The following is a 72,089-nucleotide window of genomic DNA, read 5'->3' on the forward strand; positions in this document are numbered from 1 at the left end:
AATGGGAGCAAACCCACCCTGGAAGGGAAGACCAACTGTACTTAAAAGAATCAAGATGACGCTCATCAGACCACGGGTGGCCTACTTCAACATGACTGCCAGAGCTGACTGCATTATTTCTGCATGTACCCCCTTCGCTTCTGCCTATAAAATCTCCTGCCCCATGACTAGCGGTGACGGGGATCTTGGTCTCTCAAAGGGAATATCCCCTTAGCCCTTTCTGCTATGGTTGCCAGCATCCAAAATACACTTTTCTTTCTACCAACCTGTCCTCTCTAATGGCTTCTGAGACAAGAGCAGAAGGACCCCACTTTCAGTTACACAAGAAGCATCTCCTTATCAGAGTCACACTTCATCACCTCCAGCGTGACATCAGAAGAACTCCTGGGTTTCCTGCAAGCTTGTTTTTCATGTTGAACCTTAACGCTTTCATGCAGAGCCTTACTGCACAACTGTGCCTCTGTTACCATCACCAGAACACTCCCTCAGTCTCAAATATTCACATCCTGGGGACCCACTGCTCACTTAACAGTGCAGACGGGACTCTGGTAAACAGCCTTGAATGGACTCATTGTTCTGTGTGTCTCAGGGTTCCACACTGCCTCTCCAGGCAGTGCTTGAACAAGCACCCAGATGCACAAAAGAAAATCTAGAAGAGCTTGTTGCTTGAACAAGTAAGAGTGCTAACTCCTTCCCAAAAGAGAAAGACACTTTAAAAACGAGCAAAACAAGTGTCCACTCTGTGATCATGTATAATCACATAACGGATGCATTGACACCAGCTAGCAATATGCCCCTGTAGTTGTTTTAATCGCTCAGTTGTGTCCGACTCTTGGCAACTCCATGGACCGTAGCCCACCAGGCTCCTCTGTCCGTGGGATTCTCCAAGGCAAGAATACTGGAGTGGGCCACTGTTTTCTTCTCCAGGGGCTCTTCGCAAACCAGGGATCAAACCCATGTCTCCTACATTGGCAGGCAAATTCTTTACCAGAGAGCCAGCAGGGAAGCCCAGAAATCTGCCATAAGAGAGGTCATTAGGCTTGTGTTTAGAAGGTCACTGATGACTGACCTTGCCAATACCCGACGCTGAACAGTAACAGCAGATGTAGGGTAGGATCAGAAATAAGCAGGAGGTGAGAGTTGTGAACGTGAGTGCAGATGATGCTGAAACTGAGATAACACTGACAGAAGGTGTTTGGCAACCACCTTGGGACGCACGGGGAACTCATTCATTTATAGACTCTCTTGTTCTTTAAAAGGTTGGTGGTGAGAGAGAAGGGGGAAAAGGATGGATTTGGTCCATGGATCCCTGGAGACTCGAGGGAAGAAAGGAGGCAGATATCTATCATTCTGCAGGGGATACGAAAAACCAAGGAAGGTTACTGCTTGATAATGCTTTCCCCCCTTTCATCAGAAGATTGACCTGGGACTGGGGAGTGGTGAGATGGAGCTGATCTGGTGAAAGAACAAAGGACAACGGAGAAGGGTGTGGAGGTTAGACCTCGACGGTCTAGAGAGGTGATGGTAGCGACTGAAGTCAGATGGAACGGGGGCTGCTAGGGAAACCTGCAGAAAGGAAGAACGTGAGTGTCTCATTCACGGTGGACGGTTAATAAAGGGGTGAGCGCTGAGGTCCCTGATACAGTAAACAAACCATGATGAGTTTCCTATGAGGGCTGAATGTTAGGTCTGTGTTCCATATTTTGTCTACAGGATGGCTTTGCTTATGACGTAGGAAGTGATCCTTTTCACGAGCTATTTCTGCAAGTACACATCTCCTCCAACAAGCCACTTAAGAATCAGCTTCCATGAGACCTCCTTGCTGGTCCAGCAGCTAAAACTCTGTGCCCTCAAGGCAGGAAGCCCAGGGTTTGATTCCCTGGTCAGGGAACTAGATCCCATATGCCACAATTAAGAGTTTTCATGAAGACCCAGAGCAACCAAAGGAAGAAAGATTTTTAAACAAAGGAAGAAAGAAAGAATCACCTTCCTACATCTTGGAAGGAAATGAACAAGATGAGTTTCTAGCATCATCCCGTTCACTGGAACCTCTCACCACACTGTGAAAATTGCCCTTTCAGTCTGGCTGAGGACCACAGAGATGACACGTGTAATTTTTTTTCTTCTCCTTTTCTTCCAGCAATACTTTTGGCCTCGAGGCATGAGACTTGATCATGAAACAGGCTACTGACTAAACCACAGGCAGATGGCAGAAGCCTGAGTCCAGTATAACTCATGACAAATAAGTCATGACATTAAACAGCCCCGGAGGAGGGCATGGCACCCCACTCCAGTATTCCTGCCTGGAGAATCCCCATGGACAGAGGAGCCTGGTGGGCTGCAGTCGGACACGACTGAAGCAACTTAACACACGCACGACATTAAACAGGTACAACTCAGCCCGGTAAGATTGTGTGAAGCAGGTGGGAGGCATGCCTCTTGGATGTTTGTGGCTCCTTCCATCAAGAGGCTTGACAAGGTCAAGGCGACATGCAGGGAGTGAGTGCAAGCATCCTGTTGGAGCCCAGAGCCCTCCATGAGCACAGGGCTTGGTCTGAGCTTCCCAAACATAACATGTGTAATAGGGAGGGAACCTGGAAAGAATGTGACCATCACATTGGAGGTGTTCTAGGGTGATTGCATCTCCTGGGGAGCCTTGGCCACCAAAGGCACTGTGTGTGTGTGTGTGTGTGTGTGTGTGTGTGTGAGTGTGTGTGTGTGTGTGTGTGTGTGTGCATACAGGCATCTGTGCTATTCATGATCAAAGACAACACACATTGTCTCTTCCCCGATCGGCTTCCGCATGTGGTACCGATGTGGTATTTTCTGCACCTCGGGTACCAGGTGAGGGTTGCTGACTTGGCTGAGTGCAGGCAGCTGGATTTCTCTGTTGGAATCTGTGACCGCTGCTTGCCCGGCTGGGAAGGGGTGGGCTTTTGCCTTTCCTTCAAAGAGACAATTGAATTAAAAATGTCAAGGAAGTCATGGGGAGGTGTCCATCCCAACTGTGAGACAAGCCACGGGCCTTCCAGGCACACTCACTCACATCGGTTGAGGTTTTGTAATTAACCCAGTAGCTACTTCAACCAGGAGGCCAGCAGGGGACATGGAGATTCTGTCTCAGACACATCCTGGGGAGTTTCCAGGTTAGCGACCCAACGGCAGGGCTACCACCGGAGCATTAAAAAAAAAAAAAACCTCAAGAAAGTGTGCTGTGTCCTTCACACATGGGAAGAAGAGGAAAGTGGGACCCACACCTGCTGTTCTTCATGATTTCTCTTCCTGACTCGCTTTGCAAACCCGTTTACAAGCTCTCTGGCTTCCCATAAAGAAGTCACAGAACCTGGTGATGGAGCAATATTTTGGTCCCTCGTCATGTTTTCCTAATTACCTCCTCCAGCTCCCCATTCCAAGAATTTATTTAGTAAACAGCTTGCTCATCAATACCTTAGCAATGAAAACACAGAATGCTTCCTTTAAAGAGAAAAAGAAGTAACGCAGCACGAAGCCAAAATTCTTACTAGGTAAGGAGAAGCTTTTTGAGGGTCCATCATTTTTCAAGATAGAAGGGCGACATTTCACCTCACTTTAAGAGGCATCAGACACAGAAAGCTCATTATCAGAGATGCTTAGATGGGTACTTCTTGTTGCTTCTTGCCCCAGAAATCCCCATGTTTGTGTGAGTCATATTTTAACAGTGAAAACTTATAAATTATGCAAGATATTTTTACAGGAGGAGGAATTTAGCGAGCACTTAAGCTGAAGCAGGGTTGGTGTTTCCGAAGCCTCGAGAGAGGTTTAGAGAAGAAAAATTGTGGTCAACCATCAACTCCGGTGGCTCAGACGATAAAGAATCCATCTGCCAATGCAGGAGACTTGGGATCGATTCCTGGGTGGGGAAGATTCCCCTGGAGGAGGAAATGGCAAGCCACTCCACTATTCTTGCCTGGAGAATCCCAGGGACAGAGGAGCCTGGTGGGTTACAGTCCGTGGGGTCACAAAGAGTCTGACATGACTGAAGTGATTTCACTTTCAAAGTACTGATGCTTTTGAACTGAGGTGCTGGAGAAGACTCTTGAGAGTCCCTTGGACTGCAAGGAGACCAAGTCAGTCAATCCTAAAGGAAATCAACCCTGAATATTCATTAGAAGAATGGATGCTGAAGCTGAAGCTCCAATACTTTGGCCACCTGATGTGAAGAGGTGACTCATTGGAAAAGACCCTGATGCTGGGAAACATTGAGGGCAAATGGAGGACATGGCTGGATGGCATCACCGACTCAATGGACATGAACTTCAGCAAACTCCTTCCCTCTTCTTATATCTTCTTCCCTCTCCTTATATCTTCTTCCCTCTCCAGACGGTACATTCTTTCTCTCTCATCCATAGTTCCAACAGGGTAATCTGATTTTTTTTTTTTTGCTCATTTCCTGACGTTCCCTGCTTCACCACGGGGCCTGAGGGTTTGCCTTTAACCCTCTACTCAAACTATTTCACTGGAGGGAATTCATCCATGAGATCAGAGGGAAGAAGTTCACGTGGAAACAGTCGCAGGTTACGGGACAAGGACCAGACAGAGCAGCAAAGTGTGGAGCAAGCTCATCCTGAGGCATCCCACGTTCTTTCGGAGGAAGGCAGTGCACTCAACTTAGAGGAATGCAAAGGAACTGCAGAGGAAGCAACATGATGGAGATCTGGGGTACCTGAAAGGCCATGGATGTGTGAGGATTGCTGATGGCCTGGGGTCCATCTGAGTCGAAGTAAAAGAAGAGTGAAGGTTGCTCAGTCGTGTCCGACTCTTTGGGACTCCATGGACTATACAGTCCATGGGATTCTCCAGGCCAGAATCCTGGAGTGGGTAGCCTTTCCCTTCTCCAGGGGATCTTCCCAGCCCAGGGATCAAACCCAGGTCTCCCACACTGCAGGTGGATTCTTTACTAGCTGAACCACCAGGGAAGCCCAAGAATGCTGGAGAGGGTAGCCTATCCCTTCTCCATCGGATCTTCCCAACCAGGGAATTGAACCAGGGTCTCCTGTACTGCAGGCAGATTCTTTACCAACTGAGCTATGAGGGAAAGCCAAAGGAAGTGCTAGAACACAAATTTCCGCCCCCCACCTTGGGTGGTTAGAGCTGGAGAAGCAGGATGGTGGTTTCTGCCATAGCTCAAGAAATTATAGGGCAGAGGAATGAGACAGGAATGGATTACAGCGATTGGTAAGCTTGGGATCAGAACTGAAGGAAAGAACCTTTTCATTGGAAATGGCAAAACCAATACAATATTGTAAAGTAATTAGCCTCCAATTAAAATAAATAAATTTAAATTTAAAAATTTTAAAAAAAGAAAGTTGGGAAGGGCAGCAAGGCTAAAATGGACCAGTCAGAGAGTGGAAAACACAGGTGAGGCCAAAACTCATCAGCAACAGAGATAAACTGTTTTTCCTGGAAGAAAACTCAAGGAGAAATGGCAGGTGTGATAAATGCGTACTCAAGAGATGGAATAAAGTGAAGTCGCTTGGTCGTGTCCGACTCTTTGTGACCCCATGGACTGTAGCCCACCAGGCGCTTGTGTCCACGGAATATTCCAGGCAAGAATACTGCAGTGGGTTGCCATGCCTTCCTCCAGGGGATATTCCCAACCCAGGGATTGAACCGGGATCTCCTGCATTGCAGGGTCAGACTCTTTACTGTCTGAGCCACCAGGGAATCCCAAGAGATGCAATGGATTATAGCTATTTTATGTAATTTTAAGCTTTTTTTTCAGTGTGGACCATTTTTTAACACTCTTTAATGATTTGTTACAATATTTATTCTGTCTTTTTTTTATGTCTTGTTTCTTTCTTTTTTTTTTTTTTTTTTTTTTTTGGCCACAAGTCATATTGGACTTCCCTGGTGGCTCAGACGGTAAAGCGTCTGCCTACAATGTGGGAGACCCAGGTTCAATCCCTGGATCGGGAAGATCCTCTGGAGAAGGAAATGGCAACCCATTCCAGCATTCTTGCCTACAGAATCCCATGGACAGAGGAGCATGGTGGGCTACAGTCCATGGGGTCGCAGAGTCAGACACAACTGCAGCAACTTAGCACATGTGGGATCTTAGTTCCCTGATTAGGGATCCAACTCATGCCTCCCTGCACTGAAAGGTGAAGTCTTAACCACTTGACTGCCAGGGAAGTCCCAGGCTATTTTATTTGGATGTATGAATTATAAAATCTGAACAAGGTGATACAGGAAATTGCAGATCCTCAAAATGAGACGTGGACTTTTCGATGAATAATAGGGACTGATGGTGTTTGACAGGGAAAAGAGTGTCAGCTGATGGGCACATGTGTATGAATCCCCAAAGTATAAATTTGAAGTTTCAAAAAGTGCTAAGTTCTGAGCTGAGGACAGGCAGGACCTGTTCTGAAAAAGGGAGGCCGTACGACTGTCTTTTCTGAGCTCCACCAGCACTCAATTCAATTTACTTGGTCTCCGAGGACATCCGACACTTCTGCCCCTGAGTTGTCCCAGTTAAACGAGACGCTGTCAGTTCTCAAGATGGATACCTTTTTTACGTTCTGGGAGAAACTCTTTGTGGATAATCAAGAGCTATTTTTCTCTACCGCTGAGAGGGATTTTCTGAGAGGCACGTTCTCACATGAATGGCTTTGGCAAATAATTGTGTCAATTTGAAGATGGCCAAGACCACACACTAAGCTCTCAGATAAATATCTATCCTTAAAAAAACAAAACAAACAAACAAAAAATCACAGCATCAAGCCATCTCAGTTAAGTAAGTAGTCACCAGACAATAGCACACACCGCAAAGAAGCTCATCGTCTGCTTGGCTGGCATCCAAAGCTGAGAGTGTCCTTCATAGGATCAAGGTGAAATGAAACGATGGGCCACGTGAGCATGACACAGACGTGCCGTGGGTTTTCTTCCCTTTTTCGAATCGATCCTCGTAGAGCAAGGGGAGACTCACAAACAAAATGCAAGAGGAGCACCTGTCTACCTGGGTGAAAGGTGAGCCCTCAGGGGCCCACCGGCTCCAAGTCAGACAAAGGATGGATGAGACAGCAGTCAGGTGATTACGGGGCTCTGGGCAAAGGCGCTGGGAAGGCGCACCGTCAAGGTGACTCTGGGAGACATGGAAATAAGCATGATGAAACTGCATCTGCTGTGTGACATGGACACGGAGCACACTGAGGAAACAGCTATGAAGGAGTCAAGCTGTACAGCTGCCATCCTAGCTTAAGTGGCTGGTTCCAAAGGCAAGCGTCACACAGCAATTGCAAGGAGAGAGTTCTGTCCAGAGAAAGGTGTTCACAGCTGCCACGCAGGGCAGAAGACGTGGATGTGAAAAGTGCTCTCCTCTGCAAGCATCCTGCCCAGACAGCAGCTCTGACTCTGGAGGGTAACTGTGAAAGTGAAAAGTCACTCAGTCGTGTCCGACTCTTTGCTTCCCCATGGACTACACAGTCCTTGGAATTCTCCAGACCAGAATACTGGAGTGGGTAGCCTTTCCCTTCTCCAGGGGATCTTCCCAACCCAGGGATCGAACCCAGGTCTCCGTCACTGTGGGTGGATTCTTTACCAGCTGACCCATAAGGGAAGCCCGAGAATACTGGAGTGAGATAGTCTATCCCTTCTCCAGGGGATCTTCCCAACTCAGGAATCAAACAGGGGTCTCCTGCGTTGCAGGCGGGTTCTTTACCAACTGAGCTATGAGAGAAGTCCATGACTTTAGAGATGCTCATATGTTTCCAGTTGATCACAGCCTAAGTCTTGCTTGTCCTCTCATGAGCTGGGTCAGTGCACTGATTCCTTATTTTGGGGTTTCCCATATCATCAGTGTGTCAGTTGCTCTGTAGTGTCTGACTGTTTGCAACCCTGTGGACTGTAGCCCAACAGGCTCCTGTGTCCACGGGATTTTCCTAGGCAAGAATACTGGAGTAGGCTGCCATTTCCTCCTCCAGGGGATTTATAATTCACAAAGAGCTCTTCTCTGTACAGAACATGGTTTATCAACCTCAGTACTATTGACATTTGGGGCCAGATCATTCCTTTTTTGTCAGAAGAGGCAGGTTTGATCCCTGGATGGGGAAGATCCCCTGGAGGAGGGTGTGGCAACCTGCTCCAGTCGTCTTGCCTGGAGAATCCCATGGACATAGGAGCCTGGTGGGCTACAGTCCATGGGGTCACAAACAGTCGGGCATGACTGAAGCTACTGAGCACGCATGGATGCACGCACAATCCCTTTTTTGTAGAGAGCTGTCTTAAGAGCAACACTGACCCACCGAAAACAGAGACCAGCACCTCCACTGCCCTCTCCCCAGCTGTGATGATCAAAAATGAATCCAGACGTTGCCAGATGTCCCTTGAGGAAAAATTGCTCCTCGCTGAGACCCACCAGCATGGGGTATCAGTTGAGCTCAGTTGCTCAGTTGTGTCTGACTCTTCGCAACCCCATGGACCGCAGCACGCCATGATTCCCTGTCCATCACCAACACCCGGAGTTTGCTCAAACTCATATCCATCGAGTCAGTGACGCCATCCAACCATCTCATCCTCTGTCATCCCCTTCTCCTCCTGCCTTCAATCTTTCCCAGCATGACAGTCTTTTCCAGTGAGTCGGCTCTTTGCATCAGGTGGGCAAATTATTGCAGCTTCAGCTTCAGCATCAGTCCTTCCAATGAATGGTCAGGAACTGATTTCCTGAATGGAGTATGCTGGAGGCATGGAGTATGCTGACATTTCAATCCGCAGGTAATTTTCTCCTTTGCTTTCATCCTTTTCTGATGAATTCCTTCCATAGGTTCCAGACACTGCCCCCCAAGAGAGCTCAATGCACAATCTGCGGATGCCCGACTACTGCTAACGTAACTACTGACCTTCAGCGGGCTTTTAACAACAGTGCTGCTGGCAAGGTCGGTGACGGTGTGCACGCCTCCTGGGTTGCCATGGCAACACGAGGCGTCTCTCGTCCAAGGGCCTGGGTGCTCTCAGTGTCCAATAGCCCCCTGGACATCCATTCAGAAGAAACACAGTGAGGTGTTGACAGAAGCTCCTGTCTCAGTGATCCTTCCATATTGCTCCACTTTGTTGAATCATCTATTATCCCTTTATGCTCCCTAGGTGAGTTACTGGAGGCTGGTGGATCTGACTGCCAGGCAACTGGACATTCCTGCAAAGGGAATTCAATTCAGAGCACCAGCAAGATGGGTTCCGCATTCAGGAGCTATTCTCTCCTGGTGGAGAGAGCAGTCTACTGCGCTCTTTGGAGTCTAACGTGCTCACCGGTCCTGCCTGCTACCCCTGGGAGTAAATGCATTCCACTCCCATCTGTCAACCAGTCCTTGGGTTGACTGTGATGAAGCGATTGTATTCCTTCTGAGTCCCGGAGGGTCTGCCCCAAACCATCCCACTGTGGTTTTTAATCGTCCTGAAGAGCCATAAGCGCTGGGATGGAAGGTGAGAAAGGTGATGTCCCTGTGGGTTGATGGAGACCTGAAGGAGCGTTCTCAACCCAGGAACAAGGTAGATCCGACATGACCAGTCTGTAAGGACTCTGGTGGACACATTCCTTCTCTCCAACTGTTTAGTTCAGTTCAGTTCAGTCGCTCAGCCATGTCCAGCTCTTTGCGACTCCATGGACTGCAGCACGCCAGGCCTCCCTGTCCATTGCCAACCCCTGGAGTTTGCTCAAACTCATGTCCTTTGAGTCGGTGATGCCATCCAACCATCTCATCCTCTGTCATTCCCTTCTCCTCATGCCTTCAATCTTTCCCAGCATCAGGGTCTTTTCCAGTGAGTCAGTTCTTCACATCAGGTGGCCAAAGGATTGGAGTTTCAGCTTCAACATCAGTCCTTCCAATGAATATTCAGGACTGATGTCCTTTAGGATGGACTGATTAGATCTCCTTGCAGTCCAAGGGACTCTCAAGAGTCTTCTCCGACAACACACTGCAAAAGCATCAATTCTTCGGTGCTCAGCTTTCTTTATAGTCCAACTCTCACATCCATACATGATAACTGGAAAAACCCTAGCTTTGACTAGATGGACTAATTCTTGAGTGTAAGAGCTGTTTCTGTGAGGGTTTCTGGAAGAGGTCAGCACTTGACCCCGTAGACCTGCGTGAAGCAGATGCCTCCTCCAATGTAAGTGAGCTTCATCCAGTTCCCTGACGATCAGGACAGAAGAGGAGGCTGCGGGAGGGGAACTTCCCTCTCTCTGCTTTAGCCTGGCCACCCCCTACTCCTGCCCTTAACAACTGTCCAATCTGTTTCCTGGGCCTCTGAACTGGAAAGAAGGAAACACTGGTTTTCCTGGGAGTTTCAGCTTGTTCCAGCAGAAGCGAATTGCCACATACTGGGGAGGTTAGAACGATAGAAATTGTTCTCTCCTAGTTCTGGGAAGTTCAAGATCAAGATGATGGCACATGGGTGAGAGCCGATGAGGGCTCTCTTCCTAGTTTAGAGCCTGGATCTTCTGGCTGTGTTTTCCCAAGGTGGTGGGGGGTGGGGGGAAGCTCTCTGAGGTCCCTTTATAAAGATACTAAATGCATTCATGGGGCTCCACCCTCGTGACCGAAGCACCTGCCAAGGGCCTCACCTCTTGATACCATCACACAGGGCTTAGGATGTCAACGTATGGATTTTGGAAGGACATACACTCTCAAGCCATGACACCTGGATCTGCAGCTCACAGAGAGCAGACCGTAGGAGTTTTGGGTCGCCATTACTGCACGTGGAAGTGATATCATATGGTATTTATCTCTTTCGGACTTACTTCACCCACTATGATGATCTCTAGGTCCGTGTTGCTGCTAATGGCACAATTCTGCTCCTTTTTATGACTGAGTCATATTCTGCGGTATCTACGTACCATGTCTTTACTATTTTACTTTACAATACTGTATCCATTTCTCTGCTGATGAATATCTAGGTGACTCCCACGTCTTGGCTACTGTAAATAGTGCTGCTAGGAACACAGAGGTGCACGCATCTCTTCAAGTTAGTGCCTTGTCCGGATATACGCCCAGGAGCACAGCCATGAATTTCTAGTCCTTGGAACAGTGTCTGTTTCCGAGCAGGTCCTCTGAAACCGCTGGCCATGGAAACCACCAGCTCTGCCTCTTGACTAGGAAACTTCTGAATGTCCCAGGTACACCTGCCTGGACTGTGAGTCTATATTCTCATTGGTTGTGAAGCATATTCTAAGAAGACTTCCCCTGGGGAGCAGGATTGGGGGGCACATGGGTTGGCAGTAGAGGAAGAACACACAGAAAGAGAAGGGGGACCCACTTATAGCCATTCATCTTCCACCTTGAATAAGGGAACTGTGGCCCGATGGACTTTGTGGGGGTCAGTGCATTTTCAGGAGAAACCCATTTTTAATCATTTAATTAAATCTCTAGATTCATATTTAATTTTCTGTTGAAAACATCACGGTCACAACATTGAGCAATCTGTTGATCCCCTAAATGTTAAAATTAAATCAGTGGTGTTTGAAAGCGTAGTTCCAATATCATGAATATGCTTAATATTTTCCCCCTTTGGGCTCAGAATGACTTTGAAAAATGTCACACATGAGAAAGATCGTTGAGGAGAGAGAGAGGGGGAAAACAGGAAAAGAGTGAGTAAGGAAACAGTTGAAGGAAGTTCTCAAAACAAAAGATAAACATCCCCGAAAGGAGAAAACAAATTGACAGAGAGGGGGAATAAATTACAGAATATGGAGAATGAATCCTTAAGATGCCAGGAGAAAGCAGCTTGAGAACAATTGTTTAGAAGAGCATTTTTCAAAGTAATGTTGCTTTTTATAAGGATAACACGCACTCACTATAAAACACTTAGCAAATACGGAAAAGCCTACAAACGGAATAAAAATCATGCAAAGGCCACCCTAACAAGAAAAGCCTTCAAATGTTTTGCAGGCATTTCTTTCCAGTTCTTTTTGCATGCCTTTCATTTTACAAAATGGGGGACATATTCTGAAAACGATTTTACACCGTACTTTTTTTCCAATCAATATTTTGTTGTGAGTGTTTTCTCTTTTTTTTTTTTTTAGAACTGGCTTGTCATTTTTTTTTTTTTTAATTTTTACTTTTACTTTATTTTACTTTACAATACTGTATTGGTTTTGCCATACATTGTGTAAAGTAACATTCAAAGGCATGACTTTTATTAGCTGTAACAGGAAAGGACAAACAGAAACCCATGGGAATACTGACCAGAACCTTTTTTGGGTGCAGTTTTCAAGCAAAGAGTGAATGCTTGAAAAAAATAAAAAAGTATTTTAGGACACATGAAAAAAATACGAAATTCAGATTTCAGTGTCTCTACGTGAATTTTATTGGAACACAGTCACACATATTCCTTTCACACTGACTGTGATTGCTTTTCGCCCCATAAGGGCAGATGGAAAATTGTGATGGAGACTCTATGATCCTCAAAGCCTGAAGTATTTATTTATCCTATCTGGCTTCTTACAGAAAAAGTTTGCTGACTGCTGAGCTACATAATTGTGGAACCTCTGCAAATATCATAATTCATACATTTTATCAGATTTTCATCTTTTATAATTAAATGTTTCCTTATTGGTGAGCACTGCGGAGTTTTTCCCTTGCTATCTCAGATCACGGTGTTGCGACTTATCTTGACCTGAACTGTGGGTGACGTCTCTGAATCTCGTTCTGGGTAATTCATCATGGATCAAAGGTCACGGGTGTTTTTAAACCTCCTGATCTCCTGTTCTCCAGAAAGGCAGCGAGTACATCCTGTTTTACACCAAGGAAGCTTACAAGAAATGGGAGTTCTGCATCAGCGCCATAGAGTCTCCTTGGGGTGGTTGTGGTTTAATCCCTCAATCGTGCCCAACTCCTGTGATCCCGTGGGGGTGGTTCGGTCCCTCGGTCATATCCAACACGTGTGGCCCCATGGGGGTGGTTCAGTCCCTCGGTCATGTCCAACTCTTGTGACCCCATGGACTACATTTCACCAGGCTTCTCTGCCCATGGGATTTCCCTTGCAAGAGTCCTGGAGTGGGTTGCCATTCCCTCTTCCAGTGAATCTTCCCAACTCAGGGATCAAATTCATGTCTCTTGGCTTGGCAGGAGGGCTCCTAAAGGACTGTATCACTAGGGAAGCCCCACAAGTTTATCATCCCCAGACAGCACGGAACTAGGAAACGGCTAGCTGGTGTCTCTCTCTGTCGTGCATCCTTCCCGCTCTTTCTGAGAGTGCTGGTAGCTAGGAAATGGTCTGCAACCACCTGTCCCATGCACAGGGACGACGGCTGAGCCTTCACTTTGCACCCAGCAGACACTCTGGCCGGTGAGATCAGCAGTCAATCCAGACAGGCCTCAGGAATTAGAACAAGAACACTGAAGAGATCGCTGAGAAGGCAGCGGAGCAGGCGGACTGATGCGGCCAACTGCTCACAGAGCAGAATGCAAGGCAGATGGCTCCCCGTCCTGGGCCAGGCAGCCAGGACAACAAGCAATTATAAAGAACTTCCCGGTGGCTCAGAGGGTAAAGCGTCTGTCTGCAATGCAGGAGACCCGGGTTCAATCCCTGGGTCAGGAAGATCCCCTGGAGGAGGGAAAGGCAACCCACTCCAGGACTCTTGCCTGGAAAATCACATGGACAGAGGAGCCTCGTAGGCTACGGTTAATGGTGTCGCAAAGAACTGGACATGACTGAGCAACTTCACTTTCACTTTTAATTTCAGTGCAAGGCGAATCTCTCCACTCTATCCGCAGAGTGTGTGAGAAAGAGGCAACGCTGGACACCATCACGGTCTGGTTTGTTAATCTGACAGAGCAAAAGGGTATACCGGTCATTGGTGCTATTCCCGTTAGCTGCCCATTTTTTTCTAGCAGGGAGTTCATAGTTTTTTGAATGACTTTGAAAGACCTCTGTATATTTTAAGATTAATAACTGCCTTTTTCCTCTTAAATCCAATTTATGCAGGATTTCCATCAGTTTTTGATGTGTATGACTTGCAAATGGAAAATATCGGATTAAGCAAGGTTAAACAAGGCTGTTTAAAGCCAGACTTCTCAAGGCCAATTTGATGTGGTGAACTGTGAATCAGCAAGTGGGGAATTAAGATGTGACATTTCCCCAAACTATTGACGATGGGAAACTGTATTTATTAGTCATCTTTCAGAATATGCTTTAACTTTTTCATAGCAAAATATGGGAACCTGTGGTAGGAAGCAGAAAATATATGAGAAACATTCTAAAAGAGACAAAATTGTACTGAAAAAGCTAGCATAAATGAGAAGTTTCATCAAATGGCTAAATACAATATAAATACAATGAAACAAGTTTCCTTATGTATAAAAAACAATTAACTTCATGATATCACCTGATAAGGTCAAATTCCAATAGCAAAACAAGAAAAAAATCAAGAAGTAACTTTAAAGAGAAATATGTAAAAGCTAGAAATACAATCGTAAAACTTTACCAAGCAATATACTCTAAAATTACACTTGTAGCAATGAACAACGGAGAAGGCACGGGCACCCCACTTCAGTACTCTTGCCTGGAAAATCCCAAGGGTGGAGGAGCCTGATAGGCTGTAGTCCACGGCGTTGCACAGAGTCGGACACGACTGAAGTGACTTAGCAGCAGCAGCAGCAATGAACCAAAAGGCATGTTCCAGGATGTAAAATATTAATGTTTTAACTATTCCCGTTTTCCCAAATAAGTTGAAGGTTTGTATGACAATATAAATTCTTAATGGATAGTTTTAGAATCTTGTAAGTTTTTTATTCCCCAAAAGTAATCTGAAATAATTAGTAAGTGATCCTATCTATGAAAGCTTTAAAATTATTAAGAGAAGACTAAGGTGAAATAGAAAACTATTTCATCTATAAGGACCGTAGAAAATTCACCCTGATGAAGCCAAGCAGAGATTTCAGAATCCCTCTTTGTGCAGACTCAGTGAGCTGTATCTTCCAAATTAGAGACCATAGGATGGACAAAGTCCCAGATGGGAACGGCTGAAAGAGTCCTTGACGAAACAGTGGTTGAAAACCACTCAAGCTTGATGAGAGATATAATCCTACAGATTCAAGAAGCTGTATGAATCCCAAAGAGGATAAACCCGAAGCAATCTATGCCAAGATACATCTTCATAACCCCTGAAAGCCAAACCAAAGAAAAGTCTTGAAAGAAGCCACAGGAGGAAGACACCTTACCTCTAAGTGTGTGTGGGCGGGGGGGAGGGGGGAAGAAAAGAGCAGATTTCTCAGCAGAAAGCAAGGATATCACCTGGAAGTGGCACGATATTTTTTGCATGCTGGATAACCATTTTGCAATGAAAGGGAAATGGAGACATTCTCAGATGAAGAATATCCAAGAGAACATTTCAAAGGCAAATCTACACTAAAAGGCTACAAGAAATTCTCTAACTAGAAGGGAAGTGATAAAAGAAGAACTACTGGAACATCACAGAGGGAAAAAGAAACACGATATGCAAAAATATGGATGATTATGCTTTTCTTAGCTCCTTAGTGACTCAGCAGTAAAGCATTTGCCTGCCAATGCAGGAGGCGCAGGTTTGATCCCTGGGCCAGGAAGATCCCCTGGAGAAAGAAATGGCAACCCACTCCAGAATTCTTGCCTGGAAAATTCCATGGACAGAGGAGCCTGGTGGGCTATAGTCCAGGGGGTTGCAAAGAGTCAGACATGACTTAGCTACTAAAACAGCAACATGAAGGTGATTTGGATATTTGCTCAGGTGTGATTCAAGATTGGGCGGGACCTAAAACATCTCAGAGAAGTGGTACCAGCAGCAAACTAAAATTTCTTCTCCTTTTGAGTTTTCTAAAAATCACATTTGAGCGTTGAAGCAAAACCTAGAACGTTGTCTCATGTGGTTCTAAGTGTCCGATGAAAAAATGCATAAGATAATTGTAATATAAGTGGGTGAAGGAAAAGAGGGAAGACTTCTGCAGAGCACTAATATAGGTAAATGGTGACATCAGTAGACGGATAGTTACAAACTTATATCATCTGGAGAAACCACTGAAAATTCATATAGAGAGATATGCTAAAAGCACTATAAATAAACTAAAACAGGATTCTGAATAAAGTTTAAGTAACCAACAGGCAGGCATTGTACTGAAGAAGACATACAAATGCCAAATAAGAACACAGAAAGATGTTCAACATTATCAGGCATTCAGTTCAGTTCAGTTCAGTTCGGTCGCTCAGTCGTGTCCGACTCTTTGCAACCCCATGAATTGCACCACGCCAGGCCTGCCTGTCCATCACCAACTCCCGGAGTTCACCCAAACTCATGTGCATCGAGTCGGTGATGCCATGCAGCCATCTCATCCTCTGTCATCCCCTTCTCCTCCTGCCCCCAATCCCTCCCAACATCAGAGTCTTTTCCAATGAGTCAACTCTTCGCATGAGCTGGCCAAAGTACTGGAGTTTCAGCTTTAGCATCATTCCTTCCAAAGAAATCCCAGCGCTGATCTCCTTCAGAATGGACTGGTTGGATCCCCTTGCAGTTCAAGGGACTCTCAAGAGTCTTCTCCAACACCACAGTTCAAACGCATCAGTTCTTCGGTGGTCAGCCTTCTTCACAGTCCAACTCTCACATCCATACATGACTACTGGAAAAACCATAGCCTTGACTAGACGGACCTTTGTTGGCAAAGTAATGTCTCTGCTTTTGAATATGCTATCTAGGTTGAGAAATGCAAATTAAAACTACAATAAGCTATCACTACACACCCATTAAAATGGCTGAAATAAAATATTGACCATAGTAAATACTGGCAAGGAAGCAGTGAATAGGAATCCCTCATACATTATCATTGGAAATACAAAAATATGAAGCCTCGAAACTCTGAAAAATGCAAAAAATGTAAAGCGTTGAAATTCTGGAAAATGAATCAATAGGTTTTTAAATAACTGACCATGCAACTAAGCTAGAAACCAGCAATTTCACTCCTGGGCATTCATCCCAGAGAAATGAAGACTTATGCTCACATAAAAACCTATGTACAAATGTTTAAAGCAGCTTTATTTGTATTAGTCAAAATGTGAAACAAGTCAGTTTTCCTTCAGTGGGTTGATGGCTTTGAAAAATGTGGAATAGTATCCAGAAAGAAGAAGCAGCAAGTTACTGATACACAGGACAGTCTCATGAACCGCCGGAGAAGTAGGCTGAATTCAAAAAAACCAGTCCCAAAGGTCGTGATTCCATGTGCATAATTTTCCTGAAATAACAGTACTGTGGAAATGGAGAATAAATTAGTGGTTTTCAGGGGTTAAGGAGAAGGTGGGAGCAGGAAGGAACCAGGTGTTGATATTGATATCAGAGGATAACATGAGGGACTCCTGTAGTGATGGAAACACTCAGCATGTTGATTCTATCGATAGCCTGGTATACTCCAGCTTTGCAAAATAATGCTATTGCAGGAACCTGGATCCATAGCACAAGGCATGTCTCTTTCATTTCTTATAACACTAGGTCTATAACGGTGTTGATATAAAATATCGAATTCAATAAAGTTACTGTCCACATTATAATAGCAACAAAAGAGCTTTTAATAAGATGGAGGAACATGCATAACACACTGATTTAAATGGTATATAAGACTTTAAAAACTGTGAGAATACATGTAAATTTTACCAAAAGTGTGTGATTTTTTTTTCTTCATTGACTTATTTTTCCATCAAAAGGTTAGAACTACAATGCCTTATCTCCTCCCACCAGTCATAATGGCCATTAGCAAATCATCTACAAACAATAAATGCTGGAGAGGGTGTGGATAAAAGGGTACCTTCCTGCACTGTTGGTGGGACTGTAAATTGGGCAGCCATGATGGAGAGCAGTATGGAGGGCCCTGTAAAAACTAAAAGCAGAACTAAAAAGCATATGACCCAACAATCCCACTGTTGGACACATACCCTGAGAAGACGACAATTCAAAGAAACACTCACACGCCCCAAATGATCACAGCCACACTAGTCATAATACCTAAGCTACTTAAAGGAGATCAGTCCTAAGTGTTCCAGGGAAGGACTGATGTTGAAGCTGAAACTACAATCCTTTGGCCACCTGATTCGAAGAGCTTCCTCCTTTGAAGAGACTCTGATGCTGGGAAAGATTCAAGGTGGGAGGAGAAGGGGACGACAGAGGATGAGATGGTTGAATGGCATCACCGACTCAATGGACATGAGTCTGGGTAAACTCTGGGAGTCAGTGATGGACAGGGAGGCCTGGCATGTTGCAATCCGTGGGGTTGCAAAGAGTTGGACACGACCGAGCGATTGAACTGAACTGAACTGAACTGAAGCTACTTAAATGTCAACAGAGGAGTGGAAGGAAGATGTGGTACATACATACAATGGAATAACATTCAGCCATAGAAACTAACCACACTGGGTCATTTGCAGAGATGTGGCTGGACCTAGACACTGACACACAGAGTGAAGTGAGTCAGCAAGAGAAAAGTAAATATTGTATACGAATGCATATATGTGGAATCTAGAAACACGGTACAGATGAACATATGTGCAAAGCAGAAATAGTTGTGCAGACATGGAGAACAAACGTAGGGACAGCACGCAGGGAAGGTGTGGGATGACTTGGGAGATTGAGACTGACATAGACAAAGTATTCATTTTACGCATAAAATAAACATCTTATGAGAACCTACTATACACCTCAGAGAACTCTACTCAATGCTCCGTGGTGGCCGAAACAGGAAGGAAATCCAAACAAAGGGGGGATACGTGTGATGCTGGGAGGGATTGGGGGCAGGAGGAGAAGGGGATGACAGAGGATGAGATGGCTGGATGGCATCACTGACTCGATGGACGTGAGTCTGAGTGAACTCCAGGAGTTGGTGATGGACAGGGAGGCCTGGCATGCTGCGCCGATTCATGGGGTCGCAAAGAGTCGGACACGACTGAGCGACTGAACTGAACTGAACTGATATGTGTATGTGCAAGCTGACTCACTCTGCTGTACAGCAGAAACTAAAAAACATTGCAAAGCGACTATACTCCAATAAAAATTATTTTAATTAATGTATTTGTTTTGTTCAGTTCTGTTCAGTCATTCAGTCATATCCGACTCTTTGCAACCCCATGGACCACAGCACGCCAGGCTTCCCTGTCCATCACCAACTCTCAGAGTTTGCTCAAACTCACGTCCATCGAGTCGGTGATGCCATCCAACCATCTCATCCCCTGTCCTCCCCTTCTCCTCCCACCTTCAATCTTTTCCAGCATCAGGGTCTTTTCCATTGAATCACTTCTTCGCATCAGGTGACCGAAAGATTGGAGCTTCAGCTTCAGCATCAGTCCTTCCAATGACTATTCAGGACTGATCTCCTCTAGGATGAACTGGTTGGATCTCCTCGCAGTCCAAGGGACTCTCAAGAGTCTTCTCCAACACCACAGTTCAAAAGCATCCATTCTTTGATGCTCAGCTTTCTTTATAGTCCAACTCTCACTGGAGGCTAATTACTTTACAATATTGTAGTGGTTTTTGCCATACACTGACATGAATCCGGGGTTGCACAGAGTCGGACACGACTGAAGCGACTTAGCAGCAGCAGCAGCAGACATGAATCAGCCATGGGTGTACTTGGGTCTCCCATCCCAAACCCCCCTCCCACTTCTCTCCCCACCTCATCCCTCTGGGTTCTCCCAGAGCACCGGCTTTGAGCGCCCTGCTTCATGCATCGAACTTGCCTTGGTGATCTATTTCACATATGGTAATAAACATATTTCAATGCTATTATCTCACATCATCCTACCCTCGCCTTCTCCCACAGAGCCCAAAACTCTGTTCTTTTTATCTCTGTCTCTTTTGCTATCTTGCATATAGGGTCGTCATTACCATCTTTCTAAATTCCATGTATATGCATTAATATACTGTATTGGTATTTTTCTTTCTGACTTACTTCACTCTGTAGAATAGGCTCCAGTTTCATCAACTGAAAAATAAAATTAGAAGATAGTGCTTCCTCTGGAACTGTTATTTAGCACAGGCAGGCTACCGTGACATGAAGAATGGGGTCAACAGTGACACGCGTGGGGTCTGCGGTTAACACACTCGACCTGGGGGCCGTCGCTGTGACACACACCAGCTGCACGTAGCAATGCCCCCGCCGAGCCCTGCCATCCGTCCAAGCTCTTGCTCTGTGACAGAGAGAGCTCACTAATGAGGCCCTGTATTGTCCCAACGGAAGACCTCCCAGGAGGGGAGCCGCTTTCTCTTTGGTTTTCCTCATTAGTTGCCAGCGGCCAGATGGGAACAGTGGCGCCTTTTAATGGGCTCGCCTTGCCCTAATGAGGACTCGGGACGGCGCCTCTTCACCCTGAGTCACAGGCGCCCTTTGACCACGTGGGTCACTTCACATTCAGCCACGTGGCACAGGTGGGACTCGGAACCAGCGTCCACGGCCCGACCCGGAGGTTCATCAGGAATGCAAAAGAGTCTGTTGGGATCGAAGGTCTCTTTCGTGCTGAACTTGGCATGTCTTGGTGGGCAAGGAACAAGCTGGTTGGAGTCTATTGTTGATTTCAGCCTTTAAGAAACTGCTTGGGGCCCGCGTCAAGGTCCAACTTCAGCCTTCCGGGTGGACACTTCATCCATATGTGTGTTTTGAAACACTGTGATTTTGAAGTCCACAAACCACTTGGTTCTCTTTTCGTCTGTCCGGAATGGTGTCTTCAAGACTACTGCACAGACAGAATTCCTGGGTCTCAACAGGCCCCTGTGTCTCCACGTCTCCTTATATGTAACCTACCCCCATGCTGTCCCGCCTGAAAAGCTAACCTATCAGGCAAGCTGAGGGGCTCACTGCGAACACAGGTTGGACCATATGCAATCACCGTGTCTGCAGCTCAGAAATAACCAAGGGTTGGTACTCTAATGTGGTTCATCTCAGGGGTTTCTCTGTCCTCTCTGGGGACACTGGGCAATGTTTGGACCCATTTTGTGTTGTCAGAACTGGGACCGAGTTGGGGGGTGAGACTGAAATTTGGTGGGCTGAGACCATCGCTGCTGCTCAACAGTTTACAATGCGCAGAATGGCACCCCACCACCAATGATGCAAAGACTCACCCAGACTCACAGGTCAATACACCAAGGTGAAGAAACTGGAATCACAAAAAGGCAACCCTCGGGCCGAAGGTAATTCCTGCAAGTCATTTTGTTCACCCTCTCTATTGTTCTAAGGAGAAGGGGAAGGAAATTCTCCACTCCGGTATTCTTGCCTGGAGAATCCCAGGGACAGAGGAGCCTGGAGGGCTACAGTTCTTGAGGTCAGAAAGAGTCAGGCGCAACTGAGCATGCATCCAATAACTGCTCTCAACTGTATAGTAACTAGACAGATCATCGTACAGCCAACTGAAACTCTGGTTACTACGAACCTCCTCCCTTGTTCATGTGACCTGCTTGGTCCCTGCACACATCTCAGCTGACAATTCTGATTCTGAAGAATACCCTGACGTGGGGCTTCCCGGCTGGTGCTAGTGGTAAAGAATCTGCCTGTCAATGCAGGAGACATGAGATGTGGGTTTGAGCCTTCCTGGGTCAAGAAGATCCCTTGGAGGAGGGCATGGCAACCCGCTCCAGTATTCTTGTCTGGAGAATCCCAAGGACAGAGGAGCCTGGAGGGCTATAGTCCATGGGGTTGCAAAGAGTCCGACAGGACTGAAGTGACTCAGCGCGTGCGCACGTGTGCACACACACACATATGCGTCTTAACTTCAGTGTTTTCAAAACATGGGCCATTCTGGCCATTCTGCATTCCTGTTTCCCCTTCCCCCTCCCGTAGACAACTGGCTGGTCCAGTTATTCTCTGGTGTCACCAGTGGGGCAGGAGGAGCTACTATCAAGGAAGGGGCACTGCTCGACACCCAACAGGGCACAGGATGCCCACTGGCAGAGGACACCCCGCAGCAGAGAGTCACCGGGGCCCAAGACATCAGCAGGGCCGAGCTGAAGACACCTGGGTCGTCCTGAATACAAAGAGGGTTTAAGAACAGGGCCTCGAAGCCACTCTGCCTGCTTGCAGCCGCGTCTCCACTTACTGCTTGTGTCTGCTTGAGTGCCTTCCCTAAAATGCTAATAGTGTTGATTCCTGCCTCAGGGCTTCAGGGAAGACTGAGTTAGTAACTACAGGTAACTTCCTGGCATTGAGAACACTGACATGTTCGTCACTTAGTCGCCTCTGACTCTTGGCAACACCGTGGACTGTAGCCCCCAGGCTCCTCTGTCCGTGGGATTCTCCAGGCAAGAGGACTGGAGTGGGTTGCCATGCCCTTCTCCAGGGAATCTTCCCCACCCAGGGATCGAACCCAGGTCTCCTGCATTGGCAGGTGGATTCTTTACCACTGAGACACCTGGGGAGCTAGTGGCTATTATTACCTATAGAATTATTTTTGAAATACAATGTATGGCAAAACCAATACAGTAAAGTAAAATAAAGTAAAAATTAAAATTAAAAAAAAAAAAACAGCACGATCCAGAATTCACAGAAAATTCATCAGACATGCCCAGATTGTGGACGCTGACCTCAGGTTCCTGTTTGTGTTTGTTTGTGATGCCCGAAATAGATGTCATTCCCTTGAACCAGCATACCTGCAGATTCAAAAGGTAAATAATTTTTCCACGGGAAGTTCACAAGGGCAGAACATTACTATACACATTTTACACGTGGAAAGCTAGCTGGTCACAGGAAAGCTGAGAGTTTTATTTGCCTTCTTTATTATTGCTCCAGATTGATGGCCACCCCGTGGGAAGTGGTACAGGCTGTAGTTGAGTAGTCAGCTTCCCAGGTGGCGCTAGTGGTAAAGATCCCTTCTGCCCATGCAGGAGACATAAGAGACGTGGGTTTGATCCCTGAGTCTGGAAGATCCCCTGGAGGAGGAAGTGACAGCCCACTCCAGTATTCTTGCCTGGGAGAATCCCATGGACAGAGGAGCCTGGCAGGCTACAGTCCATGCATGCTGAGTTGCTGCTGTTATCCGACTGTCTGTGACCCCATGGACTGTAGCCCACCAGGCTCCTCCATCCTTGGGGGTTCTCCAGGCGAGAATACTAGAGTGGGTTGCCATGCCCTCCTCCAGGGGACCTTCCCCACCCAAGGATCGAACCTGCGTCTCCTGTAGCTCCTGCATTGCAGCTGCTTCTTTCCTGCTGAGCCAGCAGGGAAGCCCAGAGGAGCCTGGTGGGCTACAGTCCCTATGTCACCAAGAGTCAGAGGCAACTCAAACGACTTAGCACGCAGGCAGTTGAGGATGAGCAAAACACAGACAGCTAAAGTGCCAGATGTGAGTGTGCAGGGGGGTGGTGAAACGTGCACAGGGCTTCGGGTGTGGGATAAATCACGCTTGCAGTCCTCAGACTGGGTCTTGAACTGGGGGTGCAAAAGCCTGCTGGTGTCCCAGCAGCTCTGTTACGCCTCCAGCCTGATTCCACGCCATCTGCCTGAGACCTGCCATCCTCGGGCCTTTGGCCTGGTTTCAATGTGTGAGCAGAGGACAAGCTTTGCAGAAACAGCCTGGATCAGACACAGCAGAGACAGCTGGAGACCCGACCAGGTCAATTTTTCTCAATAAGGCGCGGGGAAAACAACGGGCTGCCCACTGCACGCCCTTCCTCACCCTCATCAGGGAAGGCAGGACGAGCTTATTAGGTGAGGTCCCTCTGCCTGGTGGTTCTGCATCTCCTGTCTGGTCCTTCATCAGTCCCTGGGGGCAGGTGGCAGGCAGGTAATTCTTCATCACCAAGACACCCCTGGCCACAAGGCGGGATTGTCAGGGGCCTCAATTTCAACCCTGTGATGAGAAAGAAAAGAAACATCAGGAAGAGGCTTCCCCCTTCTTGCTGGCTTGCTCGCTCGTTGATGTTGTCAGGAAGGCTTTGGTCTGATGGCTCACGTGGGGAGTATGTCTTTCCTGCTGCTTGGGAGGGAATGGCAGACATGGGTAACCACTGTCACGCCTTCTTGCCGCTTGGAGAGCTTCTTTGTGCAACAATCAGGGGCTCATTGAGGCTGTTGGACAGGAAGCCTGGCAGCTGCGTTCTCAGACGTTCTCAGATAAACGGCAAGTGTGATGGCAAGGAAACTCTGCCGGGGAGCGGTGGTTTTCGGTCGCTTGCTGGGGTCCGTGCGCACCCGTGGAGCCCAGGCGGTGATACAAAAGGCAGGGATGCTGGAAGCACGGTCTGCTCTGAGATGATGCCTGAAGCCCTTCCAAAGTCGGCGTGGGGCACAGCCAGCTTGAAGCGCAGGTGGATGGGGGTGGTTAAGTCCGATTCCATCCCACTGGATGTGTTCTCCTGCGTGGAGTGCAGGCAGAAACCACCTCACTTGCATAAGTGTTCTGTAAAGGGCCAGACGCTGGCTACTTCAGGATTTGCTGGTCTCTGTCATAGCCACACAACTGCTGTGTGCCGTGAAAGGAGCCACAGACAGTTAGCAAATGAGCAAGCAGGGCTGTAAACCAAAGTTGTTGTTCAGTCACCCAGTCATATCTGACTCATTGCAACCCCATGGACTGCAACATGCCAGGTTTCCTTGTCCTTCACTATCTCCCGAAGTTTGCCCGAGTTCATGTCCATTGCAGCAACGATGCCATCCAGCCACCTCATCTTCTGATGCCCTCTTTTCCTCCTGCCTTCAATCTTTCCCAACATCAGGGTCTTTTCCAACGAATCAGTTCTTTGCGTTAGGTGGCCAAAGTACTGGAAGCTTCAGCTTCAGCATCAGTCTTTCCAATGAGCGTTCAGGGTCCATTTCCCTTAAGATTGACTGCTTTGATCTCCTTGCTGTCCAAGGGACTCTCGAGAGTCTTCTCCAGCACCACAGGCATCAATTTGGGGGAGTTCTGCCTTCTTGACAGTCCAGCTCTCACAACTGTACGTGACCACTGGGAAGAACATAGCCTTGACTATATGGACCCTTGTTGACGGAGTAACATCTCTGGCTTTTCAACACACTGTCTAGATTTATCATAGCTATCCCGCCAAGAAGCCATCATCTTCTGATTTCACAGCTGCAGTCACCATCCACAGTGATTTTAGACCCCAGAAAGAGGGAATCTGGCAATAGTGACCCAATAGAACCCAACAAAACCAGGTGATGGCTGCATCTGGGCCACAGGTGAGAGCTCTCAGATCCTTCCAAAAACTCAACTGGGGAACGGTGCGTGTTCCCAGGAACGCGGCCCCAAACGCACATTGAACAGAAAGACACCCTGACATATGTTCTCTATCCAGGAAATAAATAAATAAGCAGATGTTAATTTTCTCACAATAAAGGCTTAAAAAAATTTTTTTTTCCTTGATGCCTTGGAGGCTAATGGCTATGAACATCATTTCGCTTCACTGTATTTGCTTCAGCTCATTTGTCTGTTAGTACTGCTTGTTTGCAGATCACTTGTTTCACGGAACCGTTGAATCTGTGGCAGTGAACTGAGTTCAAAAACAAGGGCTCGGGTTGGAAATTCTTCTTTTGAATGTATTAAAATAGAAAAAAATCATCCCCCTCTTTTTTTTTTATTATGGTTATTGTTATCAATTCATGAAATGTTGAGCAGAAGTGAAAGCTTTGGTTTAAGAAGGGTCTACAAATCTAGTCCTCGTCCCATCTATGAGCTAATATTAAGAGATTGATGCAAAGAACAGGAAAGTCATTTTTTGTCAGCTCCTTACTGGAACCAGGCTCATCTCTGGCCTCTGAGTTCCCCGTCCACACAATTGCTTGAATGAAATCACATTGGGTTAAAACATACATCGCTTTTTCAAGCCATTTCCAGAAAAGCAAATTTGAGTATGATTTATCAGATATTCAGAGAAATATAGAGGGGAGGGGAAAGTCTGTCAATAGGACAAAAAGGGCTGTTGACATTTTAACCACCACCACCGCCCTCCTCCCACCAAGTTCATGAGCTTTCTTTCCTGTCTGGGGAGTTTCATTCTTTATAGAAATTGAGTTCATCTCAGGATGAATTTCAAAACCACATATTAAACTTTTTCTTAGACATTATTCATTGGGATGAACGTCACCTGAAGGAATTTGATAGAAACAAGTCAGGGTGCTGGGAGATGAGTGAGGAGTTGAGACTTTTGTCAGGAACGTGTGCAGCAAGGATAGAAAACCTGACCTTTCTGGTTTAGCCTCACTGAGGGCTGACATTTTACTTTTCCTGACTTGGGATGACACAGAATCATCTTGGGTGAGGGACCCTGTCCACCTCCAACATCTCTTCTTGTATTTTTTTTTAATTTTTTTGATGTGGACCAAGCTTTTAAAATCTTTATTGAATCTGTTACAATATTCCGTCTGTTTTGTGTTTGGGGTTGTTCTGGCTGTTCTGGTGTGTGGGATCTTAGGTCCCCGACAAGGGGTTGACCCCACACCCCCTGCCTTAGAAGGTGATGTCTTCACCACTGGGCTGCCAGGGAAGTCCCCTCCTCTTGTCCTAAACAGTCACGTTTCGGGGAACTCTGTGGCTTGCCTATGTCAGCTTCCTCTCAGTTTCTCTGGATGCTGAAATGTAGGGTTACTCTAGGAGCCTCACAACATTCAAGGCAGTCTCGGAAGGTTTACTGGATGCAGCAGGTCCCCAAGATTCCAAACTGCCCTGGAGCAGCAGTTCCCAGATCACCCTTGCATAAGACGAGCATCCATCAGCGTCGTGAGGGGGTCCTTTTAAAAGAGTTTCATTTTCCAAAGAGATTTCCCTGGTGGTTCAGACAGTGAAGTGTCTGCCTACAATTTGGGAGACCCTGGTTCAATCCCTGGTCCGGGAAGATCTCCTGGAGGAGGACATAGCAACCTGCACCAATACTCTTGCCTGGAAAATCCCATAGATGGAGGAGCCTGGTAAGTAGCAGTCCATGGGGTTGCAAAGAGTCAGACACGACTGAGCGAGTTCCCTTTCACTTTGGGATTCGCTGGTGGCTCAGAGGGTAAAGAGTTCTGCCTGCACTGTGGGAGACCTGAGTTTGATCCCTGGGTCAGGAAGATACCCTGGAGAAGAAAATGGCAACCCACTTCAGTGTTCTTGCCTGGAGAATCCCATGGATGGAGGAACCTGGCAAGCTACAGTTTGTAGGGTCGCCAAGAGTCAGACATGACTGAACTACTTCACTTTCACTTTCATTTTTCAAAGAATTTGAGACAGGAATGTGTGTGAAACCCTGGGATGATCGTGGAGAGCTGTGAGATGCAGGAGGTTCTCAGAAAGAAGGATAGGAACGTGATCAACTTTCTTCCCACCAGCAATTCTGAAACCAGATGGATGGTAGAAACCCTTCATCTCAGTGGAAGGAACAATAACTCACTGGATGACAGCTGATGTTGGAGAGGCCATGTGGTTGCTCCTACGCTTCTGGAATTCAGTGAGTAGCAAACCACGGGGCTCTTGTTGAAAGTCAGATAACAGATCCAAAGGTCTGCGGTGGGGCTGCGGGGGGGACAACATTTCTGACAAACTCCCAGGTGGACGGATGCTGCTGGAACCTGGAGGCTGAATAGCAAAGACACAGAGTCCACCCGCTACAGCTGCCCCTTCCCCTTCCTAAGTTCCATTCCCCTCGCTCAGGGCTGCCCACCCTCAGTTGCTGCTGTTGGAACCCCCATCCAATCAGTTGTCTTCAGTCAGTCCCAGCTGCATGTTGGAATCACCTGGGGAGCTTTGCAAGAAGCCTCACCCCAGAACTGTGAAATCAGAAGCTCTGGGATGCTACCTGGACATGCTTTGAAAAGTGAGATACTATTAGCATAACATATAGCAGATCAATCCCGAATATTCATTGGAAGGACTGATGTTGAAGCTGAAGCTCCAATACTTTGGCCACCTGATGCGAAGAAATGACTCATTGGAAAAGACCCTGATGCTGGGAAAGATTGAAGGCAGGAGGAGAGGAGAATGACAGAGGATGAGATGGTTGGATGGCATCACGATTCAATGGACATGAGTTTGAGCAAACTCCAGGAGATGGTGAAGGACAGGAAAGCCCAGCAGGCAGCAGTCCATGGGGTGAGAAAGAGTTGGACGTGACTAAGCAACTGAACAACAACAAATATTAACTATGTTCAAATGTACCATCAGCAGCTTTGAGTACACCCACCAGGTAGTGAAACCATCACCACTGAGATGTTTCTGAACATTTTCATCACCCCCAAAAGAAATCCGCTACCTGTTAATCAGTTCAGTTCAGTTCAGTTGCTCAGTCGTGTCCGACTCTTTGCCACCCCATGAACCGCAGCATGTCAGGCCTCCCTGTCCATCACCAACTCCCAGAGTTTATTGAAACTCATGTCCATTGAGTCAGAGATGTCATCCAACCATCTCATCCTTTGTCATCCCCTTCTCATGCCTTCAATCTTTCCCAGCATCAATGTCTTTTCCAATGAGTCAGTTCTTCACATCAGGTGGCCAAAGTATTGGAGTTTCAGCTTCTCAGCATCAGTCCTTCCAATGAATATTTGGGACTGATTTCCTTTAGGATGAACTGGTTAGATCTCCTTGCAGTCCAAGGGACTCTCAAGAGTCTTCTCCAGCATCACAGTTCAAAAGCATCCATTCTTTGGCACTCAGGTTTCTTTACAGTCCAATTCTCACATCCATACATGACCACTGGGAAAACCATAGCTTTGACTAGATAGACTTTTGTTGGCAAAGTAATGTCTCTGCTTTTTAATATGCTGTCTAGGTTGGTCATAACTTTTCTTCCAAGGAGCAAGGGTCTTTTAATTTCATGGCTGCAGTCACCATCTGCAGTGGTTTTGGAGCCCCCCCTCCCCCATAATAAAGTCTGTTAATGAGTTACTCCCTATTTCCCTTGCTATCACCCAGCAGCAACCATTCATCTGCTTTCTGTCTGGAAGGACTCGTCTATTCCAGACATTTCACAATAGAATGGTACACAGTGTGGATTTTTTGTGTCTGGCTTCTTTCCTTGAACCTAACTGTTCTCATGGTTCATCCATGTGGTGGCCTGTGTCAGGGTTTCATTCATTGGTGGCGGCCACTGTTTTCAGAGGACACACGGATCACGTTTTCCATTACAGTGTTGACAGACGTGGGCTGTTTTCACCTTCTGGCAACAGCTAAGTTGCTCTGCTGTAAACGTTCTTCTGTGTTTGTCTGTATGAGCACCTGTTTTCTAGGGGTGGAGCTGTAGGGGCCATGTGGTAATTGCATTTGTAAAAATATTCATTTTATTTGGCAGTGTTGTGTCATCTCTGCAACACGTGGGGTCTGCATTTCAGGCAAGCAGCATCTTCTGTTGGGGCACACGGACTCTCTGCTTGGGGCACATGGACTCTCTAGTTGGGGCACACAGACTCTCTAGTTGGGGCACACAGACTCTCTCTTTGGGGTGCCTGGACTCTCAAGTTGGGGTGCACGGACTCCAATTAGGACGCACGGGCTTAGTTGCTCCAAGGCATGTTGGATCTTAGTTCCCTGCCCAGGGATGGAACCCAGGTCCTCTGCATCAGAAGCCAGATTCTGGACCACCAAGGAAGTGCTAGTGATTCCATTTGCAACTGAGGAAATGCCCAACTCTTTTTGACTATGGTTGGACCACTTTGTATTCCCCCTGGATATTGATTTTTTTTTTTTTTAAGTTCCCCATTGAGTCCAATCCCCGGGCAGTGTTGACAAGCCCTGCCCATAAGCAAAGGTGTCCTTGTTAACCCTCTGAGTAAGTATTTGTTTAATTCCGTGGGGTCCTTGGGCCTATAGCAAAGCATCAGCTGGTAACCTCAAAGAAGGGTGAGTTCCTCGTTCCCCTGCAGACCTACTGAATCAGGAACTCTGAAGGAAGTGGACGGAGGCCCCTCTCAAAGCAGGTCCTTGGGGACTCTACATCTACATCTACGGAGGTGAGAGTTGGACTATAAAGAAAGCTGAGCGCCGAAGAATGGATGCTTTTGAACTGTGGTGTTGGAGAAGACTCTTGAGAGTCCCTTGGACTGCAAGGAGATCCAACCAGTCCATTCTGAAGGAGATCAGTCCTGGGTGTTCATTGGAAGGACTGATGCTGAAGCTGAAACTCCAATCTTTTGGCCACCTGATGCGAAGAGCCAACTCATTGGAAAAGATCCTGATGCTGGCAAAGATTGAGGGCGGGAGAAAAAGGGGATGAGATGGGTGGATGGCATCACCAACTTGATGGACATGAGTTTGGGTGAACTCCGGGAGTTGGTAATGGACAGGGAGGCCTGGTGTGCTGCCCTCCATGGGGTCGCAAAGGGTCGGACACGGCTTAGCGACTGAACGGAACTGAACTGAACTGAGGGCCTCGCTACAGTTTCAGCACCAGTGCCCTACACACAATTCCCTAACATGCAATATTTTCACCCAGCTATGCATCTTGGGCCTTTCCCCGCAGCGTGGATCTTGATTTGAAAATATAACTTCAGAGAGTGGGATGAATTGAGAGAGCAGCCCTGAAATGTCCCCATTGCCAATTAAGAACAGACAGCCAGAGGGAATTGGCTGTGTGACTCAGGAGGCCCAACTAGTGCTCTGTGACAATATAGAGGGTGGGGTGGAGGGGGGAGGGGGCCTCCCGAGGGAGGGGGCCTATGTACACCCACGGCTGACTCATCTTGATGTATGGCAGAGACCAACACAATGTTGTAAGGCAATTATCGTCGATTAAAAAGAAAACAAAAAAAGGAAATGTAACATCAGTATTCACGATATTGTAACACAAAACAACACCGTGACTCCCTTAACCACATGGGAGAGGGTGTTGGTGTTTCCTGCTGCTGCTGCTGCTGCTGCTAAGTCGCTTCAGTCGTGTCTGACTCTGTGCGACCCCAAAGACGGCAGCCCAGCAGGCTCCTCCATCCCTGGGATTCTCTAGGCAAGAATACTGGAGTGGGTTGCCATTTCCTTCTGCAGCCTACCAGACTCCTCTGTCCATGGGATTTTCCAGGCAAGAGTACTGGAGTGGGGTGACATTGCTGTTTCCTGGTTTTCCCCAAATACAAACAAGTGCTCAATGCATGGTCTAGACAATAACTTCCTTGCCGACCTCTCTCAAGAGTGCCTTTGGTTCCCTTTAGAATTCTACTGAGCAGATGGCAGAGTTTTCACATCGTCCTCTTTATCATGAGGTGGGTCGGGTACGAGCTCTTCCTGTGGATAGAAATCACACACATCACACGCTCGGAAGACATGAATTACTGGTTACGTCGCATGAGTTGCAGATGTGGAAATCCACACATCACGCACGAGGAGGAAGAGATGAATTTACTGGTTACGCTGTGTACGTTGCAAATATGGTGGTGTCACGAATGATGAGTTGATTCTCCTCCCAAACTAGGGGGGTGTGTGGGGGAGTAAATACAGAGTCATATTTACTGTACGGGACTTTTCTAGCCTCCTGCGTATCAATGCAGAGTCAGGTTTATTCTCGAGGATTTTTCCAGCATGCCTCTGCTTCTTGAGTATCAATACAGTCATCTTTATTTGGCAGGGTTTTCCCCGTCTTCCTCTACTACTTGAGTATCTATACAGAGTCAGATTTACTCTCCAGGATCTTTTCAGCCTTCCTCTGCTTCCTGAGTACCAATACAGAGTCAGATTCATTCTCCAGAATTTTTCCACGATTGCTCTGTTACTTGAATATCACTACAGAGTCATGTTTATCTCCAGGATTCTTCCAGCCTCCCTCTGCTATTTGACTGTCAGTGCAGAGTCAGATTTATTCTACAGGAATTTTTGCATCTCTCTGTTTCTTGAATACCAACACGGAGTCAGATTTACTCTCCAGGATTTTTCCAGCCTCCCTCTGTTTCCTGAGCATCAACACAGAGTCATTACTTACTCTGCAGGATTTTTCCAGCCTCCTTCTGTTTCTTGAATACCAACACAGAGTCAGATTTATTCTCCAGGGTTTTTCCAGCCTCCCTATGTTTCCTGAGCATCAATACAGAGTCATACTTACTCTGCAGGACTTTTCCAGCCTCCCTGTCTTTCCTGAGTATCAATGCAGAGTCAGTTTTATTCTCCAGGATTTTTCAAGCCTCCCTCTGCTATTTGAGCATCAATGCAGAGTCAGATTTATTCTACAGGAATTTTTGCATCTCTCTGTTTCCTGAGTATCCATACAGAGTCATACTTACTCTCCAGGAATTTTCCAGCCTCCCTCTGTTTCCTGAGTACCAATACAGGGTCAGATTTATTCTCCAGGATTCTCCCAGCATCCCTCTGTTTCTTAAGTATCTACGACGGTTGAGGCAGTCGTTAAAATTCTCCATCCTGTCTCTCTATCCGCAAGGAGAAGAACCCGCAGAGGAGAGAAGCTACGCGTCACGGAAGCACGTTGCAGTCGCAAAGCAGGGCGCACATGTGAGGTGGGTTCGTAACTACGCTCACTGCTTTGAAAGTCTCCCTCCTGGAGGTGCCCCAGTGGAAATGTCCTCATTCGCTTCGAGCTGACAGGGCCAGGAGCCTGACCCATGTTGTCTTATTTGCTCTGAATTCTTAAGAGGCCAGCTCTTGTTGTGTGCACATTGTGGGGACTGTTTGAACACTCTCCTGAAAGAGCTGGGCATCGGCACACTTCCGTTAGATTTTGTAAATAGTGGATTTCTGGCTTTTATTTCCATTTCTAAAAAAAAAAAAAAAAAAGCCATAGATAAGGACATGAATTATCCTTCTGTGCAGGGACCTGGAGTGACTGCAGAAGTGTGCAAGTTGTATATTCTTGTTGTGTTTGATGGCCAAATATGGTATTCATCTTGTGATTTAGTAATGTCTTTGAACATCTAGAAATAAAGGCCTTAAACAAAAGGTTTATACGATGGACAAGCACAAATAAGAAAATGTAGGGACAAAAGCAGTGGAGTGCTAAGCTGGACAACCTTGGGAGACTAACATGGGGTTATGTGAACTCTACAGAGGTGAGTCAAGCCCGTCTCTTTTGATGAAAAGTGAAAGTGAAGTTGCTCACTCATATCCGACTCTTAGGGACCCCATGGACTATAGCCTACCAGGCTCCTCTGCCATGGGATTCTCCAGGCAAGAATACTGGAGTGGGTTGCCATTTCTTTCTCCAGGGGATCTTTTGTTGGTGTCTCACAGAATGGAGAAACATGGACGGTGCTGGGTCTGACACAAAATGAAGAAACATGCTAGGAACTTCCCTGGTGGCCTAGGGGCTCTGACTATGTGCCCCCAAAGCAGGGGGCCGGCTTCTCTCCCGGGTCAGGGAACTAGCTCTCACACGCCACAGGAGCCCACAGGCCACAGTTAAGAGTTTGCATGCCGCACCTAAGACCCAGCTCAGCCAGATAAACACACAAACAAGTGAATCAATGCAATTTTTTTTAATGTAGGAATACCCTAAAAGTAAATGTCCTTTCCAGTTTGCAAAATCAGAAACCCTGATCAAGTTCCCGGCACAATGAGCATTAAAAGATACCCCAGGTATGAAAAGGAACTGCCAGTTCTCCTGCAAATTTCCCTGATATCAAGAATAGGAGTAACTCTGCCCTCTCTTCTCATCGCCTGACTCACAGTTACAAGGCAGCGCTGATATTGATGGGATAAGCCCTCACGTGTTTCACCTTCACTGATTTTCTGCCCTGACACACTGTTTCACCGTATTCATCTTGAGGGTGCGTCTGTGCTACGTCACTTCAGCTGTGTCCAGCTCTTTTTGACCCTATGGACTGTAGCCCGCCAGGCTCCTCTGTCCATGGGATTCTCCAGGCAAGAATACTGGCGTGGGTTGCCATTTCCTTCTCCAGGGAATCTTCCCCACCCAAGGATGGAACCCACATCTCTTATGTCTCCTGAACTGGCAGGTGGGTTCTTTACTGACTGCACCACCGGGGTAGCCCTCAAATCATTGGGGGAAAAGGCAATAAAGAAACGTCAGAAGATACAGTAACGTGCTGGGTAATAACCTTGACACTGACGTTTCCTTTCTAAATCTTCAGCGCCAGCACGTTTGCTACTTAGTGGAAGCTCTCACATCAAAGCAGAAAGAAAGAGTTAACAGTGTCTGTTCTCAGCAGTGGCTGTAAAAAGCCTTGGTCTTCTTTCTCAATAGGAATATTTCTAGACCTTGAGAGGGACAGTGAGTAATACCCGGCTTTAGCTTTGAGAGATACCCGTCCCCTCCCAACCACAAATAACACTTCTCCCGATAAAGATGCATCCTGAAGAGTTTGTCCTGAAGCAGACAGAGAAGAGGTTTCTGCATGTTGTAATGAGCCCCGATGAGACGGCAGGAGGCCGTGAGGAACAGACAGAGCTGTTTGTTGGAGCAGGGCAAGCATCTGTGTGTCCGTTTGCTCCTCTTTCTCCCTGAAATACTAGCTCTCTCCCAAGCGTCCAAGCTGGGATTTGCTAGGGGTGGGGGCAGTCCTGAACATGCTCCTTGCTCAGGCATGTCTGATCCTGCGACCCCATGGACTGTAGCCCACCAGCCTCCTCTGTCCAGGGGATTCTTCAGGCAAGAACACTGGAGTGGGTTGCCATGCTCTCCTCCAGGGGACCTTCCCCAACCAGGATCGCTTGCACTGTACAAACCCAAACAACTGAATCAGGGCTGCCTCGCCTAGGACAAAACTGAGGTTCTCCAGAGTGTTAGAGATGTACACGTGATTCTTGGGAATGCAGGTTTAGTGGAAGTTCCTGGTCTGTGCCTGGCAGGGAATTTCAGGTGTCTGATTCCTTTCCCCTTTTCCTCTGCAGGAAACACATCCTGCCTGAAACATTACAACCCCATCCCTGGGCACCAGGCACATCTGGAAACACACAAAGATTTCTCAGCACACGTGCTAACGGCCTCTGTCCCAGGACTGGCCTCTTCCTGGTGCCCCATCTCGCAAGACATGAGAACCAGCCTAAAAGACAGCAAACAGAAGCTTGGTCATCTTTGGAAGCATCGTATGAGAGAACCACAATTAATAAAACTCTCAGTGTTAGCCAGCCTAGGAGACCGTGAATAGCAGCCTGGTCATCTCTGAAAGCATCCTATGAGAGAACCATAATTAATAAAAGCTCTTGGTATAACTGTGACTGACCAGGACCCTATGGGACCTTCCCAGGACAGATGTCCCCCGCCGACCCCCACCACATCCTCCTCCTGCCTCTCATCTGCAGAAAAACACCAGTCAAAGAATAAATTTAATCAGAGAAGTGGGAAAACTCAGAAGCAAAGGAAATCAGTGGTCAAGGATCCACCTGCCAATGCAGACCTGGGTTCAGTCCCTGGATGGGGAAGATCCCCTGGAGGAGGAAATGGCAAGCCTCTCCAGCATTCTTGAGAATCCCATGGACGGAGGAGCCTGGCAGGCTATAGTCCATGGGGTCACAAGAGTCAGACGCAAACACACACACAAGAACATTTAATCCCTCTCTCATGGATACAAAGCTGCAGCCCTTCCTCATTCCACCAATTTGAACATTTTATCAGAGAGCAATTGATTCTTTCCGTTGTGATCTGATTCAACCAGCGATAACTCAAGAGCGTTTTTCCTCTTTACAGCCACTATTAGCCAATTTTAGAGGCAGGCTTCTCTCTACAGTCACCTGCTTACATTAGTAACTCAAACGATGTTGCATTACCCGTGGTTTTATTTTGCCTTCAACGTTCCTTCACTCAGCAAATGGGTAAGAAAATTCATTAGCTAATTTCCTTACTACCCAGGGACGCGTTTCCAAGCGATTTTCCATTTTGGTATTTGAACCTGCCTCTTCAAATTATATTTCCTTTCTTAATGTTTTTCATTTTCATAGAAATTTTTGGGCTTTCCTGGTGGCTCAGACAGTGAAGACTGCCTGCAGTGCAGGAGGCCCCCAGGTTCAATCCCTGGGTCGGGAAGATCCACTGGAGAAGGAAAAGGCAGCCCGCTCTGGTAGTCTTGCCGGGAGAATCCCATGGATGGAGGAGCCTGGTGGGCTACAGTCCATGGGGTTGCAAAGAGTCAGGCACGACTGAGAAACTAACGCACACTAACGCATTATCTCCCAGGATGGAGTTCCCATCTTACACACATATCGTAGGTTGGATACATGTTCCCATGGAACTGTAATCATTAGGTAACTTGACTGTCCAAGAGAACAATAAATCTTATTTTCATGGACTTCCCTGGTGGTCCAGAGCTTAAGAATCCTCCTGACAACGCAGGAGACACAGGTTTGAGCCCTCATCTGGGAAGACGCCACATGCCTCAGGGCAAATAAACCCGTGCTCCACAGCTACTGAACTCCATGGTCTCTAGAGTTCATGCTGCCCAACAAGAGAACCCACAGCAACATGAACCCCACACATCGCAGCTAGAGAGGAGTCCCTGCTCGCTGCCCACCAGGGCAAAGTCTGAGCAGGAACGGAGACCCAGGGTGGCCAAGTAAATAAATAAATGCAATTATTTTTTCATTGAATTTTCATTCTTTAATGTTACAAACCTGTGTTTTAAGTTAATGGTAGTCGCTCCGTCGTGTCCGACTCTTTGCGACCCCACGAACCTCAGCCCACCAGGCTCCTCCGTCCATGGGATTCTCCAGGCAAGAATACTGGAGTGGGTTGCCATTCCCTTCTCCAGGGGATCTTCCTGACCCAGGGATCGCACCTGGGTCTCCTGCATTGCAGGCAGATTCTTTAACCAGCTGAGCCACCAGGGAAGCTGTGTGTTAAGTTAGCTTCCCCTCAGTTTGTTGGGACAAGAAATGTGTCAAAAGCTGGTGTCTTTCTCTGCATCCATCACTCGATCCACTGCGCACCCCTCCCAACAAGTAGAACACCACAGTCACTTTGTTAGCAGGGCAACACAGTGAAATATAGTGTTGGCATAGAGCTTGACACGTAGCACAGTGGCATATAGGCATTGATTTATTGAGAGCCTGAGTCCCATGTCAAGAAGGTGAACATATAGCCACACAATGACAGTGGCGTCTACAATGAACAGACTTGGGTTTTTATATGGCTCTGCTCTCTCACACCTCACAGGCCCTTTGATCTCTGATACTCTCTTTCAACTGAAAGAGAGGTATGTTCTGGTTCTGTGTGATGGGAGAGCTTCCCTCTGGCCCTGCCCAGGATCTTTCTCTAGAAATCTCACCCCTCCTTCCAGGCCTCCACCGGATCCAACCAACTCCATGAATACACAGCCGCCTGCCCACCCTCCTGTTGCAAAGCCCCCTGACGCTCGTAACACAGGCTCCGTGGTGAGTCAACTCAAGGCCAATTCATGTTTCACTGCCTTCCTTGGTAACTGTTTATTAATCGTCTACTATGACCCCAACAAAATGCATGGCCCAAGGGGCAGAGGAGTGCCGGAGAATTGTTCAGTGCCTGGGTCGTGGAGTTTAAAACTCTGGATGCGGAAACAGACGCTCAGCAGAGACATGCAGGAGGCATTAATTTATTAACAGCCCGAGTCCCATGTCAAGAATCTGACATCTGACACCCAGGATTTAAAGGTGGACCTGTAATTTCCAAACGCACGGGGTTTTTTAAATGTAAAGTATCTTTGATATGAATCTCTCATTTTGATATTAACTTCTCATTTTGGCATTAACTTCTCATTTTGATATTAATTTCTCATTTACATGCTCTCTTCTCTGCCATCGCACTCTGTACTTTTCCAGTCCTCTAACTTTATTGAGGCGTTCCGTGACAAGGTCAAAGAGCTCTCTTGGTAAAAGTCACATTGCCCGGGAAAACATGTGGGTTATTTTTTTTTTTTTCAAATTTCCTGTGATACTGGTTTCTAACATCATTCCACAGTGATGTGAGAACAGATACTCTTATGATTTCAATACCGTTAGGCCATGAAAATTTTCCACCTTGTTTTATGTCCCTGGGCCTGCTCCAGTGTCTCCTAGTTTACAGTGTGTGGGAACTTGAGTGGAATTTGTATCCTGCTGTTGTGTGAAAATTGTATAAATCTTCATGAGGGTAAATCGGTTCATGGCACTTTCCAGGTCTATGATATCCTTCTACTTTTCTATATATGCATTCTATTAATTTTTGAGGATTTGATATTGAAAAGTGAAAGTCGCTCGGTCGTGTCCGACCCTTTGCGACCCCATGCGCTATACAGTCCGTGGAATTCTCCAGGCCAGAACACTGGAGTGGGTAGCCTTTTCCACTTCTCCAGGGGGACCTTCCCAACCCAGGGATCGAACCCAGGTCTCCTGCATTGCAGGCGGATTCTTTACCAGCTGAGCCACAAGAGAAGTCCATGATATTGAAACTCCAACTAAAAATCGTAGTTTATCTACTTAAAAAGATAATTGTACTATATACTGGAACTATATGCAACTCTGTTTTGTATTTTCCAAATCTCCTGTAAATGTGTTATGATACTTTCATAATTTAAAACATAAGGAGAAAAGACAGAAATGACAAAAAGATAAAGAATACGATATCTGTATAAGTGACACTCTATGAAGCTGTCTTGGCTTCCCTGAGTGAAATTCCCTGCAGCTACTCAAAGGGAAACAGAGAGAGAAGGCAGGAATCAAAGAAAGGAAACAGAAAGGAAACAAAAGGAAACCAAAGACCAAGACACGCTGTGCAGGAATCCTTTCTGTTAGCGTGTACAGACCCTGATTCCTTTTCTCGCCTGCCTTCCTGGGAAGTCCTGCTATTGAAAGATGTGGCTCAGATTTTCTATATTTCAAGCATTCTTTGCCACCTCGAGTCTCTGCACACAGCGCCTTCTGAGCAGGACAGGAGTGTGTCCTGCACTCTTGTGGACATTGAAATTAAGGCGCCGGATTCACTAAAAATCGGATGTCCCTCACCTGACCACCTCTGTCAACATCACTGCCGATTTATTTTTCCAGAGCCTGCATTCAATTATATCCTTCTTATGGCTGAGACTTATTGTCCATCATCTTAGAAAAAACAGTCCACCACCATTTCCCACATCCTAAGTCCAGAGACACCTGTTGTATTCCTTTCAAAACTGATGCTTTTCTCCACTCCCTCCTCTGTCCTGCGATGCAGGGATTTCCAACATCACTACTTCCATCCCATCCCTCTCTTTCTCTCTCCCTCTCTTTCCCTCTCCCTCTCTTTCTTTCTCTCCCCTCCCTCTTTCATGGATTCACTCTGGAAGGTGACGACAATGGTCGGCTAGCAAGTCACTGGCCCATTTTCACAGTTTACCTGGTTGAGGTGACTTCCTCGCAGGAGAGAGAGCTCAGAAATGACCTGACAGCTGCTCCGGTATCCATGCAGGAATCGGCCCACATGTCACCAGAGTCCTGAATGGCCTAGAAGGGAAATGCAAGGCGACTTATGACAAGACACCACGTGCAGCTGCTCGGGGTGGCCTCAGATGAATGTGCGCCCTTTTGGCCTTGGGCCGGGGTCTAGATAGCAGCTGAAGCATTTCTGTGTCTCCTGTTGGTTCCTATGAGCTTCGGCACAGATCTGATAGCAAAAGCCACAGCAGGCAGTCTATACTTCGGTAGAGAGCCGGGGACTTAAGTGCTGTGCGTCTCCTGATTGAAGAGAAGGTCCTCATGACATAGTCTTGTAGTCATATCGGGTTTTGTTTTTTCTGCTGTGGAATGTTATTTTCTAAGACGCTATAGCATTTGCACCGAATCCATCCCAAAGGATGCAACTGAAGTGGAGCAGAACGTGTCACCCCAAATGTGATTTAGGGGGCTCGGGAGTGTAATCCCAGGATGTGACTTAGGGGGCTCAGGATGTGTAATCCCAGGATGTGACTTAGGGGGTTTGAATCTGTCACCCCAAATGTGATTTAGGGGGCTCAGGACACATAATCCCAGGATGTGACTTAGGGGGCTCAGGAGTGTAATCCCAGGATGTGACTTAGGGGGCTGAGGACGTGTAATCCCAGGATGTGACTTAGGGGGCTCAGGAGTGTAATCCCAGGATGTGATTTAGGGGGCTCAGGAGTGTAATCCCAGGATGTGACTTAGGGGGTTTGAATGTGTCACCCCAAATGTGACTTAGGGGGCTCAGGACACATAATCCCAGGATGTGACCTAGGGGGCTCAGGACGTGTAATCCCAGGATGTGACTTAGGGGGCTCAGGAGTGTAATCCCAGGATGTGACTGTAGGGGGCTCAGGATGTGTAATCCCAGGATGTGACTTAGGGGGTTTGAATCTGTCACCCCAAATGTGATTTAGGGGGCTCGGGAGTGTAATCCCAGGATGTGACTGTAGGGGGCTCAGGAGTGTAATCCCAGGATGTGACTGTAGGGGGCTCAGGAGTGTAATCCCAGGATGTGACTGTAGGGGGCTCAGGATGTGTAATCCCAGGATGTGACTTAGGGGGTTTGAATGTGTCACCCCAAATGTGACTTAGGGGGCTCAGGACACATAATCCCAGGATGTGACCTAGGGGGCTCAGGACATGTAATCCTAGGATGTGACTTAGGGGGCTCAGGAGTGTAATCCCAGGGTGTGATTTAGGGGGCTCAGGACGTGTAATCCCAGGATGTGACTTAGGGGGCTCAGGACGTGTAATCCCAGGATGTGACTTAGGGGGCTCAGGAGTGTAATCCCAGGATGTGACTTAGGGGCCTCAGGACGTGTAATCCCAGGATGTGACTTAGGGGGCTCAGGAGTGTAATCCCAGGATGTGATTTAGGGGGCTCAGGAGTGTAATCCCAGGATGTGATTTAGGGGGCTCAGGACGTGTAATCCCAGGATGTGACTTAGGGGGCTCAGGACGTGTAATCCCAGGATGTGACTTAGGGGGCTCAGGACGTGTAATCCCAGGATGTGACTTAGGGGGCTCAGGAGTGTAATCCCAGGATGTGATTTAGGGGGCTCAGGACGTGTAATCCCAGGATGTAACTTAGGGCACTCAGGACATGTCACCCCAAATGTGACTTAAGGGGCTCAGGACATGTCAACCCAAGATGTCACTGTAGGGGGCTCAGAAAGTGTCATCTCAAATGTGGCTGTAGGGGTTCAGGACATGTCACCCCAAAGATGTGACTTAGGGGGCTCAGGGTATGTCACCCCAAAGATGTGACAGGGGGCTCGGTGTGTCATCCCAGGATGTGACTTAGGGGGCTCAGGAGTGTGATCCCAGGATGTGACTCTAGGGGGTTCAGGGCATGTCACCCCAAATGTGACTTAAGGGGCTCAGGATGTGTAACCCCATATGCAATATAGGGGGCTCAGGAAGCTCAGGACGTGTCACCCCAAACATGTGACTTAGGGGGCCAGGTCGTGTCACCTCAAATGTGACTTAAGGACCTCAGGATGTGTTACCCCAAATATGAAACTATACGGCTTTGGGACATATTATCCCAGAGATGTGACTTAGGGGTCCAGAACATGTCACCCCAAATCTGACGCAGGCATTCACAACGCCAAAGGTGTGACTGTAGAGGTTCAGAATATGTTGCCCCAAAATACACCCTTTGGTGTCATGATTTTGAGCTCTAGGCATGTGGGAGTCAGCAAATGAGGGTGAGGCTCCCTCTAACCCCCTTTCATCTCCTAAAGACACAGCCTGCCAGAGGAGCCCAGGGGTCACCCGTCCCTGCACTGGGGGTGTCATCAGCCAAGCAGGCTTGATGCCCATCACAGGAGAGGCGCCTAGCGATGGAGTCCCCTACATCTGCAACGTAGAGGAAAGACATGAAGACTCAGGTGTGGTCCTTGTCACACCCAGACACGCTTCATCATCCCTTCTCATCCGCCCTCCTAAGGCCTGGTCATCTCTCCTGAAAACCGTTTCATCTCCCCAAAGAGGGCCATGGCCCACCATGCCTCCCCCAGAGCTGCCTTGGGGAGCTGTTCAGTCGCCCCTGGGTGACCCCCCTATGTAGACACGAGGCAGGCAGGCAATGAACTTCTGTGTGTTTCTCTATAATCACCAGCGTCTCTGAAGAGAGCTCAGAAGGTGCGGAGTGAAATTCACTTTTCCTCTGCTACACAATCCTTCATGCAACTGCAGGTGAGTATTTTTCCCTGAAATCCTTTTACACATTTTTTTTTAGTGTTTCTAGCATATTTACCGGAGACCAAGGTTTGGAACATCATTTATTTGCTGAGAATGGAACAGTGCGGTCATTAACGACTTTCTTCTCAAGACGAATTGTCTTTGATACTTGAGCTTCTTATATACGTATGGGTAAACTGTGTGTTCTTATTTTAATCATTGGACTCAAGCAGTTTATCTTTTTAGTTATTATCAGAAGCTTGGGAAAAGTTGCATTTGTAAATCTCGAAGGAGACTAATGCCTGTCACACTTTGACCACTAGGGTTTTGTTCCTGAAGCTTGTGCTAATGAAAAAAAAAAAAAAAAAGTAGTTTACACGTAGTTTATGTTATATATATATATATATATATATTTTTTTTTTTTTACTACATCTTACTTCATAGGAAAATAATCAAACCTTCATTCAATAAATACTCAATTTCTGATGAACCTATTTGCAGGGCAGGGGTAGATATGCAGACACAGAGAACACACTTGTGGGAGCAGCAGGGGAAGGAGAGGGAGGGATGAATTCAGAGAGCAGAGCATATATACATGACCGTGTGTAAAACAGATGGCCAGTGGGAAGCTGCTCTACAGCACAGTGAGCTCAGCTCTGTGATGACCCAGAGGGGTGGTGTGGGGCTGGCAGGGAGGCTCCAAAGGGAGGGGATATATATATGCATATGTATGGCTGATTCGCGCTGTTAGACAGCAGATACCCACAGAACCCGGCAAAGCAATCACCATCCCAATCTTTTAACTCATTCATTCATTGAAAAAATCTTTTGGAAAATCAAATAATAAATACTGAATGAGCAGCAAACACATGTTCTAAGCGCTGGGGAGAGACCACAGCAAACCCAACTCAATGTCCTCCTGTCCGTGTGGGTACCAGCCTTGTGGACCATAAGAAGCCCTGAAGGGAAGGCCGTTGTCAGATGTGACGATTTTTATCTCACTAGACAGGCCCAAGGGATGGAATCTGATGGCAGTTTAGGTTCAGAGAGCATGTCCTTGCATGTGTATTGATGAGCAGTCTTTATCAGCAGGTCCCTTTATGACGACGGCTACTTTGGACTACAGTTACTTGTTTAATCGTCAAGTTGTGTCTGATTCTTTATGACCCCTTGTACTGCAGCCCACCAGGCTCTTCTGTCCACGGGATTTCCCAGGCAAGAATACTGGAGTGGGTTGCCATTTCCTACTCCAGGGGATCTTCCCGACCCAGGGGTCGAACTCACATCTCCTGCACTGGCAGACAGGTTCTTTACCGCTGACCCACCAGGGAAGCCCCAAAAGTACTGCTTAAGAGCAATCAAACCATGGCTGGAGAAGAATCAATAAAAAGAAAGACCCAAAGTTCCCTGGGCAATACGGTAAATCACCCCCAAAGTGCTTCCTCCATCATATTCTTTCTAATTTTTCTACTCAGTTACTTTTTCCACCAATTCATTCTCTCAAGGATCCTACCTAGGGCATGCAGAATCGAGTCAAGAATTCGCTTTAAAACATGTTGTGTTTTGTAGTTTTATGTCTGACAGAATCAGTAGAGCATTCGATTCTCTCTAGATTATATACTGATGTGTGTATATTTGTAATCTAAGACCAAATAACACACACACGCAGAGAGATTAAAAGGCACATGAAGTCATATCGCTCAATCATTCCAAAGTTATTTCCCTCGTCCGAGTTTTCTGGAACCAAGCAGAGATCTGGTAAATGGGTGAGATGTGCCCAGTAAAAAGGACATTTCCTCCAGATTGATGCAAATATTCACTGTGCAGCCCTGTTGGGTATATAACAGATGGTGTACTCTCTGGTGCCCCGCATGCAAACAATTGGAACTCTGCTGGTTTCGGGAAATAATTTTCATCCCAAATGAGGAATTCACTGTGGAGGAGGAAAACACTAAGCTGTTAAAATTCTTTAAAGGATTATGCCAAAATAAAAGGAAGATGATAAATGAAGAGATCGCTGTTAGAGTCTCCGTAAAGGTTACTGGAGTGCCCACCTTCTTAATCGTGGTCATCGAACATACTAAATTGCACATATTGGTGATGGGACCAAGTTATAAAAGGAATTTACTGGACCACATGCAGTGGAAATTTAGATGAAAAATCATCTTTTTTCCAATGAGTCTTTCCCAATGGGTCTCACTGGAAAAGACCCTGATGCTGGGAAAGATTGAGGGCAGGAGGAGAAGGGGACGATAGAGGATGAGATGGTTGGATGGCATCACCGACTCAACGGACATGAGTTTGAGCAAGCTCCGGGAGATAGTAGAGGACAGAGGAGCCTGGCATGCTGCAGTCCATGGGGTTGCAAAGAGTCGGACACAACATAGTGACTGAACAACCTCATCTTTGGCTGCAGAGTGAGAATTCATAGTATCAGCTAATCAAACAGCTCTAAGCAGACCCCAACCATCCCTGCATGCTGCTGCTGCTGCTAAGTCACTTCAGTTGTGTCCGACTCTTTGCAACCCCATGGACTGCAGCCTACCAGGCTCCGCCATCCCTGGGATTCTCCAGGCAAGAGTACTGGAGTGCGTTGCCATTTCCTTCTCCAATTCATGAAAGTGAAAAGTGAAAGTGAAGTTGCTCAGTAACTGTGTCTGACTCTTTGCGACCCCATGGACTGCAGCCTACCAGGCTCCTCCGTCCATGGGATTCTCCAGGCAAGAGTGCTGGAGTGGGGTGCCATTGCCTTCTCCGGTGCATGCTGCTATCCACACCCTTATATAGACCTTCCCTACCCTGCATCAGAGGGGGCTTGCATAACCAGCAGAGAACTACTCTTTATACGATGGAGCAGAACTCCCCCGGTCAGATCGTACAGCACATTATGGCCTCTGTCTTGGCTGTCCCCTGCTGAAGATCCCCAGTGGCTATCACGGAAGGACACCCAAGCAGCCCTGTGGAGATGGCTGAATGGCAAAGTTGTGAGACCTTCTTCTAGTGGACAGTTCAGAACCATCTCCCCCAGCCCAACAGCCACTCAGGTGAATCGTCTCGCAAGCTGACCACCCAGTCCCAGTCAGGCCTTGACATGAGTGCAGTCCTAGCTGACGTCACGAGATACCCTGACCCGGAAACCCCCAGCTCAGCCTCCTGAAGCCACCGAGACTGAGAGAATGAAGGCATGCCGTCGTAAGCCACTGCGCTTTGCGTTGCTGTGTGACACCTCAGCAGATTACCGAGGGGTATAAGCACCGACCCCATCTTCTACACTGGCAACAAGACGAAAATGCTGAGACTACAACCAAGGAGGACTTTTCAGGGAGGTCTTCTGGACAGACGCCCCCCCTTGCGTCCGCCACCTCTCGTTTGTGGGAAACCTGGAGCATCCTAGACCTTCTCCGAGTTCTAAAGAGCAAATTAAGTCAGAGAAGAGAGAGAAGGCAAAACCAAAGGAGATTAGTCAAGCAAGATGAAACACTTAATAGTTTATCCATTGAACAAAGTCAAGGACCTTTACGTCCTCCTAAAGGGCTGTAGATAATATTCTGAGCAATGTCCCTTTGAGCTATTTTGCAGGTTCTAAAGCCCCCACCAGACAGAAGGAGTTGACTATAATGCTGACCATCGGCACACAGACCCCAGACCTCGGAATCAGAAGGTTAATGATGTTGACCCCCACCCGCGATTCCCTCACCACCAGCCAGTCAGAAGGATGTCCACAAGCTGACCACTCACTCCACAACTCCTTTCCCTCCCCCAGTCTCTAAAAAGCTTTCCCTTCGAGTCCTTGCGGCATTTGGCTCTTTGAAGCACCAGCTGCCTGGACTCCTTGCCTGGTGCCTGCAGGAAACATTGGACTTTCCTTTGCCGCAACCTGGTGTGAGGAGAGTGGCTATACTATACTGTGTGGGGTGAGAGGCCCTGAGTGTGATTCAGCAACAAGACTGTGGCTTCTCAGTAGAACTACAGAGCAATCTCCAAGTGATCGCTTTTTGTGGCTAAAATCAGATGTAAAATAGATGACCCACAGACAATGTGGTTAACTGCTAAACTTTACTCTTGTTTCTATAAAAACAGATTTTTAGTTGACATTGAAGATTCTTCACTACAGTTTAATTTTATTTACCTGAACGACTTAGAGGAAGTGTAGATTCGTGAGATGATAAGTCTTAGTGGTTCAAATAGACCTCAGTCTTTAAAAGTTCAAAACACACCTGGATAAACTTGCAAAATAAATAAATACAGATTTTAAGATTTAATGACCTCTAGATATTTAAGACACCATCTGAAGTTTTTTTAAACGTCTTTATTTCTAGATGTTCAAACGCATTACTAAATCACAAGATGAATACCATATTTGGCCATCAAACAAGCCTTGGAATAAACATGATAATACTCTGTGTGGTTCATTTCTAAAAATATGTTGAGAAGAAAGACATAAATTATACATACACTGATTTAAAAAAAAAATGGTATTCCTATTCCATGAAAGATTTTTAAGAAATGGGCTTTAAAACTAAGATTCACAAATTATAGTACATCCATTAACATCATTTTAGGAATAACAATTTCTTAATTAGTTGCTCAAGAAAGATGAAGCAGAAACCTGTTTGAACAGTGCCATACAGAAGATCAAGGATTCTTTTTTTCTTTTTGGTAAAGTCTCTGAAATCTAAACAGAGGGGAGTTACTTAATTAAAACCTTTCATCATGTAAAAGAGGCTTCCTTCATAACTCAATTGGTAAAGAATACGCCTGCAATTCAGGAGACCCTGGTTCCGTTCCTGGGTCATGAAGATCCGCTGGAGAAGGGATAGGCTACCCTCTCCAGTATTCTTGGGCTTCCCTGGTGGCTCAGCTGGTAAAGAATCTGCCCGCAATGCGGGAGATCTGGGTTTGATCCCTGGGCTGGGAAGATCCCCTGGAGAAGGGAAAGGCTACCCACTCCAGTATTCTGGCCTGGAGAATACAGTCCATGGGGTCACAAAGAGTCGGACATGACTGACCGACTTTCACATCATTGAAAAACTGTAATTCAGTGGGAGGGAGTGTATTCTATACACATTGCAGATGCAGAAGCAAGTCTGGCATCTGAAACAAGGAGATAGTTTATTAAACTTTCTTCTTCAGATTCTAATCAAAGCCAACACTTGGAAACAACCCTCCCCACCCAGCCTCTCTAAGGTTTAAATGCTGAACTTCCATGTCTTAGAGTCTTCTTTCCCAAGGCTACCAAGCTGTAGCCCATCCGTATTCCCAATGAGGGAAACCTGGGTTTGATGCCTGAGTCGGGAAGATCCCCTGGAGGAGGGCATGGCAACCCACTCCAGTATTCTTGGCTGGAGAATCCCATGGACAGAGGAGCCTGGCGGGCTACAGTCCTTGGGGTCACAAAGAGTTGGACCCAACTGAGCAACTAACACTTCCACTTTATCTAATGGGAAAAAGATCCTAAACCTCAATGCAGGAAAATAAAATAGGCACCATAACTATTTAGCTCTTGTCAGATCACATTTTGTTGTTCAGTTGCTCAGTTGTGTCCAACTATTTGAGACCCCATGGATTGCAGCACTCCAGGCTTCCTTGTCCTTCACCATCACCCAGAGCTTGGTCAATCTCCTGTCCATCGAGTGGGTGATGCCATCCAACCTCTGTCGTCCCCTTCTCCCGCTTCAAATCTTCCCCAGCATCAGGGTCATATTCAGTAGTTACATTTAAAAATTGGCTCTGAGCCATCAGGAGAGACGCAAAACATTTGTTCATCTGACTCACCGCCGCAAACTCTTTAAAACCATCCTCTTCTTTTCTCCTCTGAAATGTTTCAGCTCTCAACAGGAGTCCTGTTTCCTACCACATAAACTTGATTTTGTGTTATCAGGTGAAGGATGCTCAGACAGCAGCGCATTAATTTTGGCAGCACTAAATTCTATCTCATTCAGCAAGCCAGCCTCTGTTAATGAAGCCTCCCAGGACAGCAGCTGCAAACCCTCCTGTAAGTGCGGCTGATCGATCCTCACAGCTCAGGCAGCTCTGCCTGGCAATCAGTCTGGCTTCTGATCAGGACCAGGGTGCCCTTCTCCTTAACAGCCCAGACTCGCCTAAACTCACAGTGTGTGCTTGCCTTGCCTACTGAGTCCACTGGTTGCCCACCCATGGCTGGGATGGGCAGGGGGTGTTGGGGGGTTTTAGGGGAAGTGGAGCGGGGGAGTGGGCTCCATGCTGCCATCTCCATGCCGCCCCTGCCTTCCAAGCTGGCAGCTGATGGATGGGAAGGTCACAAGGCAGACAGAACCAGCACAGACCTGCTATCTGATCCAAGGATGCGAGCCTTGTTGGATGAGGCCCCAGGAGAAGGAGGGCTTCCCTGGTGGCTCAGACGGTAAAGAATCTGCCTGCAATGCAGGAGACCTGGGTTCAATCCCTGGGTCAGGAAGACCCCCTGGAGGAGGGAAAGGCTACCCACTCCATTATTCTGGCCTGGAGAATCCCATGGATGGTTGCAAAGATTTGGACACGACTGAGTGACTAACCACAGCATAGGAGAATGAGGACACAGAGCCTAATTTAACGCAACCCCACTCCACACTTACTGAGAAAGAAAAGGACACACAATGTCCTTATGTCCTTTTTTTTTGCTGGTCACCATTCTCACAAAGAACCCCTCCCCCCAGCGCCACACACACACATACACTGCCTTTAGAGCCAGATAGCACCTAAGCCAAGGGAGTTACAAAGTCAGCCCTCTGTTACAAGGCTGACAACTGGCATCTCCCAGAAGACTGTCACGATGGCCCAGCCCACCAGGACCCATTTCGCTATGGGAGCTGATGCAAAGAAATCAGTTCAGTTCAGGCCCTCAGTCGTGTCCCACTCTTTGAGACCCCATGGACTGCAGCACACCAAGCCTCCCTGTCCATCACCAAGTCCCAGAGTTTATTAAAACTCATGTCCATTGAGTCAGTGATGCCATCCATCCATCTCATCCTCTGTCGTCCCCTTCTCCTCCTGCCTTCAATCTTTCCCTGCATCAGGGTTATTTCCAGTGAGTCAGCTCTTTGCATCAGGTGGCCAAAGTGTTAGAGTTTCAGCCTCAGAATCAGTCCTTCCAAGGAATATTCAGGACTGATCTCCTTTAGGATGGACTGGTTGGATCTCCTTGCAGTCCAAGGGACTCTCAAGAGTCTTATCCAACAACACAGTTCAAAACCATCCATTCTTTGGCGTTCACCTTTCTTTATGGTCCAACTCTCACATCCATGCATGACCACTGGAAAAAGAAACACGGAGCTCCCCCAGACATCCACAAGTAATCACTGCTGGCAGGAATCTCCGGAAGAGTGGCATCTGTAGGGAGAGGGAAAAAGGACCTCACAGTCCCAAACTCATCACCACTTCTTTTTTTTTTTTTTTTTGATTAAAGTATTTGTAGCTGTGCTGGGTATTCATTGCCTCCTGCAGGCTTTTCTCTAGTTGTGCTGAGACGGGGGCTACTCTTTCATTGTGCTGTGCAGGCTTCTCACTGCGGTGGTGTCTTGTTGCAAAGCCAGGGCTCGAGGGTGCTGCGGCTTCAGTACTTGTGGCCCTCAGGTTCAGTGGGTGAGGCTCTCGGGCTCCAGAGCACAAGCTCAGTACTTGTGGCGAGAGGGCTGAGTTACCCCGAGGCATGTGGGATCTTCCTGGACCACGGGACTGAAACTCGTGTCCCTTGCATTGGCTCTTTACATAACTGGACCTCCAGGGAAGTCCTCCTCATCACTCCAGAGCAGCTGCTCTGCCCATCAGCCAGGTTTAAGTGGGAGAAGGCAGGCAGGTGAAGGATCACACAAGGGCAACCGTGGTCCTCTCTTGAGGACAGTCCCATGGGAAGCCACGTTTATCTTGACCTCTTCTCTTAGGAATGGGATGACTGCTAAAATTTTAATCAGAGGTTTACCTGTCTCCGAGTCTGAGGCATCTCTTCCTTAGGCAAGAAAAAGGCACAATCCTGGTTTACATGGCTGAGGGATTTACGTAAGAGGGTGGAAGTCAAAATCAGCTGGTGATGGGGGTGGTCTGAGACCTTCAGATGATGGTCTGGAGCAATCAGTGGAGGAGATAAACAGCACAGTCCTACACACCGTCTCACAGAGCCATAGCTCAGGGGTAAGTAGACTCATGTTGTTTCGTGTGTGATGCCTTAATGATACTTGCGAAGACTCATTCAGGGGGGTGCCTTCCTGACTTCGGCACTGCATGCCGTATTTCTTCATTGGTGATTTTGACTTTAGAGATGATGTGATTCCAGAGGCTCCAGAACTAACAACACATAGAGGAGGGTCAAGGGATGCTGTGAGCTGCAGGAAGCGTTCAAGCACAAACACCAGGGAGGATGTACGCACGTGTGTATACAGACCATGGCTGGTAATCAGGGCGGGAGGGGGTGGGCATTCAGAAAACCTGATGTGTGCTCACGATACACGGGCCTTCTCCGTCTTAATTTATCCATCGGACGGAAGTTCTCTCTCTGCTGGAAGGTTCCCAGGGAAGAGAGTCCAAAGCTGGAATCGGGGCTTCCCTGGTGGTTGCAGTAGTTAAGAATCGACCTGCCAGTGCAGAGGACACGGGTTTGAACCCCAGTCCACGAAGATCCGCGCCCCCAGCTAAGCCCATGTTCTGCCACAGCTACAGACCCTGCGCTCCAGAGCCCTCAAGCTGCCACAACTGCAACAGTCAGGCATCATTGTCACCCTTTGTGAACACTCCCTGGGCGCTTACCACCTAGTGTGAAGGGCATGGCAAGCCACTCCAGTATTCTTGCCTGGTGAATCCCTTGGGCAGAGAGGAGCCTGGAGGGCTGCAGCCCATGGGGTCGCAAAGAGTCAGACACGACTGAGCGATTAAAACAGCAACAAAAATAGATACATATACACACCCACACACACATATATATAAATATATACAGATACACACCCCCACATATATATATACATACACACAGTCTGTGGGATTGCAAAGAGTCAGACACGACTGAGCAGCTCACACCCACATTGAACAGACAGAGGACAAACAGACTGATTTTTGCTCCTGCCTGCCTCACTGCCCAAGGGAAAGGAGTGGGGAGAGAAAGCCGTGAACCTGATGAATCATCACCCAAGTGTCTCTGCTGCTTCTGTTGAAGGTTCGTCTCCCTCTCCAAGCTTCTTGCAGCCACGCCTTCACCCCCAAACCAGGGGCATCTAGAGAGTCAGCCAGGCAGGATTTTACTGGAGACTTCAGGCTGAGAGGGCAGCGATGAGAGGGAGGGGAGCGATGAAAGGGAGGGAAGCATGTGTAAGTTGAACCTCAGGTATCACGAGGGCTGGATCTATGAGTGTGTCTTTCTTCAGGGAGACCAAAAGGAACGAGGGTGAGCCTGGAGCAATGGACAGGTAGAAGGGAGAGGTCCATGATCCCTAGTGGCACCTCCTTGAGGCTGAAGTTCATCCAAGGCATGCAAGTGGGTGATGCTAGTCAGGCAGGACCATGAGCAGTGTGGGAGTTGTCCACAGAGACTGCGTGGGATGCGTGCAGGGAGAGTTCTGTTGACAGGCAGAGGGTAGGCGGACATGCACCGTCAACCAGCAGACACAGCCAGGCTCTGACAACGGCGGAGGTTACTGGGCACGTAGACGAGGCTGGACAGGCAACTGAGGCTGAGAAGGTGCTGTCGGAAAGCGGACCACTGGCAAGTTTCTGCGTCTGTTTTATTTTGAACAGCTCCAGTTCAGTTCAGTTCAGTCGCTCAGTCATGTCTGACTTTTTGCGACTCCGTGAATCGCAGCACACTAGGCCTCCCTGTCCATCACCAACTCCCAGAGTTCACTCAGACTCACGTCCATCGAGTCCGTGATGCCATCCAGCCATCTCATCCTCGGTCGTCCCCTTCTCCTCCTGCCCCGAATCCCTCCCAGCATCAGAGTCTTTTCCAATGAGTCAACTCTTCGCATGAGGTGGCCAAAGGACTGGAGTTTCAGCTTCAGCATCATTCCTTCCGAAGAAAGGATGAACAGCCTACGTCATCTTAAAGCACAGACATTACTTTGCCAACAAAGGTCAGTCTAGTCAAGGCTATGGTTTTCCCTGTGGTCATTATGGATGTGAGAGTTGGACTATAAAGAAAGCTGAGCGCCAAAGAATGGATGCTTTTCAACTGTGGTGTTGGAGAAGACTCTTGAGAGTCCCTTGGACTGCAAGGAGATCCAACCAGTCCATCCTAAAGGAGATCAGTCCTGAATATTCCTTGGAAGGACTGATGCTGAAGCTGAAACTCCAATATTTTGGTCACCTGATGTGAAGAACTGAATCATTGGAAATGACCCTGATGCTGGGAAAGATTGTGGGTGGGAAGAGAAGGGGATGACAGAGGATGAGATGGCTGGATGGCATCACCAGCATGAATCTGAGTAGACTCCAGGAGTTGGTGATGGACAGGGAGGCCTGGCGTGCTGCGGTCCATGGGGTCGCAAAGAGTCGGACATGACAGCAGCTGAACTGGACTGAGCTAGGTCACCTTTGTGGCTATGCTCCAGTCCCACTTTTACTCAGGAATCTGGAAAGGACGCTGCCTTCGTGTGTGTTTGTTTCTGGTCTTTCTCCCTGCGTTTTGTAGTCCTGCTAACTCCTCACGGGTGTCGTTCCACGACTGGGTCAAGGTGGTCAAGCACAGTAACCTATAGGAAGAGCTGCGTGACCCCCTTCTTTGGGGCTCTGTGCTTGCTTTCTTAGGAGTGTTGTGTGTTACTCACTCAGGCATGTCCAACTCTTTGTGACACCATGGATGGTAGCCCACCAGGCTCCTCTGTCCATGAGATTCTCAAGGCAAGAATACTGGAGTGGGTTGCCGTTCCCTTCCCCAGGGGATCTTTCTGACCCAGGGATGGAACCCAGGTCTCCCGCTTCATGGGTAGATTCTTTACCGTCTGAGCCACCAGGGAAGGCATTTTTAGGTGTGGTGGAGATAAAAAGGCCAGACAGAAGGAAAAACCAGGTATACGTTCACACAAAGGCAAAGGGCAAAGCTGGGAACTTGGTTGTCCTGGCTGCTGGCATTTCTACTCAGTGGCTGATTAATGCGTACGACACTGGAAGGGAAGTGTGGTGTGTAAGGGCTTGTGGGGGCAAACACGTGCGTTTCCCTTTCCGCATAAGAACAAGGGAGTCACGTCCGAGAGGAAGGGCAGCAGCCAGCTCGAAGGTCAGAGTGGGGACTTCCGAGGCTGGCCGGCCCTGGCCGGCACTCAGCGTTTGTCCTCATCTGGATGCATGAGGGCAGATTATTCGAAGTGACCCTCTGACTGGCTGGAGTCTCCTTGCTTCATATGCAGATAGATGGAAATATATGCGTCTCTACAATAGGTACCGGGAACCATTTGTTACCCATGGCAGACAAGTACAAGTGGCTGAAGTGGACCATGGAAAAACAGGTTCACGAGGACAATAAGCCAAAAAGATGGTATCGGGTGCATTTAGGAAAAGGAAATCAGGTTGCCGTGTGTGTGTGTGTGTGTGTGTGTGTGTGTGTGTGTGTTGATGTGTTCAGTCGTGTCTGAATCTTTGCGACCCCATGGGCTGTAGCCTACCAGGTTCCTCTGTCTATGGAATTTTCCAGGCAAGACTCCTGGAGTGGGTTGCCATTTCCTTCTCATATACATATACATATACAGATACCTCGCAAGTGAGAGGATGAGCCTGGTAGAGAAACCTTCTCAGCATCAGGGAATCCAGGCTCCAACACACTCATCACTTATAAGCGCTGCGACCACAGCTCTGGGCCCCAGTCCCTTGTGTATGAAAAAGTCGTTGAGTTCTCCCTTGTGAAAGCGTTAGTCACTCAGTCCTGTCCAACACTTTGCAACCCCATGGACTGTAGCCCATCTGACTCCTGTGTCCCCGGATGTTCTCCGGGCAGGAATACTGAAGTGGGTAGCCATTCCCTTCTGCAAGGGAACCTCCCCACCCAGGGACCAAACCCAGGTCTCCAGCATTGTAGGCAGATTCAGTACCATCTGAGCCATCAGGGTAGCCCGCGTCCTACCTTAGTGGGTTTTATAAGCATTAAATAGGATAATATATTTCAAAGTGCCTAGTAGCACAGCAGGGCATGGGATTCACCCCTCCACGAGAGTTCAGCCTTTCATCAGAAAACGTCTCCAATATTTATATCTCTACTCTCACATCTGAAGGACAGTGGTGGGTACATCCACCTGCTACCAACTATTTTTCACACCTTGGCAAAAAACTCGAGGCATCGTCTCTATTAGAGAGCCTATAAAATTTTCATAAATACGAAATTAAAGCCTGCAGGGGTGTAAATTCTATTCTGCGCTTATGATGTGTGCCTACGGGAAATGACCCTTTATACGCAGAGAGCTGCATCACGCTTACACGCTGATGCTGTCTCCCAGAGATCAGAAACAGAGCTTGCCTTGGCCTAAGTCCCTCCCCGTTTTCCTTCTCTTTCACATAAAATCACCAAAAAAAAAAAAAAAGGAGCATTGTAATAACTACCATGGTACCAAAGCGGGTTTGTGTTCACTTTTTTTAAGTTAAGCTCAACATGGCTCCTAAGAATTAGTCCAGTTGAAGGCAAGGAAAATAGAGATGCCAACTTACCTATCCCTTGGGATATGCGTACGATTTGAATAGTGCATTGAGTCTGTGAGCGTATCTGAAGCACCTTGGAGTTTTCAGAGCTCAAGTCCAAGGTCACGAAGGTGAACGAGAGCTATTCCCCCACCTACAAAGAGAATACGGCTGCAGAGCTACCCCTAGAAACTAATCATTGCCAAGCAGCGGGGAAAGAACCCACCTGCTCAGAGGTGGCCCCCTAAGAACAAGTGGTCGGTGGCTGAGTGGATGGACACTTGCTGGACGTGGGTGTTTAGCACTAGGGACATGAAGAGACATTGAGGCTACGAGACATGGGATGACCCCGTAACTTGGGGCCACGCTAGACCCTACAGGGACTACCATGCCTCCCCCAGTCCCAGGCTAGACTCCCCTCTCAGCCAGGGTGCTGGTAAGTCTCCCTGATGCTGTCCCAGCAAAACTATGAGCCCCTCTGTCTTACTCCCAGGTCAAATAATCAATCATCTTTACATTCAGAAAAATAAGTGTCTACCTGTGTATGGCTGACACAACACTTGCATGGATGAAGTTACTTCTGCATCTTCAGCAGCTGGGGAGGATGGACTGACCCGTGTGAGTAGATACACATAGACCTGAAAACAGGGAACTTCTCCCACAAGAACCATTCTCTCTGCCTGTCATTTTCATCTTTTACCACTTCCAGCTCAGACAAAGGAGGACGCTGGTGATGCTCAGTCATATCTGACTCTCTGAGACCCCAGGGACTGCAGCACTCCTGGCTTCCCTGTCCATCACCATCTCCTGGAGTTTGCTCAAACTCACGTCCATTGAGTCGGTGATACCATCCGACCATCTCATCCTCTGTCATCCCCTTCTCTTCCTGCCCTCCATCTTTCCCAGCATTACGATCTTTTCCAATAAGTCAGCTCTTTGCATCAGGTGGCCCAAGTATTGGAGCTTCAGTTTTAGCATCAGTACTTCCAATGAATATTCAGGACCGATTTCCTTCAGGACAGTTTCATACTAGAACAAGGCCAATTAAATATGGAGTGTGGGGTGGATACACGTTTTCGTCAGTGGTGTCCTTTTCCCCTTCACGGATCACAGCCTTATTGTGGCAAATGGGTTTGCATAACTCAATGACGCTATGACCTGATGGGTCACGACAGAGACTTCTGACAGAACGTGATCCACTGGGCAAGGGAACCGCAAACCACTCCAGTATTCTTGCTGCCAGAACCCCATGAACAGCATGAAAAGGCAAAAAGGAGGAGGGTCCATGGACACCCTCCATGGGAATGTACAGGGGGAGTGGCCAGGAGCCCCTGAGCTGTCGTGACCGAGGAGCAATCAGAATTAAAACAGAGATGGAGGGTCCAGGAAAAGAGGTCACGGGGAGAGACAGAGCAAAGAGCAGAACATGGGAGTTGGGAGAGAAGGTGGAGGGTAACAGTGTGAAGCGTAACCCTGAGAGGTTCCGGGGCTTGGCCCCCTGCCAGGGGACAACACCGGGGTGACCCTGTGACCTCCCGGAGCTCCTCCAAGGAGACGGACTTGCATCCCTGGGTGAGCATCACGGCTGTAAACGATGGTGAGAGAGGCGTTCACAGACACTTTAATCTCCCGCCCTGAGACTGAGAGACTCAGATGTTGCACCTGTCACTTTGAAGGGCTCTGCTTACAGAGCTGAACCCGGGGAATTCTGACAACTCTGTCAAACCCTTCGAGGCTTAAGCGAAGGTGCCTGGAAGCCCCTCTTTAAGACAAGGGGAGCCGCCTTCTTCCATCAAGTTACCACCTCCAAGGTGTCTGATAATTCTAGGGTGGTGGGGCGGGGGTGAATTCAGAGCTTATGGACAACCCCTTCACTGGGAGTACTTAGAATGATATGCCTTGAAGAGATGACTTGAATGGAATATTTTAGGCCTCTCCATATATGTGCGAACTACACAAGGAGTTGGCTCGGTGGGTAAAGAACCTGCTTGCAATGCAGGAGACAAAGACGACCTGGGTTCGACCCCTGGGTCAGGAAGATCCCCTGGAGGAGGGAATGGCAACCCACTCCAGTGTTCTTGCCTGGAGAATCCCATGGACAGAGGAGCCTGGTGGGCTACAGTCCGTGGGGTCGAAAAATGTCAGGCAGGACTCATCAACAGCAAGAGCAAAGCCCCTCACAGCATTCACTCATTTGGCAGCGATATGCTCTTGGAGAATCAGTGGAATAAATCTAAATCATCCTCATCACTGGAAGCCCTTGAAGTATCTGAAAAGGGCTACCATGTTGTATTGATTATCTGCCGATATGTATCCGATTGACATATCATCTCAGATTTGCCTGCCAAGTCATGCAGTTACCTGAAACAATGATGTTCGTTGCCAGTTTCTGCAGATCGAGCCTCTGCTGGGTCCTCTCCTTTGGAGGCGGGGACGGCTCTCTCACAGGATAAAATGGAAACTTTGAGTCAGGGCTGTGGTCCTCTCCCAGAAACCACGTGGGAAGGACATCACCCCCAAGTGATGCTGTTGGAAGGATCCAACTCCTCACGAATTGATGGACAGAGAACTTGTCACTTCCACATGCTGTCAGCCGAAGGCTTTGCTTGGTTCCCTGACCTGCGGGGTGGGCTCCTCCAATATGGCAGTCCGACTCATCAAGCCGGGGTGGCAACAGAGAGAGTCCAGAGTCTCTTAACAGCAGAGAGTCCCAGTCTTTGATAACTGTTAGGACCTGAATGTTTGCATTACCCACCCCACCCCCCGCCCCACCACCTACAAATTCACACACTGAAGCCCCAAGTGCTCATGGGATCATATTCAGAAGTGGAGGCTTTGTGAGGTCATTACGTTTCGATGAAGTCATAAGGGTTGGGGGGCACATGATGGGGTAGATGACGTAATGAGGGTGGGGCCCCCCATAATGGGATTAGTGCCCTTACACGAAGAGGAGGAGACAGCATAATCTGCTTTCCCTCCCTCATCTGAGGACACAGCCAGAAGGTGTGTCCAGGACCTTGGTGGAGGACTGCCCAGCCTCCAGCACCTTGACGAATCTGTGTCTGTCCACTGCGTCTCCCAGTCCATGGCACTTGGTTACAGCGGCCCAAGCGAGTAAGACCAAAAAAAAACCTCATCTCTGTACCTTTTCTCTGTACTCTGTCCATTGAGAAGCAGTCCCTAGGAGGCCTTTGCACACAGAGATGGAGGGATTTAAGCAAGGCCGTGATTATCAAGAGGCGAGACTCATCGGGGTCCCTTCGGCCGGCCTGCTTCCACACACACAGTTCTGGCTTTTTGCTTCTGCAGGTCCCTATTTCTCTTAATCTCTCATAAAAGCAGGGTTTGCATGTCTTCATCCCATGGACTGGTCTTTGCTTGCACTTGAATCTTTGGTTGTGGCTATTCATCATTTCAGAATGAAAACAAATGATGGTCCAGTGGTTAAGCATCTGCCTTACAATGCAGGAGGGCTTCCCAGGTGGTGCTAGTGGTCAAGAATCTTCCTGCAACGCAGCAGACCCCTGGGTCGGGAAGATCCCCTGGAGGAGGGCTTGGCAACCCACTCCAGTTTTCTTGCCTGGAGAATCCCCCCGGACAGAGGAGCCTAGTGGGCTACGGTCTACAGAACTGCAAACAGTCAGACACGACTGAAGCAACTTAGCCCATTACAGGGCAGGAGACGCGGGTTCTATCCCTGATCCGGGAAGACCTCACATGGCATGGAGCAACTAAGCTCGAGTGCCCTAGAGCTCACGACTCCCAACCACTGAAGCCCTTTGTGCCTAGAGACTGTGGCCCAAAGGAAACAGAAGCCACCACGATGAAGAAGCCGACTCAGCAGCAAAGACCCAGCAAAGACCCAGCACAGACACACACACACAAAAAATATTAAACGCACAAATTAATCTCTTACAAAACAAAAACAAGAAGAATCTCTCTGTGTGTCTTCTTTCCCCTCAAGTCCCAGTTGTTTTATTTTAGGAATGTGTATTTCAATCTGCCCACAACCATCAAGATCTTTTCTGCATAAGCCAGTGAGCAGCTCATCCAGAAGAGATGAACAGGCGTGTGAACGCGTGTTCGGACACCCACTTTGCTAGGATGCTTCTTGGTCTTCCAGGTCCCACTTGACGTCTCGAAATCTGTGTTATATATGGACCATCTCTGCTCAGGCCAAGAAGGCTTTGTTCTCCAGTAGCCTTGAAGTTTCAGAGGCAGACAGTAGCCCCGTGGTATCCCACAGCCACCCTTCAGAGCATCCTTCAGACTGTTTGGAACGCTTCGAAATCCCAGGTCTTTGGAACGCACCCGCTGAGTAACTCTCCGAAGCCGACAGAGATTATCTTAACGGGGACCCTGGGCTAGAGGATTTTATTTTTAGTTTCCTTTGGTCTGTTTCGAGTCGCAGACAGACTCCCGCTGTACGGATACAGCCAAAACATTTAAGATTCGATAGATGTGTTTATCTGCCAGCCATAGGTTCCCAACTCCTGGAACAGAACGGATTTATAACCATGCTGGGCTCCTGGGACATAGAACGAAATCTCCGCTTTTCCAATTTCCTCCACACCACACGGGAGTTCGTGTATTAAAAACCAACGACACCAAATTTGTCAATGTCCGCCGACTGCCTTCCCCACCAAAACAGGAATACAAAGCACTGTCATTAGCATTTTTATTGGTGAATCCACACAGGACTGGACTTTGGGTGTTTAGACAATGAATGTGCCTTGGGAATAAACCAGAATGCAGCTGGCATGTATGAGACTTTAAGATGCCTGCTTGCTTGCTTGCTTTCCTTGTATCTGCTGCTGCTACTGCTAAGTGGCTTCAGTCGTGTCCGACTCTGTGCGACCCCATAGACGGCAGCCCACCAGGCTCCTCTGGCCCTGGGATTCTCCAGGCAAGAACACTGGAGTGGGTTGCCATTTCCTTCCCCAGTGCACGAAAGTGAAAAGTGGAAATGAAGTCGTTCAGTCGTGTCCGACTCCCAGCGACCCCATGGACTGCAGCCCACCAGGCTCCTCCGTCCATGGGATCTTCCAGGCAAGGGTACTGGAGTGGGGTGCCATTAGAATCCAGATAGTATGGTTACAAATTTTTTTTTAATTGAAATAAATTCATGTGCTTTAGAGTTACACAGTTTTGGGGCGTGTACGTGAGCTTAAATAAAGCACTTGAGAAGTCTGTGCAAATAATTCACTGTTTCTAACTCTATCTCCTTATCATTTAAGAAATGTGAGTAATACTTTTTCTGATGGCTGTGGTGACAGTTCAAAAGTTCAATTAAACCAACAACAAAATGTATCCCAGCGTTGTCTCTTGTCTTGCTCTCTGCAGTTTCTAGAGTTTGCTAAGGAACTCCTGCCAAGTAACAAGGAATGACTGTACAGCCCCGGGGAAATTCTACTCAACATTTTATAATAAGCTGTAATGGAAAAGAATTAAAAGTGTGTCGACGTGTGTCTGCGTATATATGTGTGTGTCTGTGTGTGAGTATAACTGAATCACTTTGCTGTACCCTTGAAATTAACACAAAACACACTGACAGACTGGCACTGAAATATGCAAACAGTGAGACTCTTTGCGACCCCAGGGACTGTACAGTCCGTGGAATTCTCCAGGCCAGAATCCTGCAGCGGATAGCCTTTCCCTTCTCCAGGGGAGTCTTTCCAACCCAGGGATCGCACCTGGGTCTCCTGCACTGCAGGCGAATTCTTTACCAGCTGAGCCACCAGGGAAGGCCTAATATACACAATACCGTGTGTGAAATAGACAGCAAGTGGGAAGCTTCTGTCTAGCACAGGGCGATCAGCTCGGTGCTCTGTGATGACCTAGAGGGGTGGATGGGGCAGGGAGGCTCCAGACGGAGGGGATTCACACAGGTGCACGGCGGAAACCAACACAACACTGTAAATTAACTACAGTACAAAGTAAAAGAAAAGAAAAACAGGAAATTTCTCCCTGAAAGACATTCCTATTACTGTAAGTAATTGACCCGATGTGCTCAGATCCCCAAGATTGCAACACTTAAAGGGCATCACTTCAGTAGGAACAGAGAATGAAAATCTCAGCAGACTTTGGAGAAAAAGGAAGGCTTCCGATGCCATTCTAAGGTCGGTTAAGACCATGAAGATGGGTCTCCTATGCGAGAGGGAAACAGGATTCTGAAAAGCTCTCACTGCTTACCACAAAAGCTCAATTCCCACGGCTGTGTGTTTCCTCAACCTGAATCTTACCATCACCTCTCTCTGTCTTTCTCCCACACTGCACCTCCTCGTCTCACTCTGCCCCGGACGCGGGTCCAGGGAGAGGCAGCCGGAACCATTTACAGCATCCCTAGTGCAAAGATTTGTGCTGCTGACTGACAGCGGTCATTTCTCTCTTTCTATCTCCATGGAATGAGTGAAGCAAAGGAACAGTGGATTTGCTCAAAACCATGGTTGGGGAAAAAAATAAAAGCCTTGGATTCACTGATTTCGCTAGATTCACTTGTTTTCTAAAACCAAGCCCTCAGGGACAATCATGTGTGCCTGGGCCCTGGTAGGGGATTGTGTGGTCTCCTCGCTCTTAGAAGAGAGTTTTCTTCCTTCAGCCACTGTCCATGTTTAGTCCCAGACGAGGCACACTTGTTACCACGTTCGATGCCTCTGTGAGCTGCGTCATACTTTGAGAGGGGGAACATGGAACACACAGGAAATGATATGGTAAAGAACAAGAGTGGGCTGCCGTGGGTGAAAGAGCCTTGCCTAAACCAGTAGGACTTCTTGAGGTCAGTCTCACGGTCTGATTCGTGATGAGGTCTGGGTCAGCATCATTACACAGCGTCCGGTGGTCTGAGCAGAGAGGGAGTTGGGGACACACCCACGGGGTTGGAGGTGGGCTTCAATCACAGGCGGACGACCTCCCCAAGGTGGCCGAGGCTGGCGGGAGCCCAGGGCGGGTGTCAGTGTCGTGTAAAAATGAAGAATAAAAGGATGATATGGAAAGCATGTCTGCAATCACGTTCATACTCTTTTCAATAAAGCAGTGCCTGCTGTGGGCATACACGTTACGAGACTAAATCTTAATGTGAAATGGTAAACATCAACATGAATTCTAAACATGTTTGAAAAACCTGCAGTTCTGTAGGTTCAAGGAATATTCTGTGGGTGGGGAGCTGGTTACTAGAAAGGGGACCCTGGCTACTCTGAGGGTGGGAGATGGTTACTGCAAAGGGGAGCCTGGCTACTCTGAGGGTGGGAGATGGTTACTGCAAAGGGGACCCTGGAGCGGGGGTTTTAGGGGGTTCAAGCAGGCCCTGGTAAGAGGATGCAGGCAGGACTCACAATCCCTAGTGCACAGAACGTCTATGGACCCCAGAAGGTAAGAGGGGAAAACCTGGGCAGTTGACCTCACGAGATGCTTCAGAGCTGCTGCACAGCACCCTGGGAAACTCCCATCAGGCTTTGCTGATCCCAGATGTATAAAAACCACATGTCACCCCTGGGGGACAGCGGCTTCCAGGTGGCCAGGGAGAATCGGGGCAGAAAGAGACAGCTCAGTGGTCCCGTATTGACCACACAGCTGTCCCTGGGCTCTCAAGGGAGGGCAGTGGGTTAAGTGCTGAGCAGGAAGGCAGTGATGCAGGTGATATACCAGGTGATATACCAGAGGCCACTGTTTCTTCTCCTGGGGGACTCTGCGGGTAGGGGTGGATGCATTTCTGGCTCCTCCTGGACCGAGACTCTTGTAGAGAGGAGAGGAGTTGAGGGGGGCAGAGAGGTGAGTTCTCAGCATCACCCACACGGGGGGCACCTAGGGAAGAACACCTGGGCTGAGGCTGCAGATGTTCTGGAATTCCCGAAAGGATCCTCTCTCCTCCCACCCCTTCACACCAGACAGATTTCTGAGACGTGTGTTCACAGTGTGTATGTCTGCTCAGTCTCGCCTGACTCTTTGTGACCCCGTGGACGGTAGCCCACCAGGCTCCTCCGTCCGTGGGATCCCCGAGGCAAGAATACTGGAGTGGGTTGTCATTTCCTTCTCTAAGACTCAAAGGAGATACTAGTGGCTGGGACTATGGGCACGTGATCAAGATAAGCACACTGACTTGATTTGACTTAACGAAAACCAAGTGCAATGAACACTAACAATTAAAAAGAAAAAAAACCTCATAGAGTCAATGCTCACTATCATTACAAAAATGTTTCTGATCTAACACATATTCTCATCCAAAACATCTGCTAGTACTTTCATATAAATTCTCTTGAGCTCATGAGAAACAGTACTCAATACTTTGAAAACCCTCCCATATGCAGACTAGCACCTTCTCTTGTGTTCAAGACCTGGGTTCAATCCCTGGGTCAGGAAGTTCCGCTGGAGAAGGGACAGGCTACCCACTCCAGTATTCTTGGGCTTCCCTGGTGGCTCAGCTAGTAAAGAATCAGCCTGCTGTATGGGAGCCCTGGGTTCGATCCCTGGGTTGGGAAGATGCCCTGGAGAAGGGAAAGGCTACCCACTCCAGGGTTCTGGCCTGGAGAATTCCATGGGCTATATAGTCCATGGGGCTGCAAAGAGTTGGACACAGCTGAGTGACTTTCACTTTCACCTCCACTTACTTCCAAAGGGAAGGTGATCATAAGTTGGACCCTTAAGAAATTTGCTGTGAACTTTTAAATGGACAGTCTGTACTTGACTTTATAACATACCTCAAAAGATGATCTTTATTGCAAAGTTGAAGCGAAAAAAAAAAATAAACCTATAAGAACTTGATGCAGGACTGTAACAAATATGCAAGCTATATCAGACAGGAAGGATGCTCACTTCATTCCTGTCTTTACTGGGGAGCTAAGGGAATCCCTGCAGAGGCATTTAATGTCGTATTCAAGAAGATGGTTCTCAACCCACTCACTCTCCGGACTCCCCTCTCTGCAACCAGACCACCAGGCAGGGCCAGCTGGAATGCAAGGAGGTATAAAGGAGACTCTAAGCGCATAGCCACTGAAGACTTACAGGGGCACTCTGTGCATATATGTAAGTATATCGATAAACTTTGTATATACAGAGTAGCAAAAACTCAAGTGCACGTACCAGGCAGCTAATTGTACATAGTTATGCACAGTAGCAGCTCAGAGGGTCCCAGGAAGGGTAAGTCTGGGATACAGGCTGCTGCATGGGTGGGGGTAGGGAGAGTTCTGACATCAGTACCCTTAGGGAGCAGGAAAATCATTCATTCAGAGAATAAAAAAGAAATCTAGTCACGGGGTAAAGACAATGTTCACAGAAAACAGGATTATCAACTGTGTGAGATAACGCCTCTTGGTGCCAGGAAACACACCTCTGCCGTGTCAACCCAAAATAGTATTAAACTTCCTCCCCCAGAAGAAGGGGACAGACAGCTGGGCCAAGAAAAAGCCACGGATCCGGCGTGTTAGCACGAATCAGGTCTAGATAAATCTCTCTTTATTCAGACTTAAGAAAAGAAGTCAAAATCTGCGGATGTATGGAAGGAAAAAAAAAAAAAAGGAGAGTCACAAGGAAGCACAGTGTCAATGTGAAGATTAACAAGATTCACTGGGACCAAGATGTAATCTGGAATGGGGATAAAGGGAAAACATTCATCAAGTATTCAGGCAGAAAATAATAAAAGAGGCTATCTCAAAGAGGCCAAAATCATGGGGTGCTCAGATATTTCATGTGGAGGCCTGGATTCAAAATGCCTTTTTTCTCTTAGAGTAGAAAAATGGATATCCAAAGACGTTTCTGTCCAACCAAGAAGTCTTGTTCTAAAGAAAGGCAAAAAAGAAGACTTCTACAAATTCAAGACGTTTTGTAATAGCCCAAATACGTTTCCCCAAATAAAATCCACTTATTTCATCAGAGATGAAACCCAAATAACAACTCAGGAATGTATAAATTATGAGATGTGCTGCTGAGCTCAGTGGCTCAGTTGTGTCCGACTGTTTGGGATCCCATGGGCTGTAACCCACCAGGCTCCTCTGTCTATGGGAATTCTCCAGGCAAGAATACTGGAGTGGGTTGCCATTTCCTCCTCCAGGGGATCTTCCCAACCCAGGGATCAAACCGGAGTCTCCATCACTGGCAGGCAGATTCTTTACATGCTGAGTCATCAGGGGAACCCAAATTATGGGATACAAGGTCCAAAACTATTAACACGAGAGAAGCATCATGTTTTATACAAAAAATAAAAAAACTGTCAAAATGGTTACCCAAAGGAATTAAATGTTATGATTAAGTTTCTGCAAATGGGTATATTTGTTGTAACATAAGTATACCAAAAAATAATAATAATTTGGACTTAAAATCCCATCTCCTAAAATCTTCCAAAATCCCAACTTTTCATAGAAAAAAATATGAAGGTATGAGGGTATAAAATATAAATTGCCCTCACTGGATACAGCATGAAGTAAGAGACAACCACGCCGTTCGAGATCTTGAACAATGTCAGTATCGACCGTAATGAAAACAGCTAACACGGCTGAGACACGTGTTAGGAGCCAGGCATTCTTCCCAGCACAGCTCACATAGGTTTGTAATACGGGGTCGATGACTGTCTCAGTCGGTCTGGGCAGCTATAATAAAAGGCCACAGAAGCAGGTGGATTGTAAACAACAGACATCTCGTTCTCACAGTTAAGAGACCGGGGAAGTCCAAGATGAAGATGCTGGGAGATTCCGTGTCTGGTGAGGACCAGCTTTCTGGTTCATAGACGGACATCTCCTTGCTGTGTTGGGAGGGGTCAGGGGGCTCTCTGGGTGTCATTTGTAAAGGCAGGAAATCCATTCATGCGAGCTCCACCCTATGACTTCATCACCTCCCAAAGGCCCCACTTCCTAATAGCATCCCATGGGGGGGGTGAGAATTTCAACATGTGAATTTGGGAGGTGCGGGGAGAGCCATCTACAGCAATTATATTCTTCAAAAACCAAAATGACTTGTTTACAAAACAGAAACAGACTCACAGACTTACAGAATGAACTTACCAGGCGGGAAGGATGGGGGAAGGGATAGTCAGGGAGTCTGGGATGGACATGGACACACTGCTGTATTTAACATGGAGAACCAGCAAGGACCTGCTGTTCCAGCACAGGGAACTCTGCTCAGTACTCTGTAATAAACTTATGGTCACCAATGGGAAGGATGGGGGAAGGGATAGTCAAGGAGTCTGGGATAGACATAGACACACTGCTGTGTTTAATATGGAGAACCAACAAGGACCTGCTGGGCAGCACAGAGAATTCTGCTCAATACTCTATAATAACCTTATGTTTCCCAGGGGGAAGATCGGGGGAAGGGACAGTTAGGGAGTTTGGGATGGACATGGACACACTGCTGTATTTAACATGGAGAACCAACAAGGGCCTGCTGTCCAGCACAGGGAACTCTGCTTTATATTATGTAATAACCTAAATGGGAAAATAATCTGAATAGATACATGCATATGTATAAACTGAATCGGTTTGCTGAACGCCTGAAAGTATCACCACATTGTTAATCAAGTATTCCCCAATATAAAATAAATGTATATATTAAAAAAAACAGAACCACAATCATATTTTTAAAAGGAGGATCTGCTTTCCAATCTGTAAGATACACGCAAATAAGACATCATCATATGACGAAAGACAGAAAGCAAAGGAAACAGGGAGAGATGCTTGCAACGCCTCATTGGCAAGGAGAGAGAAGGAGAGCCAATCACACAAGATACTGGGTCGGAAGGGAGACAAGGTTCACCTCCCACCTCTCTCAAATTGGGCTAAAAAACCAAGTCCAAACATTTGGGGGAATATAAAAGCTTCAGAGGAGAACTCAGCCCTCTAGTCATATTTTAAAAAACCTCTAGAACGTGATGAAAATTACCAAAGGAAATAGGCCTCAGAGAGAAGAAAAAATGTGGTGATGCTCAGACCAGCAAAGGGTATCCCAAAAAATGCCAGCTAGTTCAAGGAAAGTGTGCCCTGCTGAGAGCAATGTGACCCCAATGCACGAGGCCACCAGGAGCGGTTCAACACTCTCCCTCCCGAGAAGCAGGTGTAATCCGCTGAGAAACACATGGAAGATGGTCTGGGAAGCCCCCACAGCCTCCTGACTGCTGCACCTGCAGAGGGCAGGGCTGCGGCCAGTCCACAAGACTCTCAAGAGGTGAATAAAGCCCCGATCGTTGGGATAGCAGGCCGACGGGTCAAACAGGGAATGGGAAATCGGTGACGGCTTGCAATGTCTCTCTAAAGCGGCTATTAACAGCAGTGTCTGGGTCCCACATTTAGGGTAAAAGAGGGGGACTGGGGGATGGGAGGTGATGGGAATCCCGGGCCTTGAAGCAAGCGCTCACTGTGCAAGATGTAAGATGTGAACCGTGTCTCTCGGGGCCGTTTCCGGAGGCGCAGAGACAGCCGCAGGGAAAGTGCAGCAGCAGGCGCGCCGTAGATGCGGGTCTGTCCAGGAGCAGCAGCCGCCCGGCGTCTCCAGGCGGGGCCCACGGAGGCTGAGTGCTGGGGCGCGGCCCCCTCCTGCGGGCCTCGGGGCCGGACCAGCCTGGAGCACTCAGGGGCTGAGGACCCGAGTCCGCCCTGGGGCGGCTCTCCGGGTGCCCGCGGCCCGCTGCTCGTGGGTCACTGGACCAGCGCAAGCCCGAGCGGAACCGGGGTCCCGCTGAGGACAGATGCCGGCGGGCTCAGCTGGGAGCTCCTTCTCCTCCTGTCTCTAACACACACAGAGACAGACATAGACACACACAAACACAGACACGCACATAGACACACACAAACACAGACACACACAAACACACACACAGAGAGAGACAGACACACACAAACACAGACACACACAGAGAGACAGACACACAAACACACAGACACATACACATACAGACACACACACAGACACACACATACACAGATCCACACACAGAGACACACAAACCCACAGACCAACACACAAACACGCACACAGAGACACACACAGGCACAGACATACACAAACACACACACATATACACAAAGACACACACAGAGACACACGGACACACACAGACACACACAGACACACACACAGACACACACAGACACACACACATAAACACACGGAGAGACAGATACACGCACATACAGAGAGATACACACATACACAGATACACAGACTGGCACACAGAGAGATGCAAAAACACACAAACACACACACACACAGGCACACACATACGCAGACACACACAGACACACAGACACACACAAACACAGAAACACACACACAGAGACAGACACACAAACACACAGACACACACACATACAGACACACACACAGACACACACAGACACAAGCCCACACACAGAGACACACAAACCCACAGACCAACACACAAACATGCACACAGAGACACACACAGGCACAGACATACACAAACCCACATATACACAAAGACACACACAGAGACACACACACACACAGACACACACAGACACACACACATAAACACACAGAGAGACAGACACACGCACATACAGAGAGATACACACATACACAGATACACAGACTGGCACACAGAGAGATGCAAAAACACACAAACACACACAGACACACACACAGGCACACACATACACAGACACACAGACACACATAGATACACATAGACACACACAAACACAGACACACACGCAGACACACAAACACACACAGAGAAACACACAAACACACACACATACATACACAGACACATACATAAACAGACACACACACATAGACACACACATACCCAGACACATGCATAGACGCACAAACACGCACATATACACAGAGACACATACACACACAGACACACAGAAATACACAAACACAGACATACACACATACTCAGACACACAGACAAACACACACACACAGCCACAGAGACACACACACAGAAGCACACAAACACACACACAGGCACACACATACACAGACCCACACAGAGACACAGACACACACAGAGACACACAGAGACACAGACACACACAGGCACAGACATACACAAACACACACACACATACACAAAGACACACACAGAGATAGACACACATACACAGACACACACACAGAGAGACACACACACATAGAGACACAAACACACACATACAGAAAGACACACACACAGAGGCACAAACACAGACATACAGACAGCGACACACACACATAGAGACACACAAACACACACAGAAACACACAGACACACATATGCATATAAACAGACACACACATACACAGATGCACATATACACAGACACACACAAACACAGAGGGACACACACAGACGTACACAGAGACACACAAACACACACACATATAGACACACATATACACAGACCCACACACAGAGACACACAAACCCACAGACCAACACACAAACACGCAGACACACACAGAGAGACACACACAGGCACAGACATACACAAACACACACACACATACACAGAGACACACACAGAGACAGACTCACACACACAAACACACAGAGAGACAGACACATGCACATACAGGGAGAGACACACACACACAGATACACAGACCGGCACACAGAGAGACACAAAAACACACAAACACACACACACAGGGACACACACAGACACAGACATATACAAACACACACACACATACACAAAGACACACAGAGAGACAGACACACATACACACAGACACACACACAGACACACACACATAGAGACACAAACACACACATACAGAAAGACACACACAGATATACACACACAGAGAGACACACAAACACACACAGAGATACACAGACACACATATACACAGACACACACAGACACAGACACACACAGAGACACACACATACACAGACACACACATACACAGACACAAACAGAAGCACACAGAGAGACACACACACACAGATACACAGACATACACTCACAGATGTGTTTAGATCACAAACTGTTAAAGGGGGCCTTTACAACCACATAAAGACAGGAAAACAATGCGGAACTACACAAAACCAGTTCTATAAGAAGCATGTCTCTAATGGACAGATATAATTACAATGTTGGTGGGTAGCTGTATGGGTGATACACAGAGATGGACAGATAAACCCAGAGAGAGAGGGGGACAGACAGAGAGGGCAGGAGAGAGATGGGTCTATGGATACAGACTGACGGACAGACGTTCAGGTACCTAATGTCTCTTTGGAGTCACTCATGAACACAGTTCTAACATACAGCTCAGTGCCCTAGAGAAAGGACCTAACTGAATCTCTAATTCAAGTCTCCTAACCTGTAAAGTAGAAATATTAATTGTATACTCATCAAAGTTCTTATAAAGATAAGATGCTATCACCTGTCACAAGCCTGACCCATCAAAGATTTTCAATAAATAATAGTTTCTGCCTTATCCATTATAGAGTTACATGTACCCAGAAAGACACTGGGGCGGGGGGCGGGAAGTAGCATTAAATCATGGACCGTTGTGGAGCCCAGGAAAATCTAATCCCAAATTGTAAATATACCCATCCTATAATTATGCATTATATTTTAAGAATGTTGTCTGAGATAGCCAGAAGTATTACGTAAGGGTACATCTTCACAGAAAAAGAAAAACTGGAATACACAGAAAATTAGACCATAAACAGATCAAGATTATCTTTCAAAGACCGGGAGGGAAGCAAAAGAAGAGAAAAACAGAGGGCTCACTCTTCATTTGTCACAATGACCCAATACAGTCAGTAACAGGTGCTCCCTCTGAGGGAGGGCAGGGTGCAACCACCTGCTGCATGAAATGCTGCAAGCATCCTCTTATTTAGAGCTGAATTTAGAGCCTCCTTCTTGTTCTGCAGCCAACCAGACACTTTTACTAACAGCCCTGAGGACCTGCTTTCTAAAATAACCCAGCAGGGAAAGGTTGAAGAGGAAGCTGCCTTTCTGACCTATGACTTGGCTCGTCGGGGTCTCTAGACTGTGTTTCATGCACGATGATAAAACCACGGTCCGCAAAGAGAGTCCACGCCTCGATCTCCCAGAGTGAGATCATGAGACCTCACGTGGCAAGACGGACCTGCAGACAGCTTCAACCTTAAGATGGCATTAACCAGCAGACGGGAATTGCATCGTGGATTCACTATGTGGCTTTATGCGGTTACAAGCAGTTCAATTTAGTCACTCATTCGTGTCCAACTCTTTGCAACTCCATGGACTGCAGCACACCAGGCCTCCCTGTCCATCACCAACTCCCGGACTTTACCCAAACTCATGTCCATCCAGTTGGTGATGCCATCCAACCATCTCATCCCCTGTCGTCCCCTTCTCCGCCTGCCCTCAATCTTTCCCAGCATCAAGGTCTTTTCCAATGAGTCAGCTCTTCACATCAGGAGGCCAAAGTACTAGAGCTTCAGCTTCAGCATCAGTCCTTCCAATGACTATTCAGGACTGATCTCCTTTAGGATGGACTGGTTGGATCTCCTTGCCATCCAAGGGACTCTCAAGAGTCTTCTCCAACACCACAGTTCAAAAGCATCCATTCTTCGGCACTCACCTTTATTTACAGTCCAACTCTCACATCCATACATGACCACTGGAAAAAGATTACACGCAGAGGATGAAGCTAAAGAAAGGCATGAGGCAACTGGCGGTCTGAGACACTGGAAGCATGAAAGGCAGTCTACCGGTGCTGGCCGACCTGGAAGGCCAGAAAGAAAACCCCCAGGCCAAGAATTCTGGGCTCTGCAGAAACAGGGAACAACCTCAGCTGACAGTCAGCATGCACCAAGAGAGATGGCTCTCCACTGGCACATGGAACTGAAACCAGACTTAAGCTGAATGAGTTATTGAATGAATGAATTCTCCAGCAGAATCTTCGTATGAGAGGCCAGCTGGCTGGCAAAGACCTTGATTTAGGCTGGTGACACCACAAGCAGAGAATCCAGCCGTGTCACTGCTAACCTGGAGAACTCTAAATAGTAAACTCACATCAGTGCAAGTTCCAAAGTTTGTGGCTCCTTGTTAAGGCAGCAAAGGAAAATGAATAGGGTAATGTTCCACATTATAGCATGGGATATTTCTAAGCAGAGATGTCTGAGAACTCTCGTTCAAGTGTAATCAACAACAATGAAGCAGCTATTTCCTGAGAAATATGATTCTTGTCCACGAGAGAACAAACCTGTTGACTCTCCTAAGGTGGAAAGAAAGATTCTCTGTCTCCTTCACCATGATACAGACTAATTCCACCAGTCATGAACTGTAACAATAACTAGGTAACAATCATACTAGGGTTTCCCTGGTCACTTGGATGGTAAAGAACGTTCCTGTAACACAGGACACCCAGGTCCAATCCCTGGGTTGGGAAGATATCCTGGAGAAGGGAATGGCAACCCACTCCAGTGCTCCTGCCTGGAAAATTCCATGAACAGAGGAGCCTGGCGGGCTACACTCCACGGGGTCACAAAGAGTCAGATACAGTGAGTGACTAACACTGTTACTAACACTAACGTAACCGCATAGTATCTATAGCGATATATAACAAAATAACTTGTACCTTCTAGTAATACAAGTTTAAATATTGCATTTTATGTAGGTATCATTTTGCATCTGTTCGTA

The sequence above is a fragment of the Budorcas taxicolor genome, chromosome X (genome assembly GCF_023091745.1).
Source record: "Budorcas taxicolor isolate Tak-1 chromosome X, Takin1.1, whole genome shotgun sequence".
Taxonomy (NCBI): Eukaryota; Metazoa; Chordata; class Mammalia; order Artiodactyla; family Bovidae; genus Budorcas; species Budorcas taxicolor.